Source organism: Mytilus californianus, unplaced genomic scaffold (genome assembly GCF_021869535.1).
Source record: "Mytilus californianus isolate M0D057914Y unplaced genomic scaffold, xbMytCali1.0.p SCAF_3, whole genome shotgun sequence".
NCBI classification, from domain to species: Eukaryota; Metazoa; Mollusca; class Bivalvia; order Mytilida; family Mytilidae; genus Mytilus; species Mytilus californianus.
In genome coordinates, this window is record NW_026262679.1 from 59286709 (window position 1) to 59351072 (window position 64364).

Genomic DNA, 64364 nt, shown 5'->3' on the forward strand with positions numbered 1-64364 from the left:
CTGTTACACCACTGTCCCAGGTTAGGGGGAGGGTTGGGATCCCACTAACATGTTTAACCCCGCCACATTCTGTTTTTATGTGCCTGTCCCAAGTCAGGAGCCTGTAATTCAGTGGTTGTCGTTTGTTGATGTGTTACATATTTGTTTTTCGTTCATTTTTTGTACATAAATTAGGCCGTTAGTTTTCTCGTTTGAATTGTTAAATACATTTGTCATTTTGGGGCCTTTTATAGCTGACTATGCAGTATAGACTTTGCTCATTGTTGAAGGCCGTACGGTGACCTATAGTTGTTAATTTCTGTGTCATTTAGTCTCTTCTGGAGAGTTGTCTCATTGGCAATCATACCACATCTTCTTTTTATATTTATAATTAGATCAAGTAAGTATCTCTCGCGGGAGAGTTACACTTATTGATGATTGGTCGGTAACGAACATTAACGTGTCCTGCTAGCTGACCAGTTCGTAATGCCTCATTACTTATTTCTAGATTAATTTTATGAATTTTTGGAAGAAGGTACATGTGTCCTCCATGTTTTGAATTATTATTCTTTAAGACGTTTTACGTCTGGGAATCTTTTTTTTTCTCTCTTTGCTTTATATCAGGGACTTTCTATACTATATTGTTACTGGCCCTGTTTATATTTAACACTTCTCTCAACATACCAGAATTGTAATGATTTACAATAAAAAGAACATATTATCCTCCACACACATGGCCAAGATAACACTGCTATATAATTTCTTATTCAGTTGAATTAATAATTAGAATAAAAAAGTTCTAAGGTTCACGTATTGTCTTTTTTTTTAAAAGCAACTTGTTCAGTTTTATTATACTTTTAACAGGTCGGGAACTCTAGATTTCCTGACGTCAGAATATATTTGCATAGTAATTTCCGAAATAGAAGGTAAACATGGCCTTCAAAAAACAAAAACTGACCAATGACACAATGAACTACAATGCATTGTGGGCTACTACGAGTTTACTACCGCTTAAAAACACGTGAAGTTAGTGGAAAAACTGTCAACTAATATAGTGTCTGGGACTCTCATAATAAATGTTTTTGTTCAGCGAATGTGTTTAATGTAAAATATATAACATAATCTTCAAATTTCATGCTCAGATTAAAAAAAATATTGTTTACTGGCTTCACGATTCGCCTTTTTATCGCCTTGTAAAAGTAGTTGAACAGGCTTTGTCCATTGTTATGCATTGTACCTGTGGATTAATTTCACGTGAAACAGTGAAATTTCCAATGAAGTGACCGCTGTCCAGAATAGAAATCTTTTGAGCTCTTATAAACCCGTCAAAACGGTTTGAAGGAATGGGTTACATGTCTATCTCTATATATATGCTTTTGGATTATTTTGTATCCTGCATGTATAAGGGCGTACGATACAGTTTTAATCTCACGGTGATTTTTTTTTACGAAAACTTGTATACAAAACTCAAGATAATTTTCACCTAGTCAATTCAAATATGTTATAAAAAATATACCTTCATGTGCTACTTTTAGAGATAAATAGGGTCAAAGTTTTAAACATTTACGCAAACTGATTTCGGTTTTGTGGACATTTCTATCCTTTGGAAAGACATACCTAACTTTTTTTGTTTCAAAAGATAAACACAAGCGAATTTTTGTAAAAAAAAAACATTTGGAAAATCTTCTTTACATAAGTATGTTCTAAAATTGTATAACAATTCTTTGGAATTAATTAATTTTTATCAAAGTTTCAGGATTTTAGAAAAAAAACGGATATTTTTTTTGCTGTATATTTATCTTATTTTAAAAAATTTCATCGGTGACTTTTTTATAAAAAATAGTATAAATAATCTTCATACGTAAGGATAGCGCCATAAATGATTTTATTAAGATTGGCAAATATCCGAGTCCGTTAAAAATATAAAAAAAATACAATATCTACTTTAGAAGAAAACGAACTTTGCAAAGACGAAAACAAAACGAAACTACAGCTGCTTGCAATGATTGAGGAAAATATTGCTTCATTACTTTCAGAACAAAGGGAACAGTTTGAAATAGAAAAAAGCCCAAAAAACTGAAATATGCCAAAAAAAATCAATACGTATAGATTTTGTTAACATTTTCAAAGAATGAAGAAATGTCTTGAGCAGTTTTGATAAAATATGATAGATGATTGATATAGGTTTTATACATGTTCTGTACCTGTCAAATTCTAAATATAAAAATATTACACAGTATTCTATAGTAAATATCTCTTTTCAAGATAATGGAAAACCAATCATTCTGAAAGGTGTTTGTATATAAAAAAAATTAGGAGGTGTGGTATGAATGCCAATGAAACAACTATCTACCAAAGTTCAAATGAAGTGGATATAAGCAATTATAGGCAACTACAATGAGAAAAACCCATACCGTATATATAGTCGGTTATAAATAGCCCCGATTGACGATTACACGTGTTTGTTTCTCAAGAACAAATTAATAAATAAATACCCTACCTCGATTTAAATTACTTTTTAATCATAAAAAAGGTACAATTTCATAACATCAATTTTATGAAAAGTTTGAAAATTTTATTGACCCCAACAGATATTTGACACACAAGAGTCTACCTCTTTTTTATGAACCTAAACTTCAAGGATCCCTATTTTTTTTACTGACTATCTGAATGAAAGTTTGTCTTATGGGTAATTGTGTTTTTCACTGTTATTTCGTTGTTGTCTTGTTGACGAATACCTGAAATCTTCGTGTAATTATCAATCATATAAATGGCTATATTTCGGGTAATTCAAACACTCGTTTCTTGGCATAAAAACAACTTTTCGTTAATCTGAGCATGGAACGAATACTTTATATCACGGAATATAAATGTGGATACAAAAAATGAAAAACTAAGCGAAATTGTTAATCCCGCAATACATGAAAAAATGTATTGTATTTCAGTAAATAACACGTGTTCTCGGGTTGCTCGTAAACACGTAGTAGTCCATGATCATGCATTGTTATTCATTTAATGGATTAGTCAAAAACCCATGAAAAAAAATTGCGTCATACGTAAATAAACAATTACATGTGCGTGAACATAAGTATGCTAATCTATGCATATCCATATAAGGTAGTGTTCCCGACCTGTTTAAGAAAACCCTAAGTATATTAGATATTGTTTTTATTTCATGATTTTTTTCAAATATAAAAACTGACAAATGCATGCAGAAATACATATGTCTGTCTGTCCGGCCGAAAGACCTTGGATAGGAAACTTTTGTGAAAGTTATCTTGGCTTTTATAAAGGGGAATGGTTTAATACATTTTTTATTTGGTAATCAGCTTGACAGTGTTGAGTTAAAGCGAGTAAGCAATTTTTACATCCACTTATAAAAGAGTCAATTCAAACACTCGTTTCTTGGCATAAAAACAATTTTTCGTTATTCTGAGCATGGAACGAATACTTTATATCACGGACTATAAATGTGGATACAAAAAATGAAAAACTAAGCGAAATTGTTAATCCCGCAATGCATGAAAAAATGTATTGTATTTCAGTAAATAACACGTGTTCTCGGGTTGCTCGTAAACACGTAGTAGTCCATGATCATGCATTGTTATTCATTTAATGGATTAGTCAAAAACCCATGAAAAAAAAAATTGCGTCATACGTAAATAAACAATTACATGTGCGTGAACATAAGTATGCTAATCTATGCATATCCATATAAGGTAGTGTTCCCGACCTGTTTAAGAAAACCCTAAGTATATTAGATATTGTTTTTATTTCATGATTTTTTTCAAATATAAAAACTGACAAATGCATGCAGAAATACATATGTCTGTCTGTCCGGCCGAAAGACCTTGGATAGGAAACTTTTGTGAAAGTTATCTTGGCTTTTATAAAGGGGAATGGTTTAATACATTTTTTATTTGGTAATCAGCTTGACAGTGTTGAGTTAAAGCGAGTAAGCAATTTTTACATCCACTTATAAAAGGGTCAATTCAAACACTCGTTTCTTGGCATAAAAACAATTTTTCGTTATTCTGAGCATGGAACGAATACTTTATATCACGGACTATAAATGTGGATACAAAAAATGAAAAACTAAGCGAAATTGTTAATCCCGCAATGCATGAAAAAATGTATTGTATTTCAGTAAATAACACGTGTTCTCGGGTTGCTCGTAAACACGTAGTAGTCCATGATCATGCATTGTTATTCATTTAATGGATTAGTCAAAAACCCATGAAAAAAAAAATTGCGTCATACGTAAATAAACAATTACATGTGCGTGAACATAAGTATGCTAATCTATGCATATCCATATAAGGTAGTGTTCCCGACCTGTTTAAGAAAACCCTAAGTATATTAGATATTGTTTTTATTTCATGATTTTTTTCAAATATAAAAACTGACAAATGCATGCAGAAATACATATGTCTGTCTGTCCGGCCGAAAGACCTTGGATAGGAAACTTTTGTGAAAGTTATCTTGGCTTTTATAAAGGGGAATGGTTTAATACATTTTTTATTTGGTAATCAGCTTGACAGTGTTGAGTTACAGCGAGTAAGCAATTTTTACATCCACTTATAAAAGGGTCAATTCAAACACTCGTTTCTTGGCATAAAAACAACTTTTCGTTAATCTGAGCATGGAACGAATACTTTATATCACGGACTATAAATGTGGATACAAAAAATGAAAAACTAAGCGAAATTGTTAATCCCGCAATGCATGAAAAAATGTATTGTATTTCAGTAAATAACACGTGTTCTCGGGTTGCTCGTAAACACGTAGTAGTCCATGATCATGCATTGTTATTCATTTAATGGATTAGTCAAAAACCCATGAAAAAAAATTGCGTCATACGTAAATAAACAATTACATGTGCGTGAACATAAGTATGCTAATCTATGCATATCCATATAAGGTAGTGTTCCCGACCTGTTTAAGAAAACCCTAAGTATATTAGATATTGTTTTTATTTCATGATTTTTTTCAAATATAAAAACTGACAAATGCATGCAGAAATACATATGTCTGTCTGTCCGGCCGAAAGACTTTGGATAGGAAACTTTTGTGAAAGTTATCTTGGCTTTTATAAAGGGGAATGGTTTAATACATTTTTTATTTGGTAATCAGCTTGACAGTGTTGAGTTACAGCGAGTAAGCAATTTTTACATCCACTTATAAAAGGGTCAATTCAAACACTCGTTTCTTGGCATAAAAACAACTTTTCGTTAATCTGAGCATGGAACGAATACTTTATATCACGGACTATAAATGTGGATACAAAAAATGAAAAACTAAGCGAAATTGTTAATCCCGCAATGCATGAAAAAATGTATTGTATTTCAGTAAATAACACGTGTTCTCGGGTTGCTCGTAAACACGTAGTAGTCCATGATCATGCATTGTTATTCATTTAATGGATTAGTCAAAAACCCATGAAAAAAAATTGCGTCATACGTAAATAAACAATTACATGTGCGTGAACATAAGTATGCTAATCTATGCATATCCATATAAGGTAGTGTTCCCGACCTGTTTAAGAAAACCCTAAGTATATTAGATATTGTTTTTATTTCATGATTTTTTTCAAATATAAAAACTGACAAATGCATGCAGAAATACATATGTCTGTCTGTCCGGCCGAAAGACCTTGGATAGGAAACTTTTGTGAAAGTTATCTTGGCTTTTATAAAGGGGAATGGTTTAATACATTTTTTATTTGGTAATCAGCTTGACAGTGTTGAGTTAAAGCGAGTAAGCAATTTTTACATCCACTTATAAAAGAGTCAATCCAAACACTCGTTTCTTGGCATAAAAACAATTTTTCGTTATTCTGAGCATGGAACGAATACTTTATATCACGGACTATAAATGTGGATACAAAAAATGAAAAACTAAGCGAAATTGTTAATCCCGCAATGCATGAAAAAATGTATTGTATTTCAGTAAATAACACGTGTTCTCGGGTTGCTCGTAAACACGTAGTAGTCCATGATCATGCATTGTTATTCATTTAATGGATTAGTAAAAAACCCATGAAAAAAAATTGCGTCATACGTAAATAAACAATTACATGTGCGTGAACATAAGTATGCTAATCTATGCATATCCATATAAGGTAGTGTTCCCGACCTGTTTAAGAAAACCCTAAGTATATTAGATATTGTTTTTATTTCATGATTTTTTTCAAATATAAAAACTGACAAATGCATGCAGAAATACATATGTCTGTCTGTCCGGCCGAAAGACCTTGGATAGGAAACTTTTGTGAAAGTTATCTTGGCTTTTATAAAGGGGAATGGTTTAATACATTTTTTATTTGGTAATCAGCTTGACAGTGTTGAGTTAAAGCGAGTAAGCAATTTTTACATCCACTTATAAAAGAGTCAATTCAAACACTCGTTTCTTGGCATAAAAACAACTTTTCGTTAATCTGAGCATGGAACGAATGCTTTATATCACGGACTATAAATGTGGATACAAAAAATGAAAAACTAAGCGAAATTGTTAATCCCGCAATGCATGAAAAAATGTATTGTATTTCAGTAAATAACACGTGTTCTCGGGTTGCTCGTAAACACGTAGTAGTCCATGATCATGCATTGTTATTCATTTAATGGATTAGTCAAAAACCCATGAAAAAAAATTGCGTCATACGTAAATAAACAATTACATGTGCGTGAACATAAGTATGATAATCTATGCATATCCATATAAGGTAGTGTTCCCGACCTGTTTAAGAAAACCCTAAGTATATTAGATATTGTTTTTATTTCATGATTTTTTTCAAATATAAAAACTGACAAATGCATGCAGAAATACATATGTCTGTCTGTCCGGCCGAAAGACCTTGGATAGGAAACTTTTGTGAAAGTTATCTTGGCTTTTATAAAGGGGAATGGTTTAATACATTTTTTTATTTGGTAATCAGCTTGACAGTGTTGAGTTAAAGCGAGTAAGCAATTTTTACATCCACTTATAAAAGAGTCAATTCAAACACTCGTTTCTTGGCATAAAAACAATTTTTCGTTAATCTGAGCATGGAACGAATACTTTATATCACGGACTATAAATGTGGATACAAAAAATGAAAAACTAAGCGAAATTGTTAATCCCGCAATGCATGAAAAAATGTATTGTATTTCAGTAAATAACACGTGTTCTCGGGTTGCTCGTAAACACGTAGTAGTCCATGATCATGAATTGTTATTCATTTAATGGATTAGTCAAAAACCCATGAAAAAAAATTGCGTCATACGTAAATAAACAATTACATGTGCGTGAACATAAGTATGCTAATCTATGCATATCCATACAAGGTAGTGTTCCCGACCTGTTTAAGAAAACCCTAAGTATATTAGATATTGTTTTTATTTCATGATTTTTTTCAAATATAAAAACTGACAAATGCATGCAGAAATACATATGTCTGTCTGTCCGGCCGAAAGACCTTGGATAGGAAACTTTTGTGAAAGTTATCTTGGCTTTTATAAAAGGGAATGGTTTAATACATTTTTTATTTGGTAATCAGCTTGACAGTGTTGAGTTAAAGCGAGTAAGCAATTTTTACATCCACTTATAAAGGAGTCGGAAGATACCAAAGGGACACTCAAAACGAGTGGGGGGGGGAGGGGGGGGGGGGTACAAAATGCATTAGTCGAAGAGAAACCGACAACACCATGGAAAAAAAGAAAAAATAACCAAAAGACAAACAAGATCCTATAAAACACTACATAGAAAACTTTTAAATTTTATTTTGTTAAAAGTAACTTGTTGAATTAGTTTAGGAGCTACCTACAAAGGAGATATCAAAGAGTGGAAATAAAAAATAAACCATCTGTATTAAGTCATTTTTCTCAAAAGACTGAGCAACAATAAACACTTGGGGTAATGGTAAGCAAATTCTGCTCTATATGTGACACTCGCTGTGATTTTCATGGTATTACTAAGTACAAGCTCGGTGATAATTGTCATTCTGAATTATGGCGCAAATGATATTTATGCATCTTAAAAATGACAATTAGCTCAAAAGGACTCCAGCCATATAATGTGATCAATATATATGAGTGTTCCATTTAAGTGTCAAATGTTACAACCAAATGTTAATAATATATGACCTAGCAATTGGAATGTCCTAGCTAAATAAAATAAAGTTTAGATCTGGAATAGTAAAATTAGAGACTACCATGTTTTAAATTGAAAAAAAAAAACATAAGCCATTCCCGTAACCATTTGTCCAGCTTACTCAAGTCATAGTCAACAACTGGTTTGATTGACAGTCTATTAAGACCGAGCAGCTGGTCGAAATTTCATCATCAAAAAGTCTACTAAGGAAAATCAACTATGTCATTAGTATATATATATATATATATATGAAATATATAAGTCTAAGGTCCTTACTGATTCTTGAAAGACTTCAGCGGAAAAATGACTAAATACAGATGGTTTATTTTTTTTATTTTCGCTCTTTGATATATCCATTGTAGGTAGCCCCTACACCAATTTAACAAGTACGTTCCTTTTAACTTTTAGAAGAATCTATGTCAAACGTCATCAAATGACTTAGAAAAATCACACAAAAACACAAAAAACGAAGCAGCTAAATTCTAATTCTACTGCATTATCGAGCACTTATACATTTCTATGTGCTGACGCACAGTTCGGCATTTTGGCGGAATCTTTACGAACATTCATAATACGTTTGTTTCTCGTTAAAACAATATATACTTTTTAATAAATAACTCTCTCCATTACTTTATACCACAACTTTTAACATATATCGGTCATAAATCGGAAGGAGATGCTGAATCCCCCCCTTTTTTTAAATTGCAAAAACATTTGCAATAATACAATTAAAAGGATAGTTACATTGTTCAAGTGATTTAGAATCATTAAAAAATATTGAATCAAAACATTAAGTTTTTGAATAAAATCAACAATTTCAATCGATTATATCGAAAATGTATCATAGATTTCATGTCTGTGGGGGAAATATATTCCTTTTTTTTAATTTGGAAATAAGACTAACACACATGATTTGTTAAAGAAATCACATTTCTTGTCTTCATTATACACGATATCACCAATCGAATTATCATTTATAAACATTTGTATGAGTGGAATATATACAAGTACCTCTGTTTGATAAATGAGCATTTTCATGTTTTTCCACTAAGTTTTGGAATTAGAAACATCGTCATATTGTATTATATTAATCCATGCAATCCAATACAATTTGCCATATTAAAAGTGTAAAATAAAATATATAAATACGATTAACAGATAAAAAAAGCGGTTAACCGATAAAAATAGCGGATACCGACATATAAATAGTGATTACCGATAAAAATAGTGGTTAACCGACATACAAATAGCGGTTAACCGATAAAATACCTTTTAGACCAAATGGTACACCACAGACAAGAGATATCTACACAACTATAGGCGAGTTAAAGGGTGTAACAGAGTGGACAGTAACAAATGCAATTCAGGTGTTTGTTCATTTTTACACCAACAGCAGGAACGAAAAAAAATGCTCATCAAAAACCAAAAAAGATTTTATCTTTCTGAAACACAAAATGCATTTAACTTTTATATATCTAGTGGATGCCAGGCCTTAAACTTTTTCCAACTACATACGTTAGTCTGTAGTACTCAAGAGTAGTTTTCGAGGTGTAAATACAGCCATTTTTGTCCATTTGTTATGGTGAACCGTCCGAATTCAAGCTTAATATGAAAATTCTATCATTTGCCACAAAACGTCGCTTTTCAGATAGTTTTTGTCTAAAATGAAAGTGGCCGCATTTGTGTTCAGTCTCAACCTTTATATATATGTTACGTATCATCATCAAATACAACATATATTTAAATGTTAAGATTGAACACAAGAGCGGACACTTCCATTTTAGACAAAAAAACGTCTAAAATAAGCACAAATGCTAAAATTGTAAAGATTTCAGTAATTTTGCATGAATTAATGATGCAAGTACCTGATGCATATGCATTGCTTTGTTAAAAACAGCCCATATTTATTAAACAGAATGATTCTTCTTTCAAAAAAAATAGCTAAAAGTTTACATTTTTAACAACTTTTTGGAATGCTATATATTTTGGGGCCAAAAAGGGGCCTTACCGGGCCTACTCCTTTTGAACATTGTGTACATTGTAAAGTCACAGACGATGTTAAACACTTTCTTTTAGTCTACTCAAAATATGATGCGCAAAGAAAACAGAAAAGCAAGCAGTCGTAGATCTTTCATTGAAACACCTTCTTTCCGGATACACACATATTTTTAGTCCTGTGCATTACTATTTACAGGATTCCTGGAAACTAATATACTTAGGAAGGCTCTCAAATAAGTATCATCAATATATTCATATGAATATATCCTTTAGATAAATTAATTATGTATTTGTAACCCATGTGTGTATGATGTATTTCTAAGGTAGTCTCTCAAGTTCAATTATTTCTCCATTACAAAACAAGAACAATTAAAGAAAAAAAAACTCACCCGAATCTAAGCTTTTTTTAATATCCATAGAATTATGATAAGCAAGCATTGCACACTTCACCTTTGTGTCAGTCCACTGAACTTATCAAATAGACTTTTTTTTACCTGTGTTGTACATCAGTAAATCAATCCAAACACCTGTACGTAAGTGACCACGCAATGCACGCAATCAATTTCAACAAGCCTGAAAAAATCATGCTAAACACTCTGGTCTATTGAAGAGTAGTAGTTAACTCCGAAACTTAATAATTTAACAGTATATGTTAAAAAGAATACAATATCACTTTTAGAGTCTCACAAACCGACAGTTACGGTCATATTATTAATCTGAGACTAATACAATAACACTTTCAGACTCTCACCATAGGTACTTGGGAACAAGACAATTTTTTTTTAACCCTCCCCCTTTTTTCCAAAATCCGTTTATTTTTTCGTTTTCTATTAATTTCAATTATTTTCTCGGTTTTCTGTATTATAAGAACATAAATATACTACAAATAACTTGTATTTGCTATTTACTATCAATTCCAAGTTTACTATCCACAGCGGTCATTCTCAATGCTCTTCAACTTCGTACTTTATTTGGCCTTTTTAATTTTTTTTTATTCGAGCGTCACTGATGAGTCTTTTGTCGACGAAACGCGCGTCTGGCGCAAATACAAAATTTCAATCCTGGTATCTATGGTGAGTTTATATATCAGTGACTGTTGTGGATAGTCACATGAAATTGTAATTAACTCAGTAAATATTACAATTTCTTCGCAGTAGCAGCTTGTGTATAACCATAGATATCTATGGTATAACTGACGTTTTCATGTTCTTTTTTTTTTAGTTTGATTACAATTCTTATGTTATTATAAGATAGTGTAGTGAATTATATGCTTCTGGTCATACTTTTATTGGTTGAATCCCAGTGGTTTGTGAGAAAAAGACATCTCTGTTGTTTTTTTTTCAATTTTACTCCACATCTTCATGTATTTTGAGAAATATGTATAATAAATGTTTGCGTCGGCTTGCCTTTCTAAAACATTGTGTTTGTTGGATGTGACAATTTAAATATAGTTACTTTTCCATTAATAAAGAATTACAGATAAGTGAAATTGTAAAGAAGCTATTCACTGTCAATCAAATTTCTCTTTGTTTGTATACTAATAATGAACACCAAGGATTAAACACAATACAAACATGGACACACGCCAATCATTAAAACACCTTTGGTCAATAAACATAACAAACGAGAAAATCACAATAATATTTCAAATAGAAGTTAATTATCCTCATTCAAAAATATCAAATTCAACTCATATAACACATATTTCAATGATGGATCTAAATTTATTTTAATACATTTCTATATATTGTTTTTTCAAAAAAAAATTATCATTTTCTCATAAATTCGTATATAATTTTTTATATATAAAGTTTTTTTTTAAAGTCAGAAAAAAAACGTTAACAAATCAATCTACTAATCGTAGTCCGAGTTTGTTCAATATATTTCTGCATATAAATAGTGGTAGGACGAGTTTGTTATAGTCCGATTTTGTGATAGGCCGATTTTGTTTTAGTCCGAGTTATCCAGCAGCGAAACAGATAAGAGTGGCGAAATGTCATTTTGGAGATAAAACTAACTACCAATATTGAAAATTAACAAAGTATAAACAGCACAACACATAAGACATATTCTATTCTTGAAATGGGAACATATGGATATAAAACTATTTAAAAAGAATTTAATATTTGTCAAAATCGTTCAAATGCCTTTTTTATTTGACAAACTTTTAAACATTTAAAATGTATAGTTTGGTACAAAGATATAATCCAGTCAAGTGTTGCAAATTATCTTACCCTTAAAATCCCGCACATGAGCAGATATTAAAATTTCTACTTCCTGTTTCATTGTTGTTGCTTGGTCGGAAAACATTGACTGAGAAAATGATCTTGAAAGTAAGTTGCTTTATTTTGTAGCTGTTAATTTGCATATTGATGTGAACAGTTAAAATGCTACATTTGATTTAGGCCAAGCAAATGAACATATATGTCATGTAGTCGTGATGTCACCGTGACTCAAGAGACTAACCCGTCTCTTCTTTGCATATTTTAGTACAGCAAGTTAATAGTCATATCTATTTCCCGAATACATGACTTCGTACTAAACACATTGCTGAAAGGATTTATTCTTGGAGAGGACTAAAACAGTAATAGTGGAAACAGACGTTTGAACAAAAAATATGCAAGAGCCAAGAACATGCACAACTTCTCTTTTTCATGCCCATAAAGTTATAGCAATATTATTGAAAATGCAATGAAAAATATCCGGTTAAGTTTTTTTGAAGTAGCATGTTGCCGATGATAAATACTTGTGCATGACGTCACGAGTAAAGTGGAAATCTCCAAATGTCACGAACTTCAAAGCATAACAAACTTGCAATCATTGATGATAGCCCTAACAGTAACACTAGCACCAACCATAAAACCTAACCCTAACCAGTGTTCCAGCTTGATTGTTTTCACAGGGTGGTCCGCTCGTCCTTTCCTGACTGACGCCCTGTGCCCTTTTTAAGATGCCCTTGCCTATTTTTGGAAGTCCAATGTCTTTATTGTCGTATTATAGCCTTTCTACCTGCCGTTAGGTTTTAAAGGACGATAACTCTATATTTTACAGGAAGCTGAAATGGGCAATGCAATCACAACCTATTTTCACGAGTCACATACAGTTATCCTGAACGGACCGTAAATCTTTGCTTATTTCCACTATTAATTCTGTTATTAGCATCTATTTGTTATAATAGGTACAGTCATTGTATTGAACAAAATCATTCCTCTCTCGCATAATTTATATATAAGGCATAGTGATGCACGTTGACTGAATATGAAAGTGCATATGTAGTTGTCTCCCTTAGTAGTATAATCAGTTTCAGAATGTGCATATCTGGCTTCATGATAAAAAGTATTTAATAAATTAATCCAAGCATTACACAACAATAGGCATTAAACATTTACTAAAAATAAAATAAAAATGGCTTGAAATAATATTGCCTTAACCTCCATCCCTTAAAGAAACCAAATTGTAATTGGCAGACAGGATTATTATGTCATTGTTATTTCCCTTTTTTAAAACTGTGAATTTCATATTTCTTTATTTAATGACTTACATGATGCTTATTCAGTTCATATTTGTGAAATTGAATAGATATTGGTATTTTGAATTCATCGGTTAAAGATATTTTTTTATATTCTAAAGTTTAGTATTTGCATAGTCGCAAATCATTTATAACCTTATTTGATAGACTTAGGCCTATACATTTTATATAACTGGTTTGTAATCATTAAAATAGTTGTCTGCAGACTGAAGTTCAGTCCAATAAGATTGAAGAAAAAAAGTCCAATAAAGGAAAGCTGTGAATATCCAAAACTTCCATTCATAGTTAGTGCATCTGCCATGTGCCTTCTTACTACGGGTAATTATTGAAGTCATTACTTTGGAATACATGATAAAAGTTGTACTTAGTGACTAAATTGTATATTGTTTTCAATATTTTGGGTTTTCATTTACTTAGATATTTAGATAGCGCTTTTACATTTGGCATCCATCGTCTCCGTATAAATCAGTTCACAAACTTGAACAAGCTGAGGTTCGCATCCCAGAATCTCCAGCAGAATTGTTCCTGCTGCAGGTACATGCCTTACCACATTATTCTTCTAAAATATGACATGTCACATATTGAGCACATGCATTGCTGCAAGTGTGATGAACTTCCACTTTTTGACATGGTTTTCATAACTGAAATTCAACCATATCAGTGGTTTCATGGTAGTATCTTTGCCCTGACTGTTTATTATTTGGTTCAGTGTGTAAATCTGTTGTGTTAGTATAGAGTACATGTAGGCTCAAAGTTCATATACATTGTACATGTATCATTAGATTATGTTCTTGCATTTAATAAGCCACTGGGTGTTAAACAATGGTTGATGCATCAGTTCAACTCAATCTGCAGTGTTCTATGCTTTATTTCGCTTTGATTTACCTATATAAGTGCTATTGTGCAATACTGTGCTGTTGCACACTACTGTTATATATTTATAGGCTTAATAACGAGTGAGAATGGGATATCGCTTGATATCAACTCGAGTTATTCAATTTCAATATAATAATATAAACGAGCCTTGTCCCATGGACAAAATGTACATCATCATAACCTTTGAAAGTCAACGAATAGCCAACGGGAAAAAAAAACCCAATATATTATGATAAGAAAAAATCCCACCTCCCAAAAAAAAAATTTTAAGTTTGAAATTTAAAAAAATATGAATCCACCAAAAAAATTGACATGATAGAACTTTTCGGTCGTATAAAAACATTACAGAGAAAATGATTTCGTTCTTTGCCAGATAATTGATAGAAACAGACTATACAAAATAAAAGTAGTGAGTGAACATTGGGTTATTCCTCTTAGTATGAAAAAATGTCAAAGAAAAACTTTGGTTGTTCCCGTTGCATTCATTAGTTGTTTATAAACAAAAAAAAATATAATACTATTTTCTCAGGCGTGTATGAATATACAGTCAAATGTTTTGTTATATGTTGCTCTATCTGTTGATGACTGTTTAAAAAAACAAATTTCATTGGTTTATTTTGATATTTACAAAATTATGTAGAAAGGCTACGTATTATTTTGATGTTTCAATATAAGCCACCATTTTATCGATAAAATTTCCTTGTAAACATTGCGCACTCATTGTATTCAATATTTACCTTAACAATTAAGGTAACATCTGATTGACCAACTACGAAGGGGTGGACAGCTTTTGAGGGAGGTGGGAGACAAAAAAAAAAATGAATAAATGAATAAATTTAACATACTGGGTTAACCCCAGTTTTTGTCTTATTTCTATCACAATGCCCTAGCAGGGAAGAGGTTTGAAAGAAGAATTAAAAAAATGTCATTGTGATGAGTTGATAAACGTTTGGTATCTTCTGCCTTTCTTTTACAAGTCATATATGAATTAATTTGGCCTTTGATCATCATTACAATATTCATTGTCAAAATAATTCAGAAAACTTGGAAGGAAACCTGTGTCAGTCTGCACCATTAGACACTAGTCCAATGTCCCTGACTAGTAAAATTTTATTTGGACTAGTAAGTATTTGCAAAACTTTGTTTGGACACATAAGAAAAATGTGTGAATATATATATATATTGGTCTTCGGACTAGTAGTTGAATGGTTAAACACAGGTCTACCTAAAGTTGCAAAATGTAGCAGTTAGTTAAAAAATGATTTTTGTTAACCGTATTCCGAAGGAAAAATCAGTTATTAGTCCCCTGCTGACGAAGTCGAAGGGGACTTTAGGTTTGCACTCCGTCCGTCTGTCTTTCTGTCTGTCCATCTGTCAGTCCGGCAAATCAGATTTCCAGACTTTTTTTCTTCGTGCTTGAAGATATTGATTTGATATTTGGTTTTATTGATTTATCATGACAAGTTACAGGTCAAGTTCAATTTTCATGATTTTAGCTTTTCTCTTAGATCAGTTAAAGCCATTTCCCTAGAATTAAATTTTTATTGAAATCCTTATTAATTAGTAGATTTCTGTTCAAAGGGAAATAACTCATTTTTTAAAAGACAAAATAACATTTTGGATTTTTTTCCTTTTTAGCTCACCGGGGCCCAAAGGGCTCCATGTGAGCTTATGCCATCACTTGGCGTCCGTCGTCATCTGTCGTCGTAAAATATTTAAAAAATCTTCTCTGAAACTACTGGGCCAATTACCTTCAAACTTTAACTAAATGTTCCTTAGGGTATCTAGTTTATAAATTGTAACCGAAGTTTTGATCCATCGACAAACATGGCCTCCATGGCTAAAAATAGAACATAGGGGTCAAATGCAGTTTTTTGCTTATATCTCAAAAACTAAAGCTTTTAGAGCAAATCTGACATGGGGTAAAATTGTTCAAAAGGTCAAGATCTATCAGCCCTGAAATTTTCAGACGAATCAAACAACTCATTGTTGGGTTGCTGCCACTAAATTGGTAGTTTTAAGTAAATTTTGCAGTTTTTTGTTATTATCTTGAATATTATTATAGATAGATATAAACTGTAAACAGCAATAATGTTCAGCAAAGTAAGATCTACAAAAAAGTTTTATATGACCAAAATTGTCAATTGACCCCTTAAGGAGTTATTGCCATTTAAAGACAATTTTACACAATTTGTTCATCAAGTTTGCTAACATTTAAAAATCTTCTCCTCTGAAATTACGGGGCCAAATACCTTCAAACTTCATCTAAATGTTCCTTAGGATATATAGTTTATAAATTGTATCCGAAGTTTTGATCCATCGACAAACATGGCAGCCATGGCTAAAAATAGAACATAGGGGTCAAATGCAGTTTTTGGCTTATATCTCAAAAACTAAAGCTTTTAGAGCAAATCTGTCATGGGGTAAAATTGTTCAATTGGTCAAGATCTATCAGCCCTGAAATTTTCAGACAAATCGAACTACCCATTGTTGGGTTGCTGCCACTGAATTGGTAGTTTTGAGGAAATTTTGCAGTTTTTTTTGTTATTGTCTTGAATATTATTATAGATAGATATAAACTGTAAACAGCAATAATGTTCAGCAAAGTAAGATCTACAGAAAAGTTAAATGACCAAATTTGTCAATTGACCCCTTAAGGAGTTATTGCCCTTTAAAGACAATTTTACACAATGTGTTCATCAAGTTTGCTAACATTTAAAAATCTTCTCTTCTGAAACTATTGTGCCTAATACTTCTTAACTTTTAATGAATCTTCCTTTAGGAATCTAGTTTATGAATTGTATCCGAAATTTTGATCCATCAACAAACATGGCCGCCATGGCTAAAAATAGAACATAGGGGTGAAATGCAGTTTTTGGCTTATATCTCAGAAACTAAAGCATTTAGAGCAAATCTGACACGAGGTGAAATTGTTCAAAAGGTCAAGATCTATCAGCCCTGAAATTTTCAGATGAATCAAACAACTCATTGTTGGGTTGCTGCCACTAAATTGGTTGTTTTAAGGAAATTTTGCAGTTTTTGGTTATTATCTTGAATATTATTGAAGATAAAGATCAACTGTAAACAGCAAAAATGTTCAGCAAAGTAAGATCTACAAAAAAGTCAATATGACCAAAGTTGTCAATTGACCCCTTAAGGAGTTTTTGCCCTTTAAGGACAATTTTACACAAGTTGTTTTATGTTTTTTAACTTTAAAAATCTTCTCAAATGGATCTAGTATAAATTTTGTATTTCATTTCCTTGTACATCAAGAAACATAGACACTATGGCTAAAATGGAACATATGGGTAAAAAGCAAAAATAATCATTGATGAAAGATTTAAGCAAAAAAAATAACAGGTGAGCGATTCAGGCTCTTGAGAGCCTCTTGTCTTCGGTAAATTGTTTGAAGAATGTAGTGGTAGGTTTGTTTGTCATTCTTGAAGATATTGATTTGATGATTAGTATATAGTTTTATCATGACAAGTTACAGATAAAGTTGGAATTTTGTTCCAGTCTGATAATTTTGTGTAGAGTTATGGTCTTTGGACATAGAATATTCACTTAAATAATCAGTTTCAACAGTTTTTATGGTCGTATATTGGTATGACGTTGGCGGCGTCGTCGTCCGAAGACACATTGGTTTTCGCACAATAACTTTAGTTTAAGTGAATGGATCTCTATGAAATTTTACCATAAGGTTCAATACCACAAAAGGAAGGTTGGGATTGATTTTGGGGTTTATGGTACCAACAGTTAAGGAATTAGGGGCAAAAAATGGGGCCATAAATAAGCATTTTTGTAACTTCCAGACAGAACTTGTGTGTTAGTGTATGGATCTCTCTGACATTGTACCACAAAGTTCCATATCACAAAGGGAGTGCTGGGATTGATTTTGGGGGTAATTGGCTCAAAATTTTAGGAATTAGGGGCAAAAAACCAAGCATTTTTCTAGTTTCATCACAATAACTTGTGTGTAAGTGTATGGATCTTTCTGAAATTGTACTACAAAAACCATATCACAAAGGAAAGGCTGGAATTGAGTTTGGGGGTAATTGCCCAAAACGTTTAGGAATAAGGGGCCAAAAATAAGCATTTTTTCTAGTTTCCAGACAATAACTTGTGTTCAAGTGTATGGATCTCTCTGAAATTGTACTGCACGGTACCCTACCACAAAGGGAAGACTGGGATTGATTTTGGGGGTAATTGCCTCAAAATTTTAGGAATCAGGGGCCAAAAAGGGGCAAAAAACAAGCATTTTTTCTAGTTTCAGGACAATAACTTATGTGTAAGTGTATGGATCTTTAGGAAATTGTAAAACAAGGTTCCATATCACAAAGGGAAAGCTGGGTTTGAGTTTGGGGGTAATTGCCCTTAACATTTAGGAATTTGGGGCCAAAAAGAGGTAAAAAAACAAGCATTTTTCTTGTTTCCAGACAATAACTTGTGTTCAAGTGTTTTGATCTCTCTGAAATTGTACTGCAAGGTACCATAACACAAAGGGATGGCTGGGATTGAGTTTGGGGGTGATGAATCATAAGGGGGTTCAAACAATTGGGGGGGGGATTTTTTTTTCTTTAAAAAATTCCATTTTAAATTGGTTATTTCTGATTTATATACATGTATAAAAGCAAATAATAATGATATGGATTGAATAGGTACATTAAAAAATTTTAAGTTCTTAGACCACATTCATTCTGTGTCAGAAACCTATGCTGTGTCAAATATTTAATTACAATCCAAATTCAGTGCTGTATCAAGCTTGAATGTTGTGTCCATACTTGCCCCAAGTGTTCAGGGTTGGACCTCTGCGGTTGTATCAAGCTGCACCCAGTGGAGCATTTTATTTTCATCATGCTTGAAGATTTTGCCTTGATGTTTTTATGTAGTTTACACCATGACAAGCTTAAGTATTAGTTCAAGTTAGAATTTCGTTCCATTACAATGAATTTGTAACCGGCAGGGGATTATGTATTGCCATGCAATATTCACAGAATGCTTGTTGATTTGGGGATGTACGGCAGGCGGCTGCCAAACAGTGTCCGTTCATTTACATGAAAACGCTTTGACGAAATCTTTTCAAATTTAGTTATGTTGTTTCCTGTGACTAAATGAAAGTTAAGTTCAATTTTCACTATTTTAGCTGTTCTCATTGTTGAGTTGTAGATCTTTCAGTAGCAAAAGTGATACTTATTATATGATTTATTTATTTTGAGTTATTTCCCTTTGAACAGAAATGGTGTAATTAATAAGTACATTTGATAGATAGTCTATCAATGATTATATCTGTTTTATTCATGCAATAATTTCCACCTTTTATCAAGATAACAAACATGTGGTAATTATCAACTAAAAAAATTATAATCAGTCAGAGCTCATAAATAAGTCTTAATCTGGTTTTGACTCATAGAGGTCTAAATTTGTAGGTTTCAAGATTTGTATCCCTTTAATTTAAGACAAATTATGACTTCAATAAGTCAGTTAGTGTTAAGCAAGAAATATTTGACCTGAATTAAAAAGTTGCAAATATTGACTCCTATAAGTCGATAAGTTTCCCAAATTGGTCAACCTCAAGACCCAAGCACATTTATAAAATGGTCAAGCATCTACATGAAATTATGACAACATTGAAAGACAATGCTTTGTCTTCTAAAGAAAAATATGCATGAGAGCGTAAAAAAACTGCGATAATGTTTATTTACTTTACAATGCAACCATCTATAACAACTCAAAATGAGGAAAATACATGTAATCTTACCCTTGTCCGTACGTACGTCCCAAAATTGGTTTCCGTTCTCTAACTTTAGTTTGCCTCAACCAAATGTTATGAAACTTATACACAATGCTTATTAACACAAAACACAGATCAAGTTTGAATTTTGGTGGCATCACTTTTACCGTTCAAGAGTTATGCCTCTTTACAAATGGAAAAATTGCTGAATTTTTCGTTTCCGTTCTCTAACTTTAGTTTGCCTCAACCAAATGTTATGATACTTATACACAATGCTTAAGCTTATTACCACAAAACACTGATCAAGTTTGAATTTTGGTGGTGTCACTTTTACCTTTCTAGAACTATGCCCCTTTACAAATGGAAAAATTGCTGAATTTTTCGTTCCCGTTGTTCAACTTAAGTTTGCCTCAACTAAATGTTACGAAACTTATACACAATGCTTATTACCACAAAACTCAGATCAAGTAAAAATTTGGGTAGCGTCACTTTTACAGTTCTTGAGTTATGTCCTTTTATAACATTATATGCAAGCAGGGGCATCATCTGTGTCCCATGGACACATTCCCCATTTATTTATCATGAGAAATTTAAATATTGACATACGTAAGCATTATTTTGTGTTAAATTTAATTACTATATCATGTATATGATACAAATTTGAAAGTACCGGTACTAACATATTAGCTATAAACAAAAATACTTACCAACTTGAATTTATGTTAAGTAGTTCCTTTAACAAAAAAAAACTAATGTTTATATTGTGTCATTGTATATCATTAAAAACACTTAACACAATCATGTCCAACTTAACCAAAATATGACAAAATCACTGTACTAAACGCTCATTGATATGACGACATTACTACCCCTTTGACAGGTTGGGAAAGAATCCAGGTACCTGTTTGCCAGGTTGTTACAGCCAATGTAAGATTGCAGAAGATAATATGCCAAAGTACTTACTTGTACATATGTATACTTAATACCTTTTAAAGAAGAAAATAAGGATCGTAATGTAATAAAACCGTTAGTTTATTTAAAATATGGGCTGGAACGACTTGCATCAGATGAACTTCAGACATGAACACCTATCCATATAAACTTTTTCAACATTTCCATTCGCCCATATTTGTTGACCGGATTGTCGAAGTTTTTGGGGATGTACGGCGGGCGACTGCCAAACGGTGTCCGTTCATTAACATTAAAATTTAGATTTTTTGTTTGCTGTGACTAAATGAAGGTCAAGTTCAATTTTCACGGTTTTAGCTTTTCTCGTTGTTGAGTTGTAGACCTTTCAGTAGCCAAACGTGATATTTATTGTATTTGTGTCATCATGCAATCATGGTCATGATATAATAGGAATACATGTAATAAGTGGTGTTAAAATTTTAGATTTTGGAAAAGGTCCTGCTAAAACCATAAACATGTTTTAGGATATCATAAATTATCCTTTAGTCGATGGTGGATATCGTTGTCTCAGTTTAATTGGCTGTCTAGTTTGGTACAAAATGCAATATTATGTTTACAGACATCTGACTGATAGAAAGAATAATTCAGATGGATTTGCATGGTTCTGATATTGGTTCCAATTCAATGGTTTTCACTAATTCCAAGCTTATTCAGAATTATTACAAAATAGAGTTATCTACCTTTATTTTATGTATCGTACGTTCATGACATTACCAGATGATCTTCCACTATCATGAATATATATATATACCACCAGTATCATGAATATCTTATCAAGGACAACTTTTTTAGAAAAAATGCTATTAAAAACTACATCATCTTGTGATTTATCAGTTTCTTTCAGAATTTTTTACAGATAAAAACATTAAAGACCAATTTCATTTATAATAATATAAAAATCTATACCAATATTTTATCAGTTTCTGACAGAATAGTATGTATGAAGTCGGCCAAAGGTTCCTATAGATATTGTATATCATTGCCAAAGTATATATATGCATGATTTATGTGTATTGTTTTGGTCAGTAAGGAAATAATTATATGTTACGTAATATTATAAGCAAATGAAGTTTATTATTTATTTATAAAGATACAAAAAAAATGAATGGCTATTTGACGAGGAAGTCTATTATAAAAATAAGCATAAAATGGGTTTTGCAAGATAATAATATTTACGTTCTCTGAATCTCATACAAAAATAAGTTTTGGATCCCCATAATATTTGTTCTTCTCAATGTATATGTTTTATATTCATGTATTATAGTATATACATGTACATGTATATGCATTGCATTAATGTAAGATTGCAGAAGATAATATGCCAAAGTACTTACTTGTACATATGTCATGTATGTATACATAATACCTTTTAAAGAAGAAAATAAGGATCGTAATGTAATAAAACCACTAGTTTATTTATTTGAACATTCCCTTGTTGTTTAAAAGTGTTTATACAATTGTTCCATTGTATGATAAGAGATCTTTGAAACAGTATCCTTCAATTGATTGTTTATCTATAGGAGGGGGTTCCATGTGTTTATTGCAATTAACATGTATAGATTATGTAACGTATATATCAGAGGGGTAATTACCAGTCACTATTTTTATTGTTTTGGAAATTGGTATCTATTTCCTTGTTTTAATTTTTGACATTGATTTTCATTTGAGGATTGTAAAATTTTTTAGCAGGAAATCATTTTGTTCCTATATGATATGGGTGAGTCAGTTTATAATCATATTTCAAATGAATGTTATCCTTTACTATCTTTACTCATATTTAAGAAGATTTGAATACAAAAGGCATAACAGAAATTTTAGAATAAACGACTAATGTTTAAATCTAATTTTTTCAGTTTTTTGTACATTTGCATTTATTTTTCACTCTCAATTTAGTTAATAAAATAATCATTTTATGAACAAAAGAGATGTTATAGTGGTACACTTAGTTACAATATACATGTATACTTAATAATAGTAAAAATCTTTCCTAATTATTGATTGGAAACATTTTGAAACATGGATTAGTTTAACGTAAGTATATCATTTGAATTAAATGTTTCATGACTGCAAGTGTAATGTTGACCTTGAACGTGTTGAAATAAATGTGGATTTTCTCTTAATGGAGATAAGGAAAAATCAATCGAATCAAGTTGTTCAACAGGACAACACCATAGAACTTTATAAAACAATAGAGTTATCAATGTATATTAGAGTGTACATAGTTATATTTACAATTGACCATCAATCCAAACATATATAGTTGTTAATTTCTGTGTCATTTGGTCTCTTGTGGAGAGTTGTCTCATTGGTAATCATACCACATCTTCTTTTTTATATACATCAAGATTTGCTTAAGTTTCTTGTTAAAATCCAATAATATATATTTTTTGATGGAATTATAAAAGTCATAAATTGATAAATTGTGCACTGTCTCTCCTATTACCCCAAACACCTGATGGTCATGTTTTAAGAATAAGTTTAAGGTCATCTGGTCATACAGGTTACATCAATTAGTTTCATTATTTGGCCATGGAAACAATTTTCCTATTACTTTGGCTCAGTTAATTAAAAAACATAAAAAAAATGTTTAGATACAAACAAAACATTAAAGGTAAGATATATATATATTAGTACAACCTTTTGCATACAGACACTGTACTTACAGTACTACATGTATAGTGTCAGTTTTATTTGCCAGTTGTAGTTCTATAGAATACATCTAGTTCACGAAGGTTTAATAGCTAAGGGATTATTATCATCTGTATTATTTCAGCTAGATATATTGTACATGTATCTATAAACAGTGATAAAGTACATGTACAATGTATGTAACATGCATAATTGCATATTTTTAAGTTCGAACAAAAGCAAACAATTGTGTTCAAGAGAAAATTTATTATATTTATACATTTTTGTTGCAGGAAAAATTGAGTTAAAGTTCATTAGAAGGCTGTTCCATATGGACAGAAAAATGGATGAAAAGGATAAACCAGATAAACAACCAAAAAGAAAAGAGAGAAAAAACGATGAAAAAACTGCTAATAGAGAAGAAAATCAAACTGCAAAAAACTTGTGTACAAATCAGAAGCTTAATGTCAATCCAAGAAATCCTCTAAATTCAGTGTCACAACCCCAATTAAATCAAAAACAAGCTAATTCAACAGCCACATATTCAGAGCCAGTGGCTGAAGCTATGGACGATTCAGGAGTACCAGACTCACCATTAAATTCCTTGCAAGAGTTGCCTACTCAAAACCCTGTCAAAATGGAGAGGGTTCCTTCAACTTCTGATTTACCCGTGTTTTCTAGTCAATTTGTCACCCAGATCTCGTCACAAAGTGACCCAGGTCCAGATAAAGCCCATTTGCTGGCAACTGCAAGTGCAGCTTTTGGGCATGGTGGAAACGCTCCATACAACTGGCAGGCTACTAAAATCTGTGTCAAAGACAGACTTTCTTATCTTTGTAACACTGAAATAATGGCTGATGTTCATTTTATGGTTGGAGCTCCACCTCATCAACAAAAAATACCTGCTCATAAATTTGTCCTGTCTGTGGGTAGTGCTGTGTTTGATGCACAGTTCAATGGTCCAATGGCAACCCAAGAGGATATTGTAGAAATCCCTGATGTTGAGCCGGCAGCTTTCATTTCTCTTCTGAGATTTTTGTATTCAGATGAAGTTAAAATTTGTTCTGATTCTGTTATGACTACATTGTATGCTGCTAAGAAATATGCAGTCCCAGCTTTAGAGAAACAATGTGTGGAGTTCTTAAAGAGAAATTTGAGCAGTGACAATGCATTCATGCTTTTGACGCAGGCACGTTTGTTTGACGAGCCCCAGCTGGCAGCTTTGTGCTTAGAAACTATTGATAAAAATACACACGAGGCTTTACAGGCTGATGGTTTCACAGACATTGATTTAGAAACACTTTGTTGTGTTCTAGAACGGGACACATTAGGAATCAGAGAATTCAAACTTTTCGCATCAGTTTGTCGTTGGGCAGAGGCAGAATGCACTCGTAAAAACTTGCCACCAAGTCCAGAGAATCAACGTGGAGTGTTGGGGCGTGCATTAAGACTGATTCGATTCCCTTTAATGAGTGTGGAAGAATTTGCTCAAGGAGCTGCTCAGAGTGGATTGTTAGAAGATAAAGAGGTGGTCAAACTATTCTTATACTTCACCGTAAATCCTAAACCGCAGATAGCTTTCCTTGATGTACCAAGGTGCTGTCTGACTGGCAAAGAACAAGTTGTGTCCAGATTTTGTCAGATAGAGAGTAGATGGGGTTATAGTGGAACCAGTGATAGAATCAGGTAATTTTTATTTACACAATGTAATACAGCTCTCTACTTCATTAAAATAATTATCAGTATTTTAGTGTAAAGATATAGTTAAATAAGGGTAACTAAAGGTTAAATTTAATGTAAGGTGCAAGAAATCCTTTAAGTGTACATGTAGTAGAACTTGGCTAATCATCAATGACCATGAATGTCGTACTGACATGGTATTAGGGAGACCCTTGTTGCTTTAATTTGGGGGTCAATACATGTATACCATGTAGGTCTAAAGTCCATGTCACAGCAGCTATATGGATAGACTGAAATTTACGTAAAATTTTGGTTTTGGGATGATCATGATGATATCTTTTTAAGCATATGTTCAACCTTTACCAAACTTCACATATACATGTAGCTTTCTGTTCGGTATGAGCCAAGGCTCCATGTTGGAGGCCGTACTTTGACCTATAATGGTTTACTTTTACAAATTGTGACTTGGATGGAGAGTTGTCTCATTGGCACTCATACCACATCTTCTTATATGATATCTATATAATTGATATCAATGCTTGGCTTTCAAGGATCTGACAATGCCTCTTCCTAGTTTTTGTTTAGTTTATTATTGTTACATCTGACAACAAATGAAATTTTTGCCTCCAAATTTTTGAAGGTTTGTATCAATACAACAAAATCCAAGGATCCTTAAAAGGTCTTCACAGCTGAAAATAAATCAGAGTATTGACTGGTCCTTTTAAGGGAAACATGGACAAGGAATATATGTAATTTATTGCTTTCATTATATTTTAGATATTTTTAAATATTGTCTTTTTCCCATACCTTATGGCATTTCACTGGTAAATTTACATGATACTGTACATACATGTACAATAAATGAAAATATTTACATCTTACAGGTTCATGGTTAATAGAAGAATATTTGTAGTTGGTTTTGGTCTTTATGGTAGTATTCATGGACCTAAGGAATATTATGTTACGATCCAGGTAATTATTGTTATAAAATAAGGAGATGTACATGTAGACAGATTGCCATAGAGAGAACTATGCAACAAAGTCCAAATGAAGCATATATATTTAAGAAACTATAGGTCACTGTACAACCTTCAACAATGAGCAAAACCCATACCATAAAGTCAGTTATTTAAGACATGACAAAATGTGAAACAATTCAAATGAAAAAAACAAGCTAGTGAAATAAAAATACTATTGAAAAAAGAGTCTTTCCCTTTTTTTATTTGGAGGAGGGTCAGTCTTACAAAAAAATGCTTCCCAATCAGACATGAACATTTCAATATGAATTTGGATTGTAAATTTTTTTTTAAATGACCCTTTGCATCTGGAATTCATTGACCTATTTTAATTTACAGCAATAATGTCTATTGAAAACTCTGAAAAAAGACAAAGTAGCATTACAAGCAATGTTTTTATGTTGTGGAGGATTTCTGTACATTTTTCTCAGAAAAAGCACTTAACCAATTAACCCTACTTACCCAATACAATGAACTTTTAATCTGTTATGCCTGTGTAACAGAAAACAAAAACTCAGATTTAAGTAAACAATAGTCATGATGATAAACAAAACTGTAACAGGAAATAACAAAAATATAATCCTCCAGAAAGCTAGTATATTTTCAACATTTAATGTTTACTTTTCTTTAAATTTCAGATTATACAGTCAGACACTGGTAAAGTAATGGGACACAATGACACCAGTTTTCAATGTGATGGCTCTAACTCCACTTTCCGTGTGATGTTTAAAGAACCAGTTGAAATTCTGCCCAACACTAGTTACACAGCATGTTCAACTTTGAAGGTTTGTATGCCCATTTCTCAGAATATAATTAAATAATGTTATGAATAATATAAAACATAATGCCATAAGAGCTAGAAAGCAATGTCAAATTTAGAGTATGATTTGACAAAATTTATAAGAAAATGGAAAGTTTCAAATATCTTTTTAATGGAAGATATTTTGAAAAATTGAATTGAGTTTTTTTTTTTAAATTTTACTATTATAAGCATTTGAAATTTTTGAAATGGTTATTCTCGTTCCTATTGTAAGGGAAGGAAGTCTACAATAAATATCTGACTGGAATATTAATTACACTAATAAATATAGGGAAGGGGAAAGTACCTACTGATTTTGGGGTCAATAGGTCAAAGGTCATAGTCACTTATTAAAAGTAGAACAAAATTGGAAAAATTGTATCTGAATGGTAACTTGAGTTTCCCTTGCTTGAAAGGAATGAATCTTATACATATGGAAGATTAAATTAAATTATGCTAAATGCACTCTAACAAAAAGTTTTGATAGTTGCCATAACGGTTACAGTAGGAGATAAAAGTAAAATAATAAGATATATAAATGTCAAATTATGGGATGAATTCAGGCCATTCTACTTTCAAGTTTTTCTGCTTTCAAAACTTTGCCAAAGTATAGTTTATATTATGCTTTTTGAGTTAGTGTATTTAGGGCCCATTAATATACCCTGTGACTCATTGATGAAAAGAATAATGAGTCTCCAGACTTCAAGAATATCCTAATAACTTATATATAATTAGCTTTTGGTTTTAAATATGATTTTCACTTAATATTTTGGAACATGTTTGATAATAAAAGATAAACATTTACATGATAAGAGCTTTGAATTATATATATGCAAATGTATGTGTTTATTGGTATACTTTCATGAGGATCTGAATGGGGTTAATAGAGAATAATGGGCAAAAAGTGCAGAAAAGAGAAAAATAGGCAAAAATATAATGATTAATGAATAATGGGGTGCAGAAATATAAAGAATAGAGAATAATTGCAAAAAAATGATTAAATAATAGAGAAAAATGGTTTTAAAAAGTTAAAAGAATAAAGAAATGCAATACAGACCCTCTTTGATAATGACATATATATATATATATATACTTTTTATACGCTCTTCAAAATTTTGACAGGACGTATTATGGTATACAAATGTCGTCTGTCTGTCCGGCGTAAACATGTCACACAGTAACTTGAGAACGACTTATCCAAATTTCATGAAACTTAACATAGTTGTTTCTTATGATGGTCAAACGATCTGTATACTTTTTGGTGAAAATAAGATTAAAACTTTTTGAGTTACGGGACTTAGTAACTAAAACTGGTGTGTGTTTTTTTTCACATGTCGCACTGTATCTCAAAAACAATTTATGATTATTGCTTAAAACTTCTTAGTTATATTAATCTTAAGATCTGTATATTTTTTGGTGATGATTCAAAATTTTATTTTTGAGTTATTGAGTATTTTGTAAAAAAAGGGGGAGGGGTTTTTCACATGTCGCGCCGTATCTCAAAAACGATGTATGATTATTGCTTAAAATTTTACACACTTCTTAGTTATATAAATCTAAAGATCTGTATATTTTTTGGTTTTGATTCAAAATTTTATTTTAGAGATATTGATATCTTTTTTTTAAAAAGGGGGATTTTCACATGTCGCGTCGTAGCTCAAAAACGATTTATAATTATTGCTTAAAATTTTACACACTTCTTAATTATATTAATCTAAAGATCTGTATACTTTTTGGTTTTGATTCAAAATTTTGTTTAAGAGATATTGATTTCTTTTTTTTTAAAAAAGGGGGATTTTCACATGTTGCGCCGTATCTCAAAAATGATTTATGATTATTGCTTTAAATTTTACACACTTCTTAGTTATATTAATCTAAAGATCTGTATACTTTTTGGTTTTGATTCAAAATTTTATTTTAGAGATATTGGGTTTTTTGTAAAGAAAAAGGGGGCGTTTTCGTATGTCAGAAACTATTTATGATTATTGCATAAAAATTCTCACACAAGACGACGGGCGTATCATGCGCTCATGGCGCAGCTGTTTATGACTAATTGTTTGCTAATTAATGCTCTATACTTTTATGTCACAAACAGTATAGTTTAATTACAATAAAGTTGATTTGATATTTATATGCATCTAAGGTTGAAATATTCTATAAATTGAATCATTCATATCACTTTATCTATATTGTTGTAGGGTCCAGACTCATATTATGGAGCAAAAGGTCTCAGAAAGGTGACACATGAATCTGTTTCGAGTGGAAAGGTTACTTTCCAGTTTACTTATGCTGCAGGCAACAACAATGGAACATCAGTAGAAGATGGACAGATCCCGGAAATCATTTTCTACACATAAAATTATTGAGATGAAAATCTGTTGTAAAAAAATTCAGAAGTCGAGAATTTTCTGAAAAAAGTATCAAGAACTTTTTACATGAAATTACAACTTCAGTGCATAACATGATTCAAGAGTTTCAAATAATATCCTCGAAGATAAATTTGAAGTTGAATAGAACTATAACATCAACTTATAAATTTTTTTAGTTGAACTTCAGTGACAGTTGTCATATCTGTTGAGTTTAGTTATTGCGTCATTTAAAATTCTCATGAGCAGTGCTAATACATCGTACAACCATTTTATTTGATCTCAGTAATAACATCCATACATAAACGTGATGGAAATAAAAATAGAATTCATTTACAATTATGTATTAACATTAATTGACATTATGTAAGACCTTGCCAAGTTGACATTTATATTGAAAAGTGGCATGAAAACATAAAACCATAGTCATGGTAGTGGAAATATTAGTTTACAAGGAAAACAGAAAAAGATGTTGAATGACGTTTTACAGTGCATAATTGTCAGGTCATTTAGTAGATTTTGTTCCAAACATTATTAGTGGAAATATTAGATCGTATAAAACATTGAAACCAAGTGACAGGTACAAATGTAATTAAAATGAAGATAATGGTCCAGAGGATGAAGTCAAGTGCTATTTCTTTTTCTGTTGTAGCAAATCAATATTATATAAGTCATAATATAAATTTTGAAAAGGCCAGTAGAAAAGGAATCAAGCCATGAATTGGAGGTTTGAGGAGGAGAATATGTGTTATATGTTGCAGTTTTTGTGATATGATTTGTGATATTAATAGTCATTTCTTTAGGGCTGTCCCATAAAAACATACATGGTACCCAGGGAAGGCACTTTAATAATGGGGTAACCACCTGTAGAGGCAAATTGAGAATTTCAATTACATTTCCTTCCATAGTCATGATAGTAGAGATTTCAAAGTGCCTTCCCTGGGTCCCATGTATGTTTTTATGGAACAGCCCTTATGCTACACGTGTCTAGGGCTATTCCATTTAAACATAACTCCTTCCAAAACAAGCCAGACAATTTTTTCATGATAATTATTTTTCGTGATATCATGTTTGAAGGTTAATTTTAAAAGCAGTCATACATTAAAGTGATCATAATTTGCTTCCTAAGTAATATTGTGTGTTATGTTTAAATAGAATACCGTATTTTTTTTTAATTATAGTAAGGTAGGCAGATTATTCTATTCATGTAAAGGACTTTTAAGGACAGCTTAGAATGGCTATCTTTAATGCTTTGGAAATTATTATATGAATTAACTAGATGTATATTGATAATTGATCTATTTATTGTATATTTTTTGGAATGATATTAAAGAATAGAACTATCTTTTTGTCTGAAGAGGATGTGTATTGATGTATGAGCCTAGTTCAGGACGGTACCAGGTATATTCCTTAAGATAGAGTGAACTGTTTTTATGCCCCCGCCGTAGCGGAGGGGGCATTAAGTTTTACCCTTGTCCGTATGTACGTCTGTACGTCTCAACATTGGTTTCTGTTCTCTAACTTTAGTTTACCTTAACCAAGTGTTATGAAACTTATACACAATGCTTATTACCACAAAACACAGATCAAGTTTGAATTTTAGTAGAGTCACTTTTACCGTTCTTGAGTTATGTCCCTTTATAACGTTATATGCAAGCAGGGGTATCATCTGTGTCTCATGGACACATTCCCCATTTATCTTTGTTATGATTAACTGCCATGCAAGAAGTAATCTTTGGATTTATATTTAGCATGTCAGATGAGATTTAAAACACCTTAGATTTTTACAAGTTGCACATAAATAGTTTTTCGCCTTCATCAAATGACCTTGATATCATAAGGTAGAAGTTGGAGCATAGCTTCAGTTGAAAGGTTTGTGTCTATGGTAGCAGAATTGTGTGGGTAGCTAATGTAAAAGTACAATTCTTCCTAGAGTCCATTTTTTAAAAGTATCAGCCAAACACATAAATTTTTAAAGTAACTACACAGTTAAGACTTCAAAGGAACCCTGTCAAGTTAAGAATCTTGAAAAGAAGATCTTTAAAACTGCAGTGGACCTTATAGTTGGCCCCTTAAAAGGCTGTATTGGACTTTCCATAAAGACCAAAGTATAACAACACTTGTCTAGTAAATTCTAAGGAACATTTCTGCATCAAATAATAAGGCTTGGACTGGTTTGTTTTCATTTCACTCTAACTACTTTGACCTTAGCTTGCGGTCATTTTAATTTCCCCAAAAAATATCTGCAAATTTGTTTTCAATTGGTTCAGTGATTTAAGAGAAAAAAGATATTTGTAAATCAGACTATTTGGACCCCATTTTTATACGACCGCAAAAAACTTTTGGGGTCGTATATTGGTATGACGTTGGCATCGTCGTCATCGTCATCCGAAGACACATTGGTTTTCGCACTCTAACTTTAGTTTAAGTGAATGGATCTCTATGAAATTTTACCATTAGGTTCAATACCACAAAAGGAAGGTTGGGATTGATTTTTTGGGTTATGGTACCAACAGTTAAGGAATTAGGGGCCAAAAATAAGCATTTTTGTAACTTCCAGACATAACTTGTGTGTTAGTGTATGGATCTCTGACATTGTACCACAAAGTTCCATATCACAAAGGGAATGCTGGGATTGATTTTGGGGGTAATTGCCTCCAAATTTTAGGAATTAGGGGCCAAAAAAGGGGCAAAAAACAAGCATTTTTTTCTAGTTACATGACAATAACTTGTGTGTAAGTGTATGGATCTTTCTTTAATTGTACTACAAGGTTCTATATCACAAAGGGAAAGCTGGAATTGAGTTTGGGGGTAATTGCCCAAAACGTTTAGGAATAAGGGGCCAAAAATAAGCATTTTTCTAGTTTCCAGACAATAACTTGTGTTCAAGTGTATGGATCTCTATGAAATTGTACTGCTAGGTACCATACCACAGAGGGAAGGCTTGGATTGATTTTGTGGGTAATTGCCTCAAAATTTTAGGAATTAGGGGCCAAAAAGAGGCAAAAAACAAGCATTTTTCTAGTTTCAGGACAATAACTTGTGTGTAAGTGTATGGATCTTTATGAAATTGTACTACAAGGTTCCAAATCACAAAGGGAAAGCTGGGTTTGAGTTTGGGGTAATTGCCCTACACGTTTAGGAATTTGGGGCCAAAAAACAAGCATTTTTCTAGTTTCCAGACAATAACTTGTGTTCAAGTGTATGGATCTCTCTGAAATTGTACTGCAAGGTACCATACCATAAAGGGAAGGCTGGGATTGAGTTTGGGGGTGATGAATCATAAGGGGGTTCAAAAAATTTGGGGGGGGGGATTTTTTTTTTCCTTTTTTTTCTTTAAAATTTTACATTTTAAATTGGTTATTTCTGATTTATATATAAAAGCAAATAATAATGATATGGTTTGAATAGGTAAATTAAAAAATTTTAAGTTCTTAGACCACATTCATTCTGAGTCAGAAACCTATGCTGTGTCAAATATTTAATCACAATCCAAATTCAGTGCTGTATCAAGCTTGAATGTTGTGTCCATACTTGCCCCAACTGTTCAGGGTTCGACCTCTGCGGTTGTATCAAGCTACGCCCAGCTGAGCATTTTATTGCCTCTTGAATCTCTATCAGAATCTTCAATGGACCTAAGTGACAACACATGGTAAGTACCTTCAAAGAAACATTTCTGCAAGGTTTGCTTTTATTTCATGGCATCCTTTCTTTAAAAAAAAAACCAAAACAAAATGTTATTTCTCAAATAGTAAACTTTTACATTTGCTGAAAACCAGTTGCAATTATGGTCGACACCAAAATAACAACACTTGTTATTGACCTTCTACAAAAACATATTGGTTGAGATTTGTTTAAAATTATTCAGCTGTTCTTAAGAAGAAAAATGGGAAAAGGCTGATGGGAGACTTGATTGTTGAATTAGTTCCATTCTGTTCAGAGGTCAAAGGTCACATTGGCCCAGGTCTTTCTTACCAAAAAAATATCTTTTACTAAGTTGTAGGCCTTTTGCCTTAATTGTTGTGTTTGGGTTTTTTTCTCAGGCGAACTGTTTATGAAACTTTAGAAAAGAAAAGAAAAAATGCAAACCCTCTTTTACTCTGTATTTCACTACCCTTATTTACGAACCGACAAAATAATCTTAATTTGATATGTGTCTGCACTCAGGAGTTTGTGTAAAGGCTGTAAACGTTTTTCATCAATTCAAAGAGTAAGATTTTAAATATGATCTATTATATTGAACTTTTTATGACCCCGCCACAGTGGAGGGGGCATTAAGTGTTACCCTTGTCTGTCTGTACGTCCGTCCATCTATACGTACATTCCGAAATTGGTTTCCCTTCTCTAACTTTAGTTTGCCTCAACCAAATGTTATGAAACTTATACACAATGCCAAATGTCCATTACTATTAATAGACTTCTGACAATGCTTATTACCAAAAAACACAGATCAAGGTTAAATTTGGATGGCGTACCGTTTACCATTCTTCAGGTAAAAATAAGTACAAATCAGTGGCGTAGCTAGGCCATTTTTAAGTGTACGCCCGAACCTCATCGAGGGGTTTGAGGTCCAGAACAGTGGACCTCCTAGTTGGGGGCGAAACCCCCGGATGTTCACACGTTATTGAGAAAGAGATACCAATGTCTGTCATTAAAAACTCATCAATAGCAACATACTTGGTCGGTTGAGAACAAAACTTTACGACAAAGGAGATGATTTCAGCCTCCAATTGTGAACTTTTCTTTTCTATGTAGCAACATTCCAGCAGCACCTTGTATCTATATTTACTCGCATGCTCGTATCTTATGAGTATAACGAAATCAGAGATATATATTTTAATAAGTTTCGTTTAAAAGGAGATGTGGGGTAAACAATCAATCGACAACAAATCAAAACTTTATAATATAGAGATAGTCAAAAGGCAAGTCTCCATTTCAATGTTGTCGTTCTATTAATTTTTTTGACCTTATAGATCTAGTTTACTCACCTTTTTACACTTAAATTTTGTTAATGGACATATGTTCTAATTAATTTTCATAGATGGGCAGGTGTTACGGTAAAAATAAATATTGAACTGTAACATAAAAATGCAAGCCACATCGTATCTGACCAGATAATGAATTGCTTTAAACAATAGTAAACTGAGTAGAATTCACAGTAGATTGAGACTTTGACAGAAAATGAAAAAAAATATATAATATGAAATATGAAAACAACACATTATTAATTTCATGAGTTTGAAGCGCTTTTCTGCATTTACCTTCATCAGGAACGATCAAAGCCGAGGATGTATAAGAACCGAAACAGTTACAGAGCTACATGTATATGACATAAAAGTACCTAATAAATCATATGATACCATTTGATTAAAAAGTATATTTCGTCACTTTGTCTTTTATATCCAATTACAAGTCATTGAAGAAAAAAATACAAGGCTCGTGTGCTTTTAATCAGTTCTTATAATTTATTTGGGTTCAAATATTTTTTTCTTCAAAATTTATGTGTACGCCCGGGCGTTTTGACGTAAACGTAGCTACGCGCATGCTGAAATAATTGCAGAACTGGGCATGCCCAAATAGACATATATCAGACCAATCGGGCATGCATTTTAATTCTGCAAGTTTTATTCGTACTGAACACAATTAACAAAATGCTGCATAATTCCTATTTTAGGGTTAATAGAAGTTTAAGGATTTAAATTCAAGTTCACAGTTTTGCAATTTTTTGCATATCTGCAATGATTTGATTCAAGTGCATGCACAGTTTTACAATTATTTGCATGATTATGCAATGATTCAATTCAAGTGCACAGTTTTAAAATTATTTGCATAATTCTGCAATTATTTCATTCAAGTGCATAGTTTTTTTTAACTATTCTAACATATCTGTAATGATTCAATTCAAGTGCACCGATTTTATAATTAGTTGCATAATTCTGCAAAGATTTCATTCAAGTGCACAGTTTTACAATTATTTGAACATATCTGCAATGATTTAATTTAAGTACACAGTTTTACAACTATTTGTACTAGTATGCAATTATTCAATTCAAGTGTATGGTTTTACAATTATTTTCTTAATTCTACAATGATTTAATTCAATTGCATAGTTTTACAACTATTTTAACATATCTGCAATAATTTTAATTCAAATGCACAGTTTTACAATTACTTGCACAATTCTGCAATGATTAATTTTTACAATTTGTTGTTTTGTTGTTTTGCTACACCTCTGTCCCACTAGGAGGAGGGTTGTGTGCCAACAAATATATCATCCCTGCTTCCTTCTTTTGCCTGTTCCAAGCCAGGAACCTGTTATTCAGTGATTGTAATGTCTGCCATGTGTGTGTGTTTTTTTTTTTCTTTGCTGTAGAATGAATCTGGCCATTTTGTGTTCTCCATTGGCGGATCCAGGGGTGTTCCAGGGATTGGACTCCCCCCTCCCCCATACACCCATCCACCCCGTTCATTTCGTTTTTATGCCCCATTCATTGGGCATTCTGTTTTTCGGTCTGTTCGTTCGTTCGTCCGTCCGTCTGTCTGTCCCGCTTCAGGTTAAAGTTTTTGGTCAAGGTAGTTTTTGATGAAGTTGAAGTCCGATCAACTTGAAACTTTTTACACATGTTCCCTATGATATGATCTTTTTTTACCCCAATTTCACGGTCCACTGAACATAGAAAATGATAGTGCGAGTGGGGCATCCGTGTACTATGGACACCTTCTTGTTTTTTATTTTTTTTTAATTATGTGAACGTTTCATGGTGTTCCTGGGGGTTGATTGCCCCTTTTCAAAATGGCTGTATCTGCAAATGTTTCATTTTGTATTGTTGTCTTACCGGGCTTTTTATAGAACAATGAAAATAACACTATATAAACGTGTTGCATCCGAATTGCTTTTCTGGATTTACATTCAACAGGAACGCTAATACCAAAACGTGTTGGTCTAGCAGGGGCGGATCTAGACATTTTTTAAAGGGGGTCCCAACCAAGGATAAAAGGGGGGGGGGGGTCATGCAGCAGAAGCGTCATACTATGCACAATGAAAATGACCAAATTGTGAGCAAATAGGTTTTTACTTATATATTTAAAGGAAAAATTGTTAGAAAGAAAATGAATCTCTATTTGGTATTTGTTTTCCTAATTTAATGGAAGTTGATCTATGTTATTTAATTCAGAGGCAAGATAAATTGAAAAATCGAAATATAAAGTGATACACTTCTATTTTAGACAATTTTTAGGCATTTTAGATAGATAAAGTTCAGTCATTGTTTTCAGTAGGGCTACATATATAGAATTGGCCGTCGCTTTGCCGGAATCGTATTTCTTTTAGGCAGTGGTTATTTTGCCGGCTCCGCAGGCAAAATAGCCTCCATAGCGTTATTTTGCCGGTCTTATTTCAGATTTGTTTTTCAGACTATATAAATTTTTTTTTTATTGAAACTATTTATGCACAAATGATATGTATGGCTAGATGTCCATAACCTTTGAGTCCTCGCGTTGCCTTCACTTTTGGTGAACTCCATTCATGAAATTACATGTATCTATAGCAGTAAATACGTTAATTTCTGTTGAACATTGACGTTCGAAAATGGAAGACGACACTTTGTTATCAAACAAACTTGCAATAAACGCTAAGTTCGACTCATATGAAAGCCTACAGCACTTTCAAAAGGACAACTATGTGCAGCTGTGGAAACGTGATTCAAGGACTATCTGAATATGAATCAGGGCCAGTATATGTCATCAATGGCAACGGGAGGAAAATAACTATAAAATGCATGAAAACCAGAGCACCAAACAAAAACTTTAATAAAGATATAGTCTAAGGTGCAATAAAGTATTGCTAAGTTCATGGCGATAAAGACCACAAACTTTTATCACTGTTAAGTTAAGTTGTTTCGTCATTACAGAAATTAGTAGACGTGGTGGAATCGAATCAGAGAGAGACGACACGTAGAAACCCGCCCAATTTCAAGTTATGTCGACAAACTAGCTTTTTTATAGTTTGTTCTTATGCTGTGCCGTTACATTACTGTCCCAGTTTAGGGAGGGGTTGGGCGCTCACAAACATGTTCTAACCCCGCCACATTCTTTATGTGCCTGTCCCACTTCAGGAGCCTGTAGTTCAGTGGTTGTCGTTGGTTCGAGTCTGTCATATTTGTTTTTCGTAAATTAGTTTGTTATAAAATATGCCGTTATTTTTCTCACTTGAATTGTTTCATATTTTTCATGTCGGGGCCTTTTATAGTCGACTATACGGTATGGGTTTTTCTCATTGTTGAAGGCTACATACATCCACTTCGTTTTAACTTTGGTGGATAGTTGTCTCATTGGCAATCATACAACATCTCCTTATTTTCATAGTAAATATTAGATAAATAAAGAAATATCGTACAGACGATGCATCGAAATTTATTGACAGCATTTATTCAATGAAAGTTGAATGTTTTGTACATATCTGCAATTTTAGTAAAAGTGATGCAGACGCAAAAGAAACAAGTGTTATGTGCAGTTCATGTCTGCAGTGGCAGCACCTTTCTTGTGGAAGACTAAAAATGCACCAAAAGCAAGACACTGGTTTTGTAACACTTGTTAAGCATTTTGAGGTTGTTGAATGTTTCAATTTCAAAACTTATGAGATATTCTTATTATAATTTTTTATTAAAATATCGATTTTAATATGCATGCTTTGCTTAATATATGTACTATATTTTTAAAAACGACATATTTTTTAAAGACTTCTTATTAAAGTAAAGAATATCAATGTTAATATGCATACTTTGCTTATGTATAAAATTGAGAATGGAAATGGGGAATATGTCAAAGAGACAACAACCCGACCAAAGAGCACACAACAGCCGAAAGCCACCAATGGGTCTTCAACGCAGCGAGAAAATCACTCACCCATAAATGTTTTAGAGTAAACATATTTTTAAGAGATTTCTTATTAAAGTGTATGTTTCTATATTTTTTTTATTCTTAATTGGTATACTGAAAATCTGAATAAAGACCGGCAAAATAGTAAAACTCTATATAAATCGCTATTTTGCCAGAGCCGGCAAAATAGCCACGGGAATTCCTTTGTGAGGTCAGATTTGAATGCCTATTTGAGTTTTACATATATATGAATAGTTGTCTTATTTGCAACCATATCATATCTACTCATTTTTATTCTTCTTCTCTGGTAGTGTTCCATGTCGGAGTAAAAATGTTCAGAGAGCAAAACGAAGCTTAATTTGAAAAGGCGTGACGTATATCTGTGTTTTTGTCATAGGCTTTTTAATAAGTGTTTCTTATGCATATCCTTATATATATATGTATATATATATAAGTACGTCTGAACCAGTGACAACTCTACAATCCCGGCGAGGGAAGAACAAAAAAATTACGAATGCAAATTTACATCTATCTAACATTGTTGGGCTGATGTTAAGACGAGTAGTATATAAGTCTAAATTGAAAACAACGTTCAAACCTATGATTACGTTGGATAAAAACCGCAATTTTTATACGTGTGCATGCAAAACAAATGTCTTGGTAGAGGCAGAGAAATATACACATATGTGTATATATGTCTCTGGAAGAGGGGTCTAAATACAGCACAAACAACATTTTCCAAAAGACCAAATGAGTGAAAAAGTATATTTTAACAAAACGCATTTGACTAGCCGGTCGAACAACTGATGGCAGTCAGCAGGGTTTAAGAACATCAGTTGTTCGACTTAACACTGTACTTAAAAGTAATTGTCCATTAACAAGGAAACCCTTGTTTCCCCTTTTTTGCCCCTAATCTATAAACATGTATGAGCCATTACCCCCAAAGCCAATCCTAACCATTCCTATGTGGTATGGACAAGTTATTGTCTGGAAACTAGAAAAATGCTTATTTGGGTCCCTTTTTGGCCCCTTATTCCTAAACTGTTAGAACCATAACCCCCAAAATCAATCCCAACCTTCCTTTTGCGGTTATAAACCTTGTGTTTAAATTTCATAGATTTCTATTTACTAATACTAAAGTAATTGTCGGGAAACCAAGTGTCTTCAGACAACGATGAGGACAACGACGTGATACCAATATACGACCACAAAAATTTTTTGCGATCGTATAAAAATTGCTGAATTTTTGGTTTCCGTTCTCTAACCTAAGTTTGCCTCAACCAAATATTAAGAAATGCTTATCATAAAAAAAATCAGTGGGCCAAATTTGGAACTCATGTTAAGATTCTTGCTCTTTACCAACCAATATTGGTGGTATTAAAAACAAGAATATGTGTCCATAGGACACCACGCCTATACATGTAACACATTTCCATGTTCAGGAAACCATGAAATCTGGGTCAAACCTCTTAATTTTGCATATATTTTTTAAAGATCACATCATAATGTGTACTAAGTTTTATATTGATGTGACCACAACTTAATGGTAAACTATATGGACAATCAATATCCATTTCTGCATAGTATTTATACTCCTTACAACTCAACATTATCAAGCTGCAGGTCAAATATAAAATATTTCCCTTCCATATATAGAAGCAAAGAAAACTTTGATAAAGTTTTCGACCCAAAGGTCTTTCAGACGGACAGACTCAAGAGATTACAAGACCTGCTTTAGCCATTGGCAAGGCAAGTAAAACTTTTAATTGGTCTGCAAGGCAGGTACAGACTAAATTGGTCTATGAACTCTCCTGATGGCTCTTACTTGGAAAACCAAAATATTGATAAACACCTCTCATACTTTCATTAAAATACAACATGTTGTTGTCCCTGCAGTGAAATTGTTTTCATCATATTATAAACTGCTTGATAAGGGCTCTTCACTTTAAAACCTAACATATACTATGACACTAAGAGAAAATCCTAGACACTCAAGTCTGTTTTATATTCTTTTGGAATTTCAAACAAAGATAAAGAACTACATGTAGTTTCCTTTCAATCTGCTGGATGATCCAAATCTCACAAACATAGCTCAGTCTGCCAAATGCTCAATGAAACCTCTAAAAAATATAAACATCAATTTGTTCCACAATCAAAACCCTGCTTCAGAGTTTCTGTTAAACTACCTACTTTAGAGATTATACTTAAATGTATTTGATTTTTACAATTTTTTTTTATCAACAAGAGTACACATGCTGAACTGTCTTGCCTGCCTTACTTATGATTGAATTTATGTTCAGTCTGTAATATGAAGGTTTTACTACATTAAGCATTACATAAACTTAACATAAGAAAAAAATCATGTAAATGAGGTCAAGGTCAGATGAACCCTGTCAGAAAATATCTTTTGAGTTAAGCCAATTGCAACTGACTTTTAAAAATTTTTGTGTTTGTATAATAGTATGACCTCGTCATCATCCAAAAACATTTGGTTTCCAGACAAGTGTATGGATCTCTTTGAAATTGTACCACCAGGTTCCATACCACAAAGGGAAGGTTGGGATTGATTTTGGGGGTTATTGTCCTAAATGTTAAGGAATTAGTGGCCAAAACAAAAAACAGGCATTTTTCTTGTTTCAGGACAATAACTTGTGTATAAGTGTATGGATCCGTATGAAATTGTACCAGAAGGTTCCATACTTCAAAAAGAAGGATGGGATTGATTTTGGGGATTATGACCCAAACGGTTTAGGAATTAGGGGCCAAAAACAAGGATCTTCTGGTTTCGGGACAATAACTTGAGTATAAGTCTATGGATCTTTATAAAATTGTACCACAAGGTTCCATACCAAAACAAGAGGCTCTCAAGAGCCTGAATCGCTCACCTGTATTTCAGTGGAGAAGATTTTTAAATGTTAGCAAACTTGATGAACAAATTGTGTAAAATTGTCTTTAAAAGGCAATAACTCCTTAAGGGGTCAATTGACAATTTTGTTCATATTAACTTTTTTGTAGATCTTACTTTGCTGAACATTATTGCTGCTTACAGTTTATATATATCTATAATAACAAAAAACTGCAAAATTTTGTTAAAACTACCAATTCGGTGGCAGCAACCCAACAATGGGTTGTTCGATTAGTCTGATAATTTCAGGGCCGATAAATCTTGACCAATTAAACAATTTTACCCCATGTCACATTTGCTCTAAAAGATTTAGTTTTTGAGATATAAGCCAAAAACTGCATTTGACCCTTTTGTTATATTTTTAGCCATGGCGGCCATGTTTGTCGATGAATACAAACTTCGGATACAATTTATAAACAAGATACCATAAGGAACATTTAGTTAAAGTTTGAAGGTAATTGGCCCAGTAGTTTCAGAGGAGAAGATTTTTAAATGTTAGCAAATATGATGAACAAATTGTGTAAAATTGTCTTTAAAGGGCAATAACTCCTTAAGGGGTCAATTGACAATTATGGTCATATTAACTTTTTTGTAGATCTTACTTTGCTGAACATTATTGCTGCTTACAGTTTATATATATCTATAATAATATTCAAAATAGTAACAAAAAACTGCAAAATTTTTTTAAAACTACCAATTCGGTGGCAGCAACCTAACAATGGGTTGTTCGATTCGTCTGAAAATTTCAGAGCTGATAGATCTTGACCAATTGAACAATTTTACCCCTGTTAGATTTGCTCTAAAAGCTTTAGTTTTTGAGATATAAGCCAAAAACTGCATTTGACCCCTATGTTCTATTTTTAGCCATGGCGGCCATGCTTGTCAATGGATCAAAACTTCGGATACAATTTATAAACTAGATACCCTAAGGAACATTAAGTTAAAGTTTGAAGGTATTTGGCCCAGTAGTTTCAGAGGAGAAGATTTTTGAAATAGTTTACGACAACAGACGACGACGGAAGCCAAGTGATGGCATAAGCTCACATGGGGCCCTTTGGGCCCCGGTGAGCTAAAAAGGAAGGTTGGAATTGATTTAGGGGTTTAAGGCCCCAACTGTATAGGAAAAAGGGGCCAAAAACAAACTTTTCTAATACTTGAATTGCTTATTTCTTGACCAATTTCAGTTGTGTTTAATTCAAAGTCTTTAATTCTTGAGGTTCTTTAATATGCTAAATCTAACCGTGTATTTAGATTTTTGGCTTTAAATTGGTCCACATTGAGGTCTAAAGGGTCCAAAATTAAACTTTGTTTGATTTCATCAAAAATTGAATTGTTGGGGTTCTTTGATAAGCTGAATCTAAATGTGTATTTAGATTTAAAATTTTGGGCCCCTTTTTAAAATTGTTTTATATTAAGGTCCAAAGGGTGCAAAATTAAACTTAGTTTGATTTTAACAAAAATTGAATTCTTGATGTTCTTTGATATGCTGAATCTAAACATGTATTTATATTTTTGATTTTGGGCCTAGTTTTCAAGTTTGTCCAAATCAGGGTCCAAAATTAAGCTTGAATGTTGTGTCCAAACTTGCCCCAACTGTTCGGGGTTTGACCTCTGCAGTTGTATCAAGCTGTGCCCTGCAGAGCATTTTATTACAGTTTGTTCTTACGTGGTACTGTAACACCACTATCCCAGGTTGTGGGGTGGGGGGGTTTAGCACTAACAAAAATGTTTAACCCCTCCACATGTGCATATCCCAAGTCAGGAACCAGTAATTCAGTGGTTGTTGTTTGTTTGTTCATGTTTGTCCTACTTGTTTTGCTATAAATTAAGCTGTTAGCTTTCTCAATTGTATTGTATCACATTTTTCATATCGTGGTCTATTACAGCCCACTATACAGGATGGCTTTTTCTTATTGTTGAAGGCTGTATGGTTACCTATAATTGCTTACATCTACTTCATTTGGACTTTGGTGGAAAGTTGCCTCATTGGCAATCATACCACATCTCCTTTTTTTATATATATATGTAAACCTTACAATTATACCATTCACCAATATAGTTGACCTATAGCTTATAGTATCTGATAGACAAAACCATGAAAACTTAACATTGACCAATTGAACCATGAAAGGTCTTCTACCTTCTGAAATATAAAGCTTTAATCAAATAGTTTACACCATTGCTGCGGATGGATTGCAATCCCTTTGTCTCGCATTCTGCATCTCTCATTGCAGGAAGCTTTGAAATGATTAAACATGGGAAGAATCTGAGGAAGTTGTGTGTTATTTGTGTTGTTGAGTATATTTCTATGTAGCAACATTCTAGCACTCCTGCTTAAGGAGTTCATAAAAAATTCCAAGGCTTGTATATTTAAAGATTTTTTATAGAGGGTTGATGCATCTAACATGTCCAAGGCAGCTATTCGAACTATGGGTTCCTTATAGTAAGAAATCCTCCCATAGATAATTGCCATCATGACAGCCCAACTTGGATACATCCAGTGAGGCAAAACATAGGCTCAGGATAGAATTGGAACAATAGTTACAATCTTTACCCAAAATAATGTATCAGGTAGCACCCTCAAGATACATGTACTAATATTCAATCAAGGTAACAACTCTTTATGATCATGTTTCATAGCAAATATCAAATTGAACTTTTGCAGCAAATATTTTATACTGAACAAGAATATCTGTCCATAGGACATCATGCCCTGCTTGCACTACTGTAGATTCATTATTATTCGTTGGATACCAATTTTCGTGGATTTCCTGGGTACAGGTGAACCATGAAATTAAAAATTCAACGAATGACAAATTTCTCATAGACCTGTATGCAGACTTCGGCAAAACCATGAAATTTAATATCCAATAAGTTTTTTTAAACCACGAAAATTGGTACCAACGAAAATAAATGAATCCACAGTATCACATTTCCATGTTCTGTTAACCATCAAAATCAGGGTAAAAACTGTAATTTGGCATATAATTTTAAAAATTTCACACCATACTAGACTTATGTACTAAGTTTCAAGTTGAGTTGCTGTGTTGACTACAACTTCATGGTTAACTAATTTGACCAAAACCTTTTACCTGTAAGAGAATGAACTGGTTTAGTTTATCATATTTCTGTTTTCAGTGAACCTTGAAATTGGAGTCAAAGCAATAATTTGATGTTAATATCATAATGAACAAGTGTACTAAGTTTCATGTTGATGTGACCACAACTTAGTTGTAAAGTACTTTAATCCATATTTGACTGATCTGAGATGGATGGACAGAATAATGGACTGATGCAGACCAGAACTAGAACGGTTGTGTATAAGTTTTATAACATTTGGTTGAGACAAACTAAAGTTAGAGAACGGAAACTAATCAAAGAGCTGACAGCTCTGAGGAAAAATGACGCCACTGTCTCTAATATTGTGATATTTTTTATGCAAGTCTTGATTTTCACATACCGTAATTAGTTTAACATTCCAACATGTCTCGTAAGCATATAATTGATATTCGTATATGTGTGTGTTATGTGAAGATGACAACTGGCTGTTTTTTTAGTACAAATGTATAGGTCAAGACTACCTGAATGATCTACAGTATCCAATGACTACTGGCTGTTTTTTTCTATAAATAAATAGTTCAAGACTACCAGAATGATCTACAATATCCAATGACTACTGGCTGTTCTTTTGTACTAATAAATAGGTCAAGACTATTTGAATGATCTACAATATCCAATGACTACTGGCTGTTCTTTTGTACATATAAATAAAGACTACCTGAATGATCTAAAGTATTCTAAGTAATGTGATTTTTGTCTTACAATTACATTTTTCTAAATCAAGAATATAGACTACTAGCATCCTTTTCAAACCAAATGATTATGAAGAGCCTGTTGTTATCAAGCTCTTATACCCCACATACTCATTAAATAAGTTACTAGTGACCTAATTATTTCTGTTACTTGAAGCAAATTATATTTCTGTAGATTTAGACAATAGTATAATATTGTTTTACTAGTTTTATTTCACCTTGAAGATTAGACAAATAGGGATACTCCTTTGATTTTTTATTTCATGTCAGTCAGGTCGCTTTATATGAAACTTGAAACCACTTCTCTGCCATATTGTTATTTCATAACAACTCTGCCCTTGACCATGTTGACCCATGTAATTGATATTCATTCTTTAACCATATATCATAGTCAGTTAGTTTTTGATTTTGCACTCCCACACCACCTTTCAGGCCAAATGTCTGTCTCCATTTAAGTTAATGACATTGAACAATCATGGTATTAAACACAATTTCAATAGTGATAATGCTGTTCTAGTAGGTCACCATATATTCAACTTGGGTAGCATTCCAGTTATTGAAATTTGTGTCAGATTAGAACAATGATCTAGACCTTTAGGAATGGATCTTACAATTTAATATGGAGCCATAGTATGGGACCCCTACACGGTAACAAAAAAAAAAACAAGCTTGAAAGGATACAACGTCAAGCGGCAAAATCTATCACCAGAAATTACAAGTCAAGAGAGGATGGACGGGATACGTCTCTAAAATGCTTGCCTAACTGGAACTACAACAAGATCTCCAGACAAAACGAACAAGGAGTTGAAGCCAGAAGTTAATATTTATGTAAAAAGTAGTTGAGGGGCTGATTCCCGCTATTGAACCATACTGTCATTCTATAATATTATTGCGTAAGTATTTCTGTATTGTCCTTGTTATTGGTCCATGTCTTGGTGTATTGGTCTGAGGCGAAGCCGAAGGCCAATACTGCTGGCCGAGGACCAACAATAAGGCCAATACAGAAATACATGTAATAGTATCTTTATTAATTAACTGCAGTGTTACAATATTTTTTTATTTCATTTCACAAGAGATAAACATTTTTACCTTGAAGTGGAACTATCCAAATCTCAGTTTCTTTTTATAAGATGCAATATCTAATGATTTGGTGCCGTTTCCATGTATCTTCAACCTTTTCTCATCTGATGAATTTTTCTACCCTTTCCAGTCACTATAAAGTGTTACAACTTTAATTTAGACACAACACATAAATAGTAATTGGAAAGGTACTGCCTTTGCATGTGTAATGCAAATATATTTAAAAAAAAAAAAATGTAAGAGTTGAAATTGATACAACTATCCATAAGCCAATTGACTAAAGAACGAAGATTTGCGCAATTACAGAATGCATATGCCTGGTTCGGGTTTAAAAATAAAAGACCGTTTACAAAACATGAGAAGCGAAAGTAAACAGTAAAAATCGATTTGTACCATCGACATGATGAAATTATGAGGTCGTCAAGAAATGAACTTTGTGATAATTTACTCGTTCCCCAAACCTGAAATAATTCCATCGTCTACTTTCAAAATGCTTTTCAAATGAATGGGACCGTCTTTAACATAACATGTATGCCATACTGAACGTTTCAGCTTGTTTATGGTGAGTAAATAAAAACTGCGTCGTACAAACAACTGTTTACTTTCAGTTTGAGTTTTATCGTGACTTACGATCTAAAAACTAGAGACGTTCCGAAATCCTGTTTTGGCCGGATCAGAACTCGGCCAATACGGAAAAAAAATCTGTATTGGCCGAGTTGACATCTTATATTGCATATGCAGTTTTCATCATATTAAGTACAATAACAGTGTAGTTAATTAATAATGATACAGTTACAGACTCTGCTGCTATAACTTTGTAAACAAAGATTCATACGCACCGCGTGGGTATAACCGTATTACTAATTTCCGATTATTAAAATCTTCGTAAATCTGGATAAAGACCAGTTTCTATCCAATGAATATCAAAATGATTCCGATTATAACTTTTTTAATGATTGTAAAGTTGAAATGGCATAAAAGGCTGACAATATTTAGAACTATTTTGTCTAGCGATTGCTGATCATTGGAGGGTAAAAAGTCCAACACCATAACAAAACGGATCTATTTATCATGTATACATACCGATTGTTTACGATTGTAAGACATGTGCATAAAAGTCAAAGCTCGAATAAATATGAAAAATATAACAAAGGGATAGCTCCAAATACCATTTAATAACAAAAAACATATGGACAGTTCAAGATATCTTTTTGGTAAATAAAATAACGTATGTAAACTGGTTAAATATGAAACCGAGTGCGGTAGGCGGAGGCATAATCAACTTCCGTTAGTTCTGGTCAATGGTATCGGAAACATGCCGCTGATAGCGTCATTTTCCAATAAACTGCTTTGCTGAGCGCAGCTGGATACGCCCGCAGAGGTCTAACCCTGAACAGTTGGGGCAAAAATGGACACAATATTCAAGCTTGATACAGGTCTGAATTTGGATTGTAATTAAATATTTGACATACATCTATTATAGGTTTCTGAATAAATGTATTCAAAGAACTTGAAGTTGGTTATATGAATTGAATTTATATTCAATTAAAGATTTCTTGCTGTTGTGCAATACACTGTGCTGTTGCGCAATACTTAGTAAATCTGTTGTCAGACTATAAACAAATAAAATTTATAAAATTCTAAAGGGAGCTTACATCAATAGATATAAACAGTTCACCAAAGTTTCATACGAATTGCTGAAAGCATTTTTGAGTTTTTGTCTGAAAACTGGAAAATCCCCCCTTTTTTAATGAATAAACCCCATAATTTGGAAATGTAAAATCTAAAATTTATAAAATTCTAAAGGGAGCTTACATCAATAGATATCAACAATTCATCAAAGTTTCATGAGAACTGCTGAAAGCATTTTTTGAGTTATTTTCCAAAAACTGGAAAATCCCCCTTTTTTTTATGAATAAAACCCCATAACTCGGAAACGTAAAATCTAAAATTTATAAAAATCCAAAGGGAGCTCATGTCAATAGATATAAACAATTAACCAAAATTTCTTGCAAGTTGGTGAAAGCATTCTCGAGTTATTGTCCGAAAACTGGAAAATCCCCCTTTTTTTAATGAATAAAACCCCATAACTCGGAAACGTAAAATCTAAAATTTATACAAAACGAAAGGGAGCTCACGTCATAGATATAAACAATTCAACAAAGTTTTAAGCTAATTGGTTAAAGCATTTTTGAGTTAATGTCCGACATGTTGACGACGGACGGACGGACAGACGGATGGACAGACGGACGTACAACGGTATACCATAATACGTCCCGTAAACGGGCGTATAAAAATTCAGCAATTTTTATGTTTATAAAGGGACATAACTCAAGAATGGTAAAAGTGTTCTCACCAAATTTTGTACTTTATCTGTATTATGTAGTAATAAGCATTGTGTATAAGTTTCATAACATTTGGTTGAGGCAAACTAAAGTTCGAAAACGGAAACAAAAAATTTGTACTTGATCTTAGTTTTGTGGTAATGAATATTGTGTATAGGTTTCATAATGTTTGGTTGGGGCACACTTAAGTTACAGAATGGAAACTAAAAATTTTGCAATCTTTCGATTCATAAAGGGGCATAACTCAATAATGGTTAAAGTGACACTACCCAAATTCAACTTGATCTGTATTTTATCAGTGGAAGTAAAAATTAAACATTGCATTGTATAAAGCATTGATTGTAGTTGATTCAACTATAATCATGGACAAAGGAAGATAACTCCAATTTAAAAAATAAATTAATATTTAGAAGAAAATAAAAATTTTGCAATTTTTCCATTTATAAAGGGGCATAACTCTAGAACAGTAAAAGTGATGCCACCAAAATTCAAGCTTATTCTGTGTTTTACTAAAAATTTTGCATTTTTTCCATTTATAAAGGGCATAACTCGAGAATGGTTAAAGTGACCCCACCAAAATCCAAACTTGATCTTTATTTTGTGGTAATAAGCATTGTGTATATGTTTCATAAAATTTGGTTGAGGCAAACTTAAGTTAGAGAACGGAAACTAAAAATTTTGCAATTTTTCCATTTATGAAGGGGCATAACTCTAGAACGGTTAGAGTGAAGCTACCAAAATTCAATCTTGATCTGTATTTTGTGGTAATAAGCATTGTGTATAAGTTTCATAACATTTGGTTGAGGCAAACTTAAGTTAGAGAATGGAAACTAAAAATTTTGCAACTTTTCCATTTATAAAGGAGCATAACTCTAGAACGGTTAAAGTGAAGCCACCAAAATTCAAACTTGATCTGTGTTTTGTGGTAATTAGCATTGTGTATAAGTTTCATAACATTTGGTTGAGGCAAACTCAAGTTAGAGAACGGAAACCAATTTTGGGACGTACGTACGTACGTACAGAAGCACAAGGGTAAAACTTAATGCCCCCTCCCCTACGGTGGGGGCATAAAAAATATTATGTCCCCCTTCTATCCTAGATAGGGCATAAAAATATGACAGGAAATTGACATATATTTGTAAGATGGACTGATTGAAAATAATAGATTCATTAATTCATTTGTATAAACCAAAACCATGCTTCAATGTATTGAATTTCATTGTAGGAAAAAAGACTAAAACACAAAAAAACAATTTAACCATTTTCTATTGATAAATGTTCTTTCTGTTTTCTCTTTAACTTTTTCTTCTGAGATTTTGAGAGTTCTCCTTCCTTTCTTTTCCTTTTTGGTTTCATAGACAGGGGATTAGCCCCTTTTAACTTTTTGTGTTTCTTTTTCTTTACTTCTTGTTCACCGAATGCTTCCACTTTCAGCTGTTTTATGATGGTATGCTCATGTTCTGAAGGAGCAATTCTAGCATCGGTTTGTCTTTCTGCTTTCATTTTTGATTTGTCTGATGGTGGTTCCAGAGTTATTGTATTGAAAGCTATATAAAGCATAGGTGTGCCAGCTTTTGTTCTAAACCAATCATTTAACATTTTATCCTGAAATAAATAATATACATGTGAATTATGTGTGGAAAATTTCTTCAATGAACCAAAACCCAACAACACAGGTAAGACAAAATATAACCTGCAGTTATTTACATCCTCATCTTTGGAGGATAATTCTCATTAGCAATCGTACCATATCTTCTTATTTTCATGTTAAGATAAGTTACCATATGTTCGTCACTGATAGATATGAACTTAACTATATGAGAAGCTCTAAATTTTACAGAGACTAGACAAGTTTGTACATAAATCCAATAGAATTAACCAATTATCTGGTCTTAAAATACTGACTCTTGAATCATGTAGGTTGTAGAAAAAATTTATTTACAACTGAATACGACAAACGTTTAATCCTATATATCTTAAAGTGATAATTATCAAATCTACTTTAACTTATACAAAAAAATACAAGATGTCAAGGTTTGAAAACAATAATTTCTCTAATTCTTTGGCAATTTGTCGAGGCTTGGAATTTAAAATTCGATAATTTAACTATCTCAATTGCATAAATCTGATAATCCACTGGTACCAATGTAATAATCTATATATAACTATAACCTTTCTCAATATTTATACATAGTTCTACATTTTTTTACCTCGCAAGAGAAGCAATCTGAAATGTCTTTCTACGGACTGTTACTTTAGGAACTATCAAAAAATCTGAGGCAGCATACAGCGTACAGCAGGGTTCATATTCATATCTTATTTTAAACATGCTCTGGTCCTGATGTGCATGTGATATCTGCCACTGGATGTTACACACACATAAAAAAGCATGCAAATGTAGAACTAAAAGGTTAACTATTGAAAACTGCAGCATATAATATAATTACCTGTGTTGCAAGGAATAACTTTTCTTTATTCTTTTTGCCAATCAGTCTTGTAATGCATTTAGATGCTGATAAAGTTGACTTGTGGTTACATGGCTGTAATTTAAACTGCTTCAATACTTTAAGAGGACCATATAATACTGAACCTGAAAATATAAAGAAACCTTTAGCTGTGGGAGTGATGTACAACTGGCTATTGAATTCTAAACCACAGGTACATTGTGTTTAATGCTGTGCTTTATGTTTTTATGTAAGGTACATGTATAAAAAAATACCCTTTCAAAACTAGAACCACCCTTAAAAAATTCTTAGTTTGATGTAGCCTACCCGTGCCTTGTAGGGTTGAGTAGGTAGGTAAGGAATTTTTTGTTGGCCAACAACATAAGTTACATGTTTTAGACAAGAAAATGTACATGATGTATAATAGCAGGAAAAAATCTTTAAAAGAAAAAATTTTAAACGATTTGTGTCATAAAATTTTTTTTGTAGGCTACGTTTTAGATGGGTAGGTAGGCAACATCAAACAATTTAAATTTTATTTTTGGCCCTATGTTAACTATCATCAATAGACTCGACATAATTTCACACTAGTGAGAACCCTGCACACGGCCATTGCATTCGACTCTGAACTTATTTGACAAAGATTGCCAGTTTTTCTGTAGAAGGTCGTGGTTTCTCTCTGGATACTCAAGCTTCCTCTACTAAATAATAAAATGCTTCGCTGGGCGCAGCTTGATACGACCGCAGAGGTCGAACCCTGAACAGTTGGGGCAAGTATGGACACAACATTCAAGCTTGATACAGCTCTGAATTTGGATTGTGATTAAATATTTGACACAGCATAGGTTTCTGACACAGAAAGAATGTGGTCTAAGAACTTGAATTTTTTTAATTTACCTATTATGGTCCAATGTCCAAAATCAAAATACATGGTTAGAATCAGCATATCAAAGAACCCCATATATTCAATTTTTGTTGAAATCAAACAAAGTTTAATTTTGGACCCCAACTTGGACAAACTTGAAAACTGGTCCCATAATCAAAAATCTAAACACATGTTTAGATTCAGCATATCAAAGTACCCGAAGAATTCAATTTTTGTTAAAATCAAACTAAGTTTAATTTTGGACCCTTTGGACCTTAATGTAGACAAATTTAAAAAACGGGACCCTAAATTAAAAATCTAAAAACACAGTTAGATTTGGCATATCAAAGAACCCCAATAATTCAATTTTTGATGAAATCAAACAAAGTTTAATTTTGGACCCTTTTGACCTCAATATGAACCAATTTGATAGCGGGCCCACAAATAAAAAATCTAAATACATGGTAAGATTCAGCATATCAAAGAACCCCATATATTCAATTTTTGTTGAAATCAAACAAAGTTTAATTTTGGACCCCAATTTGGACCATCTTGAAAACTGGGCCAAAAATCTAAAATCTCAATACATGTTTAGATTCAGCATATCAAAGAACCCCATATATTCAATTTTTGTTGAAATCAAACAAAGTTTAATTTTGGACCCCAACTTGGACCAACTTGAAAACTGGTCCCATAATCAAAAATCTAAACACATGTTTAGATTCAGCATATCAAAGAACCCCAAAATTTCAATTTTTGTTAAAATCAAACTAAGTTTAATTTTGGACCCTTTGGACCTTAATGTAGACCAATTTAAAAAACAGGACCCAAAATTAAAAATCTAAATACACGGTTAGATTTGGCATATCAAAGAACCCCAATAATTCAATTTTTGATGAAATCAAACAAAGTTTAATTTTGGACCCTTTTGACCTCAATATGAACCAATTTGATAGCGGGCCCACAAATAAAAAATCTAAATACATGGTAAGATTCAGCATATCAAAGAACCCCATATATTCAATTTTTGTTGAAATCAAACAAAGTTTAATTTTGGACCCCAATTTGGACCAACTTGAAAACTGGGCCAAAAATCTAAAATCTAAATACATGTTTAGATTCAGCATATCAAAGAACCCCATATATTCAATTTTTGTTGAAATCAAACAAAGTTTAATTTTGGACCCCAACTTGGACCAACTTGAAAACTGGGCCCATAATCAAAAATCTAAACACATGTTTAGATTCAGCATATCAAAGAACCCTAAGAATTCAATTTTTGTTAAAATCAAACTAAGTTTAATTTTGGACCCTTTGGACCTTAATGTAGACAAATTTAAAAAACGGGACCCAAAATTAAAAATCTAAATACACGGTTAGATTCGGCATATCAAAGAACCCCAATAATTCAATTTTTGATGAAATCAAACAAAGTTTAATTTTGGACCCTTTGGACCTCAATGTGGACCAATTTAAAAACGGGGCCCAAAATCTAAAAAATTAATACACGGTTAGATTCAGCATATTAAAGAACCCCAAGAATTCAAGAATAAAACCCCATTGAAATTGATCAAGAAATAAGCAATTTATACGAAGTATCTTCTTTTGCACAATACTGTGCAATTGAATATTTCTTGCTATTGCGCAATACTGTACAATTGACAATTTCTTGCTATTGCGCAATATTGTGCTATTGGATATTTCTTGCTATTGCGCAATACTGTTAAATTGAAGATTTCTTGCTATTGCGCAATACTGTGCAATTGAAGATTTCTTGCTATTGTGCAATACTGTGCAATTGAAAATTTCTTGCACAATACTTATTATATAATAATTTACACATCCTGTTTGGTGTGTATCTCCTACCATATCATTATTATTTGCTTTTAAATATAAATCAGAAATAACCAACTTAAAATGGAAAATTTTAAAAGAAAAAAAAAAGGAAAAAAAGAAAAAAAAAAAAAAAAAAAATCCCCCCCCCCCAAATTTTTTGAACCCTCTTATGATTCATCACCCCCAAACTCAATCCCAGCCTTCCCTTTGTGGTATGGTACCTTGCAGTACAATTTCAGAGAGATCCATACACTTGAACACAAGTTATTGTCTGGAAACTAGAAAAATGCTTATTTTTGGCCCCTTTTTGGCCCCCAATTCCTAAACGTTTCGGGCAATTACCCCCAAACTCAATTCCAGCTTTCCCTTTGTGATATGTAACCTTGTAGTACAATTTCAGAAATATCCAAACACTTACACACAAGTTATTGTCATGAAACTAGAAAAATGCTTGTTTTTTGCCCCTTTTTTGGCCCCTAATTCCTAAAATTTTGAGGCAATTACCCCCAAAATCAATTACAGCCTTCCCTTTGTGATATGGAACCTTGTGGTACAATGTCAGAGAGATCCATACACTTACACACAAGTTATTGTCTGAAAGTTACAAAAATGCTTATTTTTGGCCCCTTTTTGGCCCCTAATTCCTTAACTGTTGGTACCATAACCCCCAAAATCAATCCCAACCTTCCTTTTGTGGTATTGAACCTTATGGTGAAATTTCATGGAGATCCATTCACTTAAACTAAAGTTAGAGTGCGAAAACCAATGTGTCTTCGGACGACGCCGGACGACGACGACGACGACGACGACGACGCCAACGTCATACCAATATACGACCAAAAAATTTTTAATTTTTGCGGTCGTATAAAAACTGGCCACCACTATATAACCAAGAGTGCTGAAGATGGTGTTAAACACCAACAATCAATCAGAATAGTAAGATCTCAAGTCAAGTGTGTTTGACCTGATTGCATCTGAGCCAACCTTACAGTATTATATGTACTGTTAATTTAAACCAACTTATTTTCGCAGATACTTTATTTCGCGTTCAACCCTTTTCAGTCGACTACGCTGCGATTTATTTTCGTGGTTTTTTTTATGGTCTTGATGTATTTATATAAGAAAAGACCGAAGTTTTATATATTCGCGCTATTTTTCTACTCGCGAAAGTCGCAAAAATAAATTGCTCGCGAAAATTAGTTGGTTTACAGTTTATGAATTTTATACTCTCAGTATGAAAAATAATATTGTTTCATATGGGGTTGCTCCCATCCAATGATAGAGAAAAACTTTTGTCAGAAATGGGATATATATTACTTTAAAACAATGAATATACTTATTTACAATATATGTATATCAAAGAATGTTCAATGAATTGGAAAAATTAGGACAATAACTGACTTACCAAAGGCTTCACATTCGTCAAGCACACATTGTGTAGTCCACATTTTAGTATCTGCCTCTAAATACTTTGGTAGCTGTTCACTGATGTTGACTTTAAACTTCAGGGCAGCCTTACAAAATGTTCCATCAATCAAAACATTGTATGGTGGCCTAAATCCAAAATTACTACTGTAGAAAGTCAAAACTTTCCTAATATGCTTATGTCTCTTTATTTTCATCTTTCTTTATATATTGCTAGAAAAAAATTAAAAACAAAAATACAATATCCAATGATCCTGTAATATTTACAATTCACATCTTTTTACACAAAATACTCAAAATATGACTTAAATATTATTAGATATATTGCTTTTTATGTATGGTTATGAACACTTTTGATCTGACATCCTGTCAAATCTGTATACTTTTATTTTGGCATTGCATTTCTTACTGTTTATGAGGTCTTTACACTAAATATGTTGGATGTGTACTGATTGATACTTAAGTATGGAAGAACATGATTTTTTTTAGTTGTAATTTGCTTTGAACTACCTTTACGAAACCTTGAGTACTCTAATATCGGTGCTTTGTGTCTATTTTTTTTTATGTTATTTGTTTTATTGTGCTTCATACTGATTTATTGAGTTAAGCCATTTGCAACTGATTTTGTTCTTATGTTGTGCTGTTACAACACTGTCCCAGGTTAGGGGACAGTTGGGCCATCGCAAACATGTTTAAACTAGTCATATTCTTTATGTGCCTATTGACCCAAGTCAAGAGCCTGTAATTCAGTGGTTGTATTCGGTTCATTTCTGCAATATTTGTTTTTTGTAAATTGTATTGTTATAAATAAAGCTTCACGTTTGAAGTGTTTCATGTCAGGGCCTTTTATATAGTTGTTTTGGGTTTTTCTCCTTGTTGAAGGCTGTACGGTGACCTGTTATTGCTTACATTTGTATAATCCACGTCGTTTAAGTTGAACTATGATGGATAACTGTCTCAATACACATATTACAACTCACTATTTGGGTGGTGGCAAAATATTAAGTCATTATGTTCTTTAATTTCCAAGGAAATGTGTGTTGGACAAAAAAAATAATTTCATTCAACATATTGAAAAATTCTTAAAAAAAGTATTGGTAAACAGGAAGTAGGTATCTGAAAGATCCAAAAAGTGCTCATACCTTACAACTCATCAATGTCAAGTTGTAGTCCAAATAATACAAGACGTCATAATTATTTGGGACTATGTCAAGCTGCTGACCAAAATATGAATTCATTCTGTTCAGTAGTTTCTGAGAAAAGTGTGATGAAAGTATCTGTTGGACAAACATACGGACAAAATGGAGGACAAGAATTTGGGTTTAAAAATAATGTATGCCTTACTAATAAGATTTAAAATCATTATACTTTGAATTGTGGAAAAATAAGTATATCTTATTAGCTTTAAATTCTTAATTGGGATCACCTGACTTTGGCGATCACAATACTGGAATACCAGTATGCTCACAATACTGGTATAAACTTTTATTCCAGTATTGTCTTCCAGTATTATACCAGTATTGTTGGGTTTTTTCATGGAAGTATTATGTTAAGATACAAGATGTCATGACTTTTCTACATATGACAGAAATATATAAACAAAATTGTATATACAGTAATTAGTTTATTCTGAAAAAGTGCAAAAACATTCATAATGTTATATTTTCAAAAAAGTTGTGTTTTACTATTGTCTTGATTGTTATCTAAAATACTATATATCAATATCAAATTACAAGATTATAAATAAGTATGCATTAAAATGTTGCCATTAGTGTCAATTTTAATTCTTCAATAGTTTTTGTTTTCAATTGTTCCCCTGGTTTGAGGAATTTGAATCAATTAATTTTATATTTAATAGAAGGAAAAAATATATTCAGTGTTATAAACAAAAATTCTGACATTGAAATAACTTAAAAACTACAGGGTCATGAAGGTGTTAATATAAAGTGAAATAAAATGCTCCGCTGGGTGCAGCTTGATACGACCGAAGAGGTCCAACCCTGAACAGTTGGGGCAAGTATGGACACTACATTCAAGCTTGATACAGCTCTGGATTTGGATTGTGATTAAATATTTTACATAGCATAGGTTTCTGACACAGAATGAATGGGGTCGAAAAACTGAAAAATTTGAAATTGGACTTTTACCTATCATGGCCCAATTTCAAAACCTAAATACACAGTTAGATTCAGCATATCAAAGAATCCCAAGAATTCATTTATTTTTAATTCAAACAAAGTTTAATTTTGGACCCTTTGGACATCAATGTGGACCAACTTGATAAAGGGGCCCAAAATCCAAAATCTAAATACATTGTCAGATTCAGCATATCAAAGAACCACATATATTCAATTTTTGTTGAAATCAAACAAAGTTTAATCCGATTTAGACCAACTGAAAACTTGGCCCGAAATCAAAAATCTAAATACATGCTTAGATTCAGTTTAGCAAAGAACCCCTTGAATTTTTTCATAAAATCAAAATAGGTTTAATTTTAGACTATGTGGACCAATTTAAAACCGGTCCCAAAATCAAAAATACACAGTTAGATTCAGTATGTCAAAGAACCTAAAGAATTCAAATTTTTTTTAAATCAAACAAAGTATAATCTTGGATCCTTTGGGCCTTAATGTGGACCAATTTGAAAGAAGGCCCCAAAATTAAAATCTAAATACATGCTTAGATTCGGCATATCAAAGAACACCAATAATTCAATATTTGATGAAATCAAACAAAGTTTAATTTTGGACCCTTGTACCAATTCAAATATGGAGCCCAAAATCTTAAATCTAAATACACGGTTAGATACAGCATATCAAAGAACCACATGAATTCATAATACAAAGTTTTTAAAAAATCTATAAAACTTACCTTAATTATTTTTCAAAATATCTAATAATGAACAGTAAATTTCAAACTATATTAATGCATAATTTCTTCTCTAAAATTAGATATGATGCTGTATCTATTTTCAACTATGACTCAACTTAAAATTTCTGCTGATTGCGCAATACATCTCTGAATTTAGGTTCTGATTAAATATTTAATAAAAGCAATAATTTCTGACATAGAATGAATGTGGTATGAGTTCTTGAATAATTTAAAATTGGACATTTACCAATTATGGTCCAATATCCAAATTCTAAATACATAGTTGGAATCAGCATATCAAAGAACCCCAAGAATTAAATTTTTGAAGAAATCCAACAAAAAAATTTATTTTAGACCTTTTGGACCTCAATGTGAACCAATTTGATAACAGGAACCAAAATCCAAAATCTAAATACACACTTAAATTCAGCATATCAAAGAACCCATATATTATTTTTTTGTTGAAATCAAACAAAGTTTAATTTTGACCCCATTTTCAACCAACTTGAAAACTGTGCCTAAAAACAAATAAATTTTATATCGTATAAAAACACTTAGTGTAATCAAACTTTTTTATATATATAATTATTAGTTCCCAATATTTTTTCTTTCATTTGTCACAAACTAATATCTGCAACTTATCTATCAATGTCAACAACTTTATCTACACAATGTATTGTAATGAAATATATCCTTTAATACAAATAGATTATTATCTAAAAATAACATTTTTTTTTATTAAGATGTAACATAACATAATGCATGGCACAATTGTATTTAAAAACTTCACTTAACTACACTTCCACTTCAACAAATGGACAAAGGTCTATTTTAATTTCCAAGGGAATTTTCAACCATAAGAAAATATTCAAACATGTTAACAATCTTTAAATAGAACACAATGCATACACAATTATCACCACAATTAATATACCTGAATGCAAATCTATTTTAAACTATGACTCAACTATTAGTTGTGCAATAAATCTATAAATGTAGAGCTTAATTATAAACTGAAAATATTTTACGTTTTATTTACCGTTATAACTTTGGTAACCATTTCAAGGCAAAATATATGTGAACAGAGTGTGTATATTATTTTGTAAAGTCATTGTTTATTTATCGATTTGAGAGGATTCGTTTGAACTTTACCTTGCAACAATTTAGCCTCAGGCGTACACAGGTGTGAATTCAAGCGTACACAGGTGTGACTATTGTCATTTTGAATGGATTAACAGAAAGAGTATGGCGTGTTTAATACACCAAGCTGAAATACCCGATGAAAATAGAGAAACAATAATTAAAATGTATAAATTAATTGAAAATAAACATTCAATTTCGGAAGTGTATTTTGAAATGGAACAATTTTCGATTACGCTCTATGCAATTAGCATAAAATTAAAATATGAAGTTAAAAGAAAATTAATTTAACATTTCCCAATTAATATATGCACATCTGTTTAATTTACTTTACCGGAATTCTTTAACTTGTATTTAAATCTGGCGATGTTTAAATGCTAACAATCGAAAAACTATCGCAATTTAAAAGTTTTTATTGAAAAAATACAATAGTACAACATGCATGATTTTTTATCTTCTTTTTAAAATTTCATTCCTACATAATAAATTCAACTAACAATCTCTTAGAATAATTATTTGTGAAAAGAATGCCAATTATCATTTATTTCATTCATTATAAATCTAAGCTATTAAAATAATTGTGTATTCCGTCTGGAAATTTTTATTTTCTTTTTTTTTTCTTTTGATCTGTTTTTTTTTATGAGGTGTTCTAATTGTCTTTAACGGTTTGAACATATGAAAATTAAATATAATCATTTTTATATTATATTATAGTTTAGTGTAATACTCTACAGGGTAGCCGTCATTAATCCAAAATAGTAATTGTAGTAATTAATGGCATAGCTTAGTAATGTATTGCTGACAATGACGATTTTAGAACAGTTCGTCTCCTTGAAACAAGCTGTACTAGTATACTTTTCCTGAGGTATAAGCGCCGTTGAAGACGAACTCCAGATGTTCTTTCTAAAGGACAAAGCAGACTAATAGCGTATCGTTCGTTTGTTTGTTGGGTCAGGGGAGGCCAACCACTTGCCCAGAAAAACAGAATCACCATACAAGCATAGTTGTCAACACTATCGGAAAAGAGTTCCTATCGTCGGATGGGGTACACGAATGCTTCCAAGAATGAATAAGTGACATGTCTGACTCTGAACAGTCAGTAAACGAACTGAACAATGATCTACAGACATCAACCTCTTATTCTTGATATCATAAACTGCATGCATGTACGTTTATGAGAGCGATTATTTATCTTGTACCTGACGAAAACTAAACTTAATGCGTGCATGGTTATGTATCTTGCTATACGTTTTTATTGGTTTGGTGTGTGTTCACTCAAAATCGTAATCCAAAGATAATGTTTGTGAGATGTAATTTCACTTCTCAATACCGAATTTCGTCTATATATTTCACAAGTGTATACCACTGAGAAGCTCTGATTGTATATAATTCCTTTTTTTTTTGTGTAGACCATCGTTGTTAACAGCAATATTTGATGAAGCAGATGATGATAGTAGAAAGCAATATGAGCGTATTATTTATCTTGTGTCTGACGAAAACAAAATGCCTGCATGGTTATATCTTGCCATTTTGTATTGGTTTGGTGGGTGTTCACTCAAAATCGTAATTCAAAAATTGTGTTTGTGAGATGTAGATTCATTTCAATAACGAATTTCGTCTATATATTTGTGACAAGTGTATACCCCTGAGAAGCTCTAAAGGTATATTACTCCCATTTAGTTTGGGTGTGAACCATCGATGTTAACAGCAATATTTAATGAATAAGATGATGATAGTAGAAAGAAATATGAGCGTCATGTGGCAAATATTACATAAATGTCGGACTATGAGTTATCTATCTGTATGAAAAGATTTCCAATACAACCATATTGAGTAGGATTTTTCATGATATACTCGAGTCGTACTAGTATACAGGCTTCTCATGTCGCCGTTTGACTCAGACACACATCTTTTACTTTAAGATGTATGAAAGATTCTATATATATATATTAAATGTAACAATAATGAAACGCCTACAGGCAATAACTAAACGGGTATGAAGTTTTATACAGATTTATTCTTATTTACATAATCATTAACAAACTAAATAAATTGAACGAAGAAACACAGTGACACTACGATATAACAAATGGGATACTTAATTATTTTTAACCATGCTATGCAGAAACTTAACACATCAAGTTAGCGCACGTGAATACCAATTTGGAATACGATGTGTGATTTTGTATAAAAATATCAAAGCGAGCAGTAACTTTGTCTAGCAAACATTTTTTTACTATGCCTCTCTTTATCTCTTTTCCTTTACAATAACTATTACCCTTTTCGTCGATCATTCTCTATGTAGTATAATTTTCTCTAATCGGTTATTTTTTTTTCACTATGCCACTCTATCTCCGTTCCTTTACAGTGACTGTTTCCCCTGTCGTTCTAATCCGTATAAAGATACGGACATTAGACATAGAAGGAGCTCTCTTATCGTCAATAAATAAATATTTGATACTAACTATAAGTGCTGCATTACTTTATACTGCATGTTTGCCAATCGTCAAAAGCTTGCATTTGCGTGAAGAAATTTTTTTTCAAAAGAAGGGTCCAGAATCATGACAAAACCGTATATGTATTTCACAAATTTTTTTAAAGATCATGTTTATAAAATTTTTAAACTTATTATCAGCAAAAATAGTGGATAATATTATTATCAGAAAATCATTCATTAACAGTGGAATTATAATTTCAAACACGCACAAGATAAATAACGTCGAATACAAATATATGTGGTTCAATAAATGTTACCTGTGCACGTCGGGTACCTGTATAATATATTGTGTAATAGGAATTTTTAGTCGACAGGATGTCGCTGGAATAACCAAGGACGTGTATCTAATATACGTCCTTGGGATAACTAACTGAATGTGTCGGTCCGACACGACATCTATCAATAATTCTGACATACCTATTATCAATTCGGGAGGAAGCCAAAATATATATATATATATAATAAGATAACGTAAATAAAATTTAAAAAGAAAAAAAAATATACATTTTTTTCCAAACATACCAGATAGGGTCACACATTTAACTGTAAAGTGTCTTTATAAGTGACTGTTCCGAATTGATCCCGTATCAATTTGATATAGTTAAAAGATTAGTTAAAAAACTTTTTTGATAAAAAATTGAAATGTCCAATATTTCGATATTTACATTTCTATGACCTGGGAATATTATACTATATCAACATATTTTGTCTTAGCTGAAACCTCTTCCTAACATTGCTCCCCGGCCGTCAATATCCGTTAAATATCATAATTTAAAAATGTTATTTATCGTATAACTTTATTAATTTAAAAAAATTATCTTGACTAAATACGGAACTATTCTTTATATAAACCAATGCACTTTATATAAAAGAGGCATACTAATGAATCTTTTGTAAATCAGTGATTGTTACAAGAACACTGCATTTGTCTTTCTTTTAATTGAAACTTTTCTTCCTCATCAAATCTATATTTTATTGAATCAACGAGATCTTATCATATAAGGATTTGATAACTATAGCTATCAGAACTGCTTGGTTATTTTGTTATTAAAAAAAGTATAATTACCATCAAATCTCCCTCGAAACAAGATTGTTCAAAATGGTCTTCACACATCAACTTGTGCTTATAATAACTATTTTCTTTTTTTTGTGGGTTTGGGAAAACTATTTAGACTTTTGTCATAACCTTGTCGGACAGAACAACCGTACGCTTGATAAGACATTTTCACAATGGGTGATCATCTACGGTAATCCCCGATTGATGATGGGAGTTTTTAACGGACGGTCGGTAAATCCCTGATTCATTTTGGTCTTTGTGGTTTATAGATATCACGTGACTTTTTAGATCGAACATGCCGACAAGATGGCGATCTGTCGAGAACTGATAGTGAATTTCAAAAATCGATTTTGATCTCTTTTCATAGAGAATAAAAGTTTTTTATTTATAAACATGTGTTTTTTTATGCTTAAAGAACAAAATATCAATTTTTCATTTTTTTGCGGAGTTTCCCTTTAATATCCCAACCCTCCTATTGTGGTATGGAACCTTGTGCTAAAATTTCTTACACATCTATACACTTATACTAAAGTTATTGTCTGTAAACCATTTTATTTTCCATGAACCAATTTATTTTCCATGAACCAGTGATGTAAACCACAAAAATAGTTCTCTAAAATTAGATATGATGTTATATCTATTTTCAACTATGACCCAACTTAAAATTTCTGTTAATTGTCCAATAACATCTCTGAATTTAGATTCTGAGCAAATATGTAATAATAGCATAGTTTCTGACACAGAATGAATGTGGTATAAATTCTTAAATAATTTTAAAATTAGATATTTACCAATTATGGTCCAATATTCAAATTCTAAATACATGGTTGGATTCAGCATATCAAACAACCACATTGTTTCATTTTTTGTTAAAATCAAACTAAGTTTTATTTTGGATACTTTGGACCTTTATGGGGTCCAGTTTGAAAAACGGGCCCAAAATCAAAAATTTAAAACACTGTAAGATTGCACACATTAAAGAACACCAATGATTTAATTTTTGAAGAAATCAAACAAAGTTTAATTTTGGACCCATATTTGGACCAACTTTGAAAACCAATCAAAAAATCTAAAACACTGTTGGATTGACCATATCAAATAACACAAACCATTTAATTTTTGATGAAATCAAACAATGTTCAATTTTGGATCCCAATTTGGACCATCTTGAATACTGTGCCCAAAATCAAATATCTAAATACCACTTAGATTCAGCATATCAAAGAACCCCAACCATTCTTTTTTTTTATAAATCAAACAAAGTTTAATTTTGGACCCTTTGGACCTTAATATGGGCCTACCATGCCCCAAATCAAAAATCTAATCTCATTGTTGAAGGCCGTACGGTTGCCTATAATTGCTTACATCCACTTCATTTGAACTTTGGTGGATAGTTGTCTCATTGACTGACAATCATATCACATCTTATTTTTATATTGACAGAAAGTTGTCTATCGACGATTCGTCCTCTAACACAGGTAACACCCGTGTCATATTAGGTTCAACGATTGG

General features: G+C 32.2%; 2 protein-coding genes across 3 annotated transcripts in view; one reads left to right on the top strand and one right to left on the bottom strand.

The window, feature by feature from the left end:
• Positions 1-12360: 12360 nt before the first annotated feature.
• Positions 12361-31043, top strand: LOC127733076 (BTB/POZ domain-containing protein 1-like). Of its 2 annotated transcripts, none has more exons than XM_052242354.1 (5): positions 12361-12437; positions 24131-25523; positions 26402-26489; positions 27172-27318; positions 29531-31043. In XM_052242354.1, the coding sequence occupies exons 2-5, from the start codon at positions 24169-24171 to the stop codon at positions 29687-29689; spliced, it is 1749 nt and encodes a 582-aa protein (XP_052098314.1). In that variant the 5' UTR covers positions 12361-12437; positions 24131-24168; the 3' UTR covers positions 29690-31043. The 2 variants fall into 2 exon arrangements, with proteins under 2 accessions (XP_052098314.1, XP_052098313.1); XM_052242353.1 differs by lacking the exon at positions 12361-12437 and adding an exon at positions 22766-22926.
• Positions 31044-48991: 17948 nt separating this feature from the next.
• Positions 48992-64364, bottom strand: part of LOC127733091 (rRNA-processing protein UTP23 homolog) — a 15522-nt gene continuing 149 nt past the window's right edge. The window contains exons 2-4 of the mRNA XM_052242385.1: positions 55268-55500; positions 51165-51307; positions 48992-50322 (exon numbers count right to left, since the gene is read on the bottom strand). Of these exons, the coding sequence (XP_052098345.1) occupies positions 49972-50322; positions 51165-51307; positions 55268-55484 (711 nt within the window). The 5' untranslated portion in view covers positions 55485-55500 and the 3' untranslated portion in view covers positions 48992-49971. The remainder of the gene's footprint in view (positions 50323-51164; positions 51308-55267; positions 55501-64364) is intronic.

Coding starts and splice junctions, on each gene's coding strand:
- LOC127733076 (XM_052242353.1), top strand. Junction 25,524..26,401: donor GGAACCAGTGATAGAATCAG/GTAATTTTTATT, acceptor TACATCTTACAG/GTTCATGGTTAATAGAAGAA. Junction 27,319..29,530: donor CAGCATGTTCAACTTTGAAG/GTTTGTATGCCC, acceptor ATATTGTTGTAG/GGTCCAGACTCATATTATGG.